Source organism: Agelaius tricolor, unplaced genomic scaffold, assembly GCF_023055355.1.
Source record: "Agelaius tricolor isolate 1412-34295 unplaced genomic scaffold, bAgeTri1.0.p SCAF_17, whole genome shotgun sequence".
NCBI classification, from domain to species: Eukaryota; Metazoa; Chordata; class Aves; order Passeriformes; family Icteridae; genus Agelaius; species Agelaius tricolor.
Genome location: NW_027269277.1, coordinates 1521664 through 1593752, shown reverse-complemented (window position 1 = coordinate 1593752; position 72089 = coordinate 1521664). Strand labels below are relative to the sequence as shown.

The window sequence follows — 72089 nt, the reverse complement described above, 5'->3', positions numbered from 1 at the left end:
AATGAAAGTTCTGTTTGCATCCAGAGAAAGACATCCTGCTATCCCTGGTGTCGTATTTTGCCCTCTCTTTTAGGGGGGAAATGGGAAATGAGGCTGTTCCAGTGCTGAATCCTTCCACACTGTCCCAAGCAGACACAGCCTGGCAGGTTCCCATCCCAAGTTTCTTTGGTCAGCAGTGAGAAATCCCAGGGAGTCTGGGAATATTTGAGCTTTCAATGTGAGTGCAGTGGCTGTGAGTGACATTTAGGGGAGTTTTGCTGTGTCCTGTCACTTTAGCTTCAGCCTTTGACAGCCTTGTTGTGTGGACCCCCAATTAGTGCTTTGATCTCCTCCACAAAGGACTTGCTGTATTTTATGTCTAGAACACATAAATTTTTTATATAATTAATGAAGGAAATGAGCAGAAGATGTAAACCTCACTGTTCAGCTTTTAAATTGTATCACCAAGGTGTGGTGGGTGTGTGTTTGCTTGTTCTCTTCTTGTGTTGGTTTTGCTTTCTTTGGTTTTTCTTTTGTGTTGTTTATTTTTTTTAACCAAAACAAAGATTATGGTATCTATCCAAGCCCTTTCATCCATTAAATTCTGAGGGAATTTCAGATCTGGATTTTGCATACTTTGAAAATCAAATTAGTCTTCAATTATTTAGGGACTTCAGTTTTCCTTCTGAATGCAAATTCCTAAAGACATTTCTTACCCAGCAGAGTCTCTTCCTCATAGATTAACATTACCAAAGTTACTTTAGAGTTTAATTACTGTTTTGTGTAGGGTTTAAAATCAATAGTCTTGCAGGAGTTTCTGTTCTGAGAACTGAAATTTACAGTATCTGCATGCCAGGTGTACAGCAATATTTTATAATATAAAGTTATCCTCACCTTGCAATGGCACATGAATGCCTTTAGCATTGCAGCAGACCAGAAAAGCCAATCTAACACAGAAATATGTCCTGGCCTATGCAAGTCTTTGCAACTCTGATTTCATTATGTTCATCACAATTACAGCAACCCAAGCTCCCAGACTCCTTGCAGATGTCTTGAATTTATGAGCCTTGGGCCCATTTCTCATACGGAGTTTTTAAGGTTGTTTGATTTAACTTTTTAAATTTTTTTTTTTTTTTGTTGCTAATAGATTGGTCATCCTCATATCTTAATAAAACAAAAATTGAATTATATGCACCACTAAGCAAGCATGACAGGACTTTTGCTAGCAGATGTAAAGTGTGAAAACCTGTGGGAAAATCCCATTCACTTTAGGTTCCACCTGAGAAGGCTGCAGTGCACTGCAAATGGATTCAGGCTGAAAAACACAGGAGCAGGGGAACAATGGAAATCAATGATTTGAACCTAATTAAAAAGACCTGATAAAAATTCTGGAGAGCCAGATGGCAAAGTCAATTTCTCAGTATAATATCTGTGCAGATAAAGAATATGATTAGCTGTTGACATTCTGCAAGGGTAGAATGATCTTATCAGCAGGATGTCAAAGTATTTCTTTAACAGTATTAGACTGTGCTTTTATAACTATTGTACACCTGACTTAATGGAAATCATTTTTCTTCCAGGAAGTATGAGACATAATGTTTTTCTCAGATGTCACAGTGCAGAACTCACGAGTTGGTTATCTTGATAAAAGCTTTAGACTTTGACTGCTGAAGGCAGACACCTGCATGACTTGAACATTAAAGCTGAAATCAAACCCCAATTACAGGTGGTGCTGAACACTTTTGTATCTCTCTCTCCATTTGTGGTTATGGAGTCCAGACAATTCTGTTGAATTAGCAGGGAATTTTGGACAAGGAAGTTTCCTGTACACGTGTGTAGTGAAGCAAATATTTAAGTGCCTTCAGCTGAGCTGTTCCCTTTTTTTGTGCAAAATGCTTAAAAAGACAAAAAGAACGAATGATGTGATGGTTCCATAGCTAAAATAGTCATGCTGGAGAAAAGATTTCTGGTGTCTTTCAGCTCCTCCTCCACTTCCTAGACTGGAAACACCCAAGTGTAGAAAGGGATGGTTTGGGAGTTTCCTGGGAGGGAGAAGAGCCAAACTGAAATGTTTTTACAGGAATAACTAAATCTGGGTCCTGGATATGCCAGGCAAGAGTGGTCTGATCTCCCATCTGCTGAGTAAAACAGGACCTACACTCATACACCATTGTTTCCTCATTGCCTCCCCTTGAGGGGTTGGCTGTAACCATTCCCAACAAAGCTTTCCACGTTCATTTACTGCTGTGTGCAGAGATCTGGAATGAACGTGGGTGCTAGCAGATTATGAACCTTCAACTCTGGTGTAAAAGCCTCACCTGGCGTTCCTGATGTCAGCTTTTGGCAAAGGATGACTTGGAAGCTTTGCTTGTCCTGAGCTGCCCAGGCTGGCTCACTGCTGCTGCTCCAGAGCTGTCAGCCCCTGGCCCTGCACAGGCTCTCCTGCAGCAGCTCCTGCCTGGGCTCTCCCAGGAGAGCTGGAGAACGTGGAGGACAGGAGAACATGGAGAGACAGGAGCTGGAACATGAGGAGAAGCAGCATCATTTGCTAATAGGATCTGTTTGTCTGCTAAGTGCTCTGGATTTCAGGGCTGGAGCTGTTCCAGCCTGGGTGCTGGACACTGGAGGGTCCTAAAGCTGCTTTAGGGACAGTTTTGTGGCCAGGCCACATTTCATTATTCCCCTTTCCTGGGCTTGGTGAGGGATCTTTTGCTGAGCAGCAAAGTCACACTGAACTTTCTGGAGTGTTACTGAATGTGTATCTGCATTGGACTTATTCTTTTCACCCCTAAAAAGAAACAATCTGCATTAACTGCTGGTATTTCATGCAATGCTACTTTTTATTATGTGCATCAAACTTCTGTGTCCATAAATATTAGTGTTTCTAACATAGCCATTTCTTCTTTTGGATTCAGACAATAGGAAACAGAAGTTACAGCTCTTTAAAAAAGCCTCAATAATTAGGGACAGCCTGTGAGGCAAGCAGCTCAGGTATCAATTTTAGAACAGATGAATCTTCCTTAGCATACACTAATTAAAGTGGCTTTAAAAATCTGGGCTGAGGATGAAGCAGATGATGCTGTACACTAGTAAAACACAAGTCTGTCTGATGAGGCTTGTCTGGCACACAGTGCAGGGGGAGCAGCTCTGAGTAACTGAGCATGGAAATCTTCTTCTTTCTTTATAGTTTTCAGATAAAATCAGAAGCAGAACTGCTGACTAGCCATTGGCAGAAAACAATATTCAGATCCTGGCTTCAAAGCAACCTAAATTACTCTGTTTCACTTGTATATTTTAATTTAAACACCTCTGAGCCCTCTAATACCTTGACTATTCTCTCCCTGGGAGTTTGAAAGGACTGGCTGCACACAGCACATGGCTCATGGCAGTTATTGACTCCTGCCCTTTATTGAGATATTAGACCTCATTATGCTAATGCCAGAACTTGTCTCTGTCCATGCTGAGCATTTAAAGAGGAGTAACACTTGTTATTAAGTGATAATTGAGCTGACCCAGATGAGGAGCCCCTCTAGAGGTGCAGCTTGGGATAATGAGGGTTCAGAAAGTGATCCCCAACTGTTGCTGGGCATGGGAGCTGTCTCTAAGGCATTGCTGCACAGACAAATGCAGTAAATGCAGTCCCAGTGGAAACAGGAGCTCTATTGGCAGCCCTTTCCCCATCCTTCAGACAATTTAGAGGCTGAAAATCCTCCTGCTGTGGGAACAAGAAGTGTGGCAGAATTCACCTGCTGCCTGATGGCTTTCTTAACTAAGACTGAAACTAATATGTTCTCTGGTAAATCCATACCTGTGTTTCCCCCATGATGTAATTCTGTGAAGTATTTCATAGCTGATTAGATCCCATCTAATCTTCCTGGATTTTGAAAGCTCCATTTTTCCTTCTAATCTGTGTTTTGCACTGCTTAGATATCAAGATAATATTTGTAATGCAAATGACTTATGCAGTTTGTATTTTTGGAGTTGAAATTGCAATAATCATTCAGTCCTTGGAGTGAAAGTCATTTTGCAGCCTTTATTTCCTCACCCTTCTGTTCCCCAGCTACTTTGTGTGTGTGGTTGTTCTAGATCTGCATTTCTTGATGCTGTAGTTAGTTCTGTTTTATTGTGCAGCACATCTGCAGCACTGCTGGGAGTATTTCTGATGATCTCATTACTGGATCAAAGCTTCAGTCTCTTGGGTCACAACCCTGCTTAATGTTCTTGTGCAGACCCCTCCAGACTTCCACTAAAAACAGCATTTTGTGCTCATAAAAGCAATTGCTCAGGACATAAGCAGCCAGAAAAGAAAAAAAAAAAAAATAATAAAGCAGCATAAAAAGTACTTTTGAGTAAAAAAAAGAAAAAAGGGGTTTGTCTGGGCATTTAGGTGCCTCTTCTACTCCTGCTAGTACAAATACCTACCTGTGTTTCCTTACCTTGCATAATCCTTCATTTGGAAAAAAAAATTACAAAGGTGGGGGAGGGCATGAGAAGGAAGGGGTTTGCAGATCCTCTAGCAAAGATTTTAATGCTTGAATAACTGCAATGTGAACTTATTGCCACATGTAATATTGCCTCTTGATTTATCACCTTGGAAACTGCCTGAGGGCTTTGTTTTGTGTACTTGCTCTACTGTGATTTAAAAGGAGAGGATGACTGAGGCAGATCTAATAAGATTGAACTCTTCCATGGCAAGAACGTTTAATCAGATATATATTAATTATATATATATATCTGTATAGTTAATTATATATATTATATAATATATATGTGTTATTAATAGTATGATAATATATAATAGCTACATATTAATTGCTTGATTCTGGCCATAGTTTTTGAAATAGAAAAGCCTCCCAGGTGAATTAACAGAGTCCCTGTCACTCTATCAACTTCCATCCTTGTCCCAGTAAATTTGTTCTCCCGTCCTTTCAGGAGCCTTTTAAACAGATAACAAAATAAACACGTTGGGTTCAATGTGTTCATATTTCAGAGATTTTGGGTGAAGAAAAGCAGCCTGTAGTGCTTTGCTGGGAATACCTGTGAGTGGCACTCCTGAAGCTGCCCTGCTGTGGTGCTGCTGGCTCAGAGCTGCAGAGGAGTCTCAGGATCAGTAATCAGTGACCTGTGCCAAGCCAGGGCTGCGTGCCCGTGTTTGTGTGCCTGTCTGCTGGAGCAGGGCTGGTCAATAACCCAAAATAACAAAATAACCCAAAATAACAAAATAACCCCTCCTGGGCAGCTGGATGGCCCGGGGATGGTGCAGGAGCCCTGAGTGACTCCCCAGGAGCAGGGGATCCCAGCACAGCCCTTCCATGCTCTCCTTCTTCCTCCTGACCATTTGCACAGGAGGAGGATTGATGTTTCTCACAGTGGTCTCCCTTTTGTGCTGGTTTTGTAATCTTTACTGATATGAATGAATATTCTAATTATTTATTAATATTTTTTCATAATATTTGCTGCTATGAAATAATATCTATAATATATAATATTAATGATATATAATATTAATATTATTATATATTATGATAATATTATAATAATATAATATATATAATGTATATTATATAGTATATATTATATACTATATATTATATAGTATATATTATACAGTATATATAATATATACCATATATTATATAATATACACCAGATATTATAATATATATTACATAATATATAATATACAGTATATAACATGTAATATATCATACATATATAATATTACATAATATATTAAATATAATATTTGTAACTTCTCACCAAATTTAGTTACAAGTTGTGGTACCAGCACTCCCCTGGAGCCCAATCCTGCTGAATGCAGAACTGGAATTCCTCTGCCTTGCCCTGGGAGCTCAGCCCAGGCACTGCTTGGAAAGTCTCCCTTTTCATTTTGCAAAGCCCCACATTTAATATTATTTTGACCTTTTTAATATTCTGGGTTTAGAGTGTTCACAAGGCTGCAGTATTTCACCAGGTGAATGAGTGACTACAGTTTAGGATTTGGACTGGGGATTTAGGTAGGAGAGGACCAAAATAAATTTCCTTCATCTGTAGATGAGATAGTTTAAATAATCATGGTTTCCAGACTGTAATTTTCTGTTCTTCCTCAACAACTCTCACGGCTACAGTTTCTTCCTGCAAATCAGAGTTTTTATTTAATCAATAGCATTGAAATTGTGCATGAAAGTTCTTTTAAGTTGCTTTTATGCCTCTCTGTCATAGTCTGAGTGGTGGGAGGTACTGACACCAACATTGGGGTAAATTCTTCACATCAGTGACACAAATTTTCTTTTTTCTTAGGTTTTTAGACTGGGGGGAGTTTTGATTTCTCTCAATTCACTGAGCATTATTTGTTCATCAGATTTCTTTAAATTTGCATGCATATTTCTTTGTATTTCTGGAATGCTGTATTGCAAGGTAAAGTGAATTGTAGATTAATATGCAAGTGGACAATGCAAAATACCTGGAGTATGTAAAACATAGGGAAAATTTTAAACAGCTCTTGGTGGTTGGAGGGGTCAGGAAAATATTTACCTGAGAAAAAGTGCCCATCACAAATCATTTACAAATTAACCATTGCAATTGGTGCTGACCTTCCTCTCCCTGTGATACCCTCAGGGAATTCTGGGCTCAGCAGCTGTGGGGAGCCCTTTGCTGACTGATCCCTGGGTAATTGGGGAACAAATGGGAGGAGGTCCTAGGAAAGGGCAATCCTCATGGCAGAGGCTGAGGGGGATTATCTCATCTGTCTCACTGCTGAATCAATCGCAGCCCCTTTCCAACCAACAAAATTCAATTAACTTGTATGAATTATTTAGCCACACTGAGGTCTTAGATAGTATTAATATTTGTGTTTCAGCCTGTTTTGTGCAAGGAATATAAAATATTTCCTCTTTATCATCAATCAAACTCCAATGTAAAATGTAATTTTCTATTCCACTGTTTTAAGAAATATCATCTTTATCTCGCTTGATGTTGACTAAAAACATAGTAGCTGCTGCTTATGTTTGGATTATTAATTGCCTCAGGAGAATATCAGGAATTCCATGTCATTTAAATTATAGGTTAATTTCTTTTCTTTTACTCAATAGCAACTTTTTAAACAAAAACTTTGAGAACTTTAATGCTACCAGGCAAATTGCAATCTGCTACCACAACCCAAGAAGGAAGGGTTTGAGCAGTGTTGCTACAGTATTTATGTCTTTGACAAAAGAGTTTAGCTCTTGTCTGAGGAAGTGTGCTCCAGAGAAGCTAAGAATAAAACAGGATTGACTTGTAGACAGGAAAGACTTATTTTGTGTCTCAAAAAATGAAAGACTGTCAGTCCTTCACTCGCTTCCTGCACTGTTCTTAGTATTATAGCAAAGATCTAGTCATCAAAACTGAGAAATTAGGAATGTGAAGGCTTGACAAGCCAATCACAACAATGAGAATGTCTCAGTGGAATAACAGCCAGGCTTGCAGGGGGGAGAGTGACAATTCTCAGTGCTTTGCAGCCACCTGTGTCCAATTTGTGCTCAGGGGGTAAAAAATCCTGAAGCTCCTTCCCCCAGCTGCTTATTCCAACTCCTGGCTGAGAGCTGCAGTCTGCAGGAACTTGGAGTTGGTGATGCCTTTTGGGGCTGCCTAAACACAGAGGCCAGACAGAATTAAGAGATTTAAAAGCAGTTCTGTTTATTGAAGGGCCTTCAGGTACATTTGGGGCAGACAAAGCCCCCTGGGGCTCCCCCCAAAAATGGACCATGGGTCATGGGTTTGCACACTTTGATAAGTTTGGGCCATTTGCATATTGGGGGTTAATGTTCCAATTCCAGCTTCAGCTAATGAAGTCATTGACCCCAAGTTTGCTCCCCCCCAAACTCACTTTGGTTTCCATCTCTGGGCCCTGAGGCACTGAGGTGTCCTTGGTTCCCAGCCTGGAGAGGAATTGTTGTGTCTGCCCAACATGGGAGAGCAGCAGCTCCCACTGTACACGGAGTTTAGAGTTACACACTGAAGAGCTGCAGGGTCACAAATCCATGAAAATATAAAAGCTCCAATCCTAAGGCATCCTTGCTAGCCCAGCACTGGCACTCCTGCCTGAGCTGCTGGTTTACACTGGTGGGAGGATGGGATGGATGAGTGCAAACCCAGAGTCAGAGCAGGGGAAGTGTCAGCAGCATCTCCAGCCCTTCAATAATTTATCTCAGGCTTTTTCTTCTGAGCATGGTGGCATTCCAGGCATGTAAATGAGTTACCCAGCAGCTGTGGGCTCTGCCTTCACTCCAGCTGGGACAGTACTGCATGACATCCCCTCTCCTTGAACTACCATATCCTTCCCCATCCATCAGGTATTTTATCAGTGCCCTCTGTTTTCTCTTGAATTTCCTTAGGCTGATCTAATATTCAACTTTATTCTGATTTTTTTACTGCATCTTTTCCATTTACTTTAATTAAGTGTCTGAGCCTTGTGGATCAAGATAACTTTTATTAAAGTTAATAAATGGATGGTCCTTTCAGATCTGCTTGTGGCTCCTTGTAGTTTGTCCTGTCTTCATCAAAGCCCAAGATTCTAGAGATAGAATGAGGCTATAAGAGAGATGGTAAACCTGAATACTGAGGGAGTTATGACATGAATTTCAAATGCAAGTAGCTAATTTTTCCTTGAGGAAGCACAAGTGCAGCGTTCCCAATCAAGCTGCAGAGATGCCTTTGTGAAACACCTCAGTCAATCACACATCAAACATGATCAGGTAAGAGAAAAATTTACTTACAAAAGCACCAAGGTTTCCACTGAAATTTGGCATGTTGATTGTAGATGTTGAATAATTTACAAGTCTCAGCAGTGCTGCCAATGCCAGGAAGAAATGCTAATTCTTGTACAGGAATGTGCTGTTCTGTGGCTTTGATTTTCCTCTGCTCTCACACCAAGCTCACCTTCCCAGTGAGGGGAGCTCAGAACTGATTTTTGTGAGTGTCAAAGCTGTGTGTGATGGGATGGCAGCGTTTATCACATTGATGGAGTGCTGCTGGAAATGGTTTGTGTGGCACAACCCTACGAGTTCAGCTCTAAATTCTGAGGTAGAAAGATGCATCTGCTTTATCTTCTTCCCTTTCAGTTGTTTCTCTTGCATAATATAAACAAGAGCTGGGGAGGAGAAATTGTTTGAAAATGCTTTTTTCATTTGCATGAGGCTTTCTCACTGTTGGTGTCAGTGAAATAACAGCATTGATATTAGCTTTTAAAAATAGAGCTGTACAGGAATTTTTTTATTAATTGCAGTAGACTGTGGTCTTGTAGCTAAAGCTGAATAAAATCAGGTTTGTTCCCTTTCCTCTGCATCCTCCCAACACTTTACAATTTCTGTTCAACAATATAAATGTTATACTGCTGTAGTTTGCACAGCACTGTTAATTCTTTGATTAGTTAAGTAGCACTATTAATGCTCATTATTAGTATAGAACTCAATTAAGATTCTTGCTGTTGCTTATAGCAGTTCACCAATTTTTCTGGGATGTACACAAACTGATATGTATGTGTGCACACATGTTTATGTGTAAAGATTGATGGTTCTATTAATTTGCTGAGATTTTTTTTATTTATTTATGCATACCTGTGGCAATTTCTTGTTAAAAAAAAAGAAATAAAGGCAACTGAGAAATGTAAGAATATACAGAAATCAGTGGCAACAATAAGGGATAAACTAGAGAAAACAGCATTTCCACTGCTTCTGGAAGTGTCCATGCAGAAATGTAGCTCAGGAGCACTAAGGCAGCCTTGCAATAAAATCCAGGGATTTTAAATTCAGGCTTCTTGTTGTTAGCATTCAGAAACACGATCACCAGAATGATTCTGTGCAGGTGCTTTTATTGAAGAGCTCTGGGTGTCAGGGGTACAAACCCAAATCTGACTCCAACACAGGTTTGGGATGAACATGTTTTTATATTCTATCATTCTATAACTTTCATGTTAATTATTAAAGTTATATTGTTCTATTGTATACATAGATTTCAGCCAAGCATGGGCTCCTCGTGGTCCCCCTCAAACTTCTAACATAGTTTCTCATGATTCTTCTTACAATTAAACAATAATTATATTTAATTACTAGACAATCATCACATCTAACAGTTATATCATTTATCATACCCTGCTTATGCAGGTGCAATTTCACATGATCTGGCAAACACAAAGCTTAACATTTTCAGAGTCTACTCTTAACATTTTTCCAGGGCCCCACCAAGTCTAACTTCTTTCTAATTCCCCAAATTTTATGATTTTAAAACCTTTTGCTATCATTGTTAGCACCTAAAGATCTGTCTGGACGTTGTGCCACAGCTGAATTTCCTTATGCAAATGTTCACATGTATGTTAATACGTGCACCTGGCCTAGCTGTGGGCTGTGTAGTTACACTGATAAAACTGAGGAGAGATTTAAAGCCAAGTATTTGCTAAATTTCAACAACTGCTGAACCAGATTTGTACCTTCTCCAAGGGACAGTGTTTTTTCATTTTAATGGAGTTTTCCACTTGAATAAAGGGAACTGGACCTCCTGTACACCTTGAAGAAACACTGAATGAATGTCCCTTGAGAGAATAGAATAGTTCTGTGATAAATATCGACACTTACAAACGTTAAGTTTGCATCTAAATCAAAGTTTTACCCTTTGAATGGGTGGCACTGAATATTTGTCAGGCCTCTACTGTGTGTGGCATCACAGTGCTGAGGACTGAGCAGGCTGCAGAGCCCTCTGCCATCCACTAATACCAGCAAAAGTCATATTTATCAGGCTATTTAGCTGTACTTGAGCCTAATGCCAGGCTGATTGAAGTTTTTAAATCCAGAGAGTGTGAAAATAATTTAAAATTAATTTCCAGATCTTTCAGGCAGAACCCAATATCACAGTGCAGGTCTCCACAGCAGAAAAGAAAACTGTTTAAGTCCAGTTTAGGATCTAAAAAATGACTTGTCTGTGGATGAAATATTTTCTGGTAACAGTGATTAGCCAGACCAGGCTCCTGACTGAATAAATGTGACTGATCCTCAGCACTTTAAAGTTTGAAAAAATTAAAGAAAAATAAGGTTAGAAAACCTGATTAAGAAAGTTTTAAACCTGATTAAGAAAGTTTTAAGCCTGCTTCAGTAAAATAAGTCTGCTTGAATAAAAAGTTTTAAAATGCTGTACAAATAGCAGAAGATATGGCAAATTTTCACAAGATCCTATCTACAGGCTGATAAGGTTTATAAGATTGCCTTGTGCAACAAATAACAGCCAAAATTTCCAAGTTTCTAAGCAGCTTGCTGCAAAACAGCTAAAAGCAATTCTATCATTTAGATATGTATAAATGCTGTAAATTTGGGTAGCAGGCACTGATCCAGACACAGAGCTCTGTTTCCATCTCAGCTAAGCAGGTTACAAAATCAGGATTTCCTTGAATTCCCTTGGACGTGTTCCACTGCCCCTTCACTCCTCTAAAGGGGGATTTTCTGTGCCTGTGCTTAGGACATGAGGATTAATAGGAACACTCTGAGAGTGGTGTCTTTTTCTGAGATAACCAATGCTAGGAAACCTGAAACCAAAAAATTCTCCTCTCAGGGAAGAGGAGCAGAGTTTGCAGTATTGTGTTTTTTGTATTTTTGTGAATATTGGAGTTTTGTATTTTTGGGAATGTGGTTTTTAAGTTTAATTTTTAGAACAGGATGTTTTGTCCCGTTGAGGAGGTTTTGAAGAGTCCACAATGGTTTTTTTTGACTGTTGCTGAACAACAGTGGACTGTTCAAAGCTCCTCAATAGAGCAAAACACTCTGCTCTGAAAACTCAAAAAACTTAAAAACTTAACGTGAAAAACTAAACTTAAAAACTTAACACTAAACTTAAAAACTTAGCTGAAATCAACTTCTCATGGGCACTGCAGCCAGGAGAGACTGGAGGGAGGGATGTGGAAACCTTGGTGAGTTCAACAAGGTCCAACTAAACTCAAAAACTTAACACTAAACTTAAAAACTTAACTGAAATCAACTTCTCATGGGCACTGCAGCCAGGAGAGGCTGGAGGGAGGGATGTGGAAACCTTGGTGAGTTCCACAAGGTCCTGCAGTGAGCCAGGCTGGGGAGCTGGGGGTGCTCACCTGGAGAGGAGCAGCCCCAGGGACACCTCAGAGCCCTGCCAGGGCCCAAAGGGGCTCCAGGAGAGCTGCAGAGGACAGGACACAGGGAATGGCTTCAGACTGAGAGGTTTAGATTAAATATCAGGCAGGAATTGTTCCCTGGCAGGGTGGGCAGCCCTGGCACAGGTGCCCAGAGCAGCTGGGGCTGCCCCTGGATCCCTGGCAGTGCCAAGGCCAGGCTGGACACTGGGGTTGGAGCACCTGGGACAGTGGGAGGTGTCCCTGCCATGGCAGGGTGGGGTGGAATGAGGGGATCCCGAAGGTCCCTTCCAACCCAAACCATTCTGTGCTCCTAAATGGTAAAAGACAAACTGCTCTTAGATTCCAACATGGGATTTCCCCCAAGTGCTTCTGGAATTTCTCTGGGTTTGTTTTGTGTTTTACCAGTACCTCTGCAGTGAGATTGTGCAAACCCTCCAAAATCAACAGAGTCACCTGTGGAGGAGGAGGGAAATGATTTCCATTCAGGTCCTGTCTGCACACAGATGTAAGCATTAGAGAGGTGACTGAAAGGTAACTCTGTTTACTGGAGCTTTATTTTAATCCTCTGGGAATTCATTAGCATCCCTCTCAAATGCCAGTGTTCAAATCCTGCTATAAGAAAACAAAGAAAGGGAACAGAAATTATTTAGAAGCATATATTTCCCCAGGTTATGCAAATGCAGCTAAGGAGATGCTGCTTTGTTCTGGGTTTCCCTAATTCACTGTAGTAAAGATGTATTATATGGGTTCCCCTATTGAAAAATCATTTATCAGGATGACAAGTGAATAATGAATGTAATTCACTAATATTGCACCATCTCCTCATCGGGGATCAGAGGAAACAGGGAGGAAGAAAACTCTTCTGGAGCTGTCTTAGGAAGGGCTTAGGTGAACTGCATCTCTTTGCCTCCTTGTAAATTCTGTTTCAATGAGACAGTGAGGATGGCTGCTGCTGTTAATAAAGGAAACAGTGGCCAAGGATTCAGTTCCTAAATTGGCCCTGATAAGGTGGTCATGCTTGCCTGAGTTTTCTGTTTGCAGTGAACCACCCAGCAGTGGTGGCTGCTCAGGGATGTCCATGTCCTGTCTGCTGGATAGAAAATCTATAAATAATGCTGGAAATGCTTTTCAACTGAAAAATACCATTTTCACTCATCCCTAACTGTTCTTTGAAAGTTTTACTTGTAAAGCTGAAATTCCTTATGCATAGTTAATTTTTTGTGTCTATTGCTCAGGTACACATGCACATTTCGTCTGCACTCAGGGGGAACAACCCAGGCAAATTGTGTCTCTGGCTGTTACTGACCAGCACTGAAAATTTGGTTTTCTCCAGAGCAATGTGAAGGTAATCAATGCTTCCTCCTGGAACTCCTGGAGGTTTGCTTTCTCTTACTCCTTGTGCTGGTGTGCCATATTCACCTGCAGGTGTAAATGGTGTGGGAGCTGTGTTGGGATGTGCTCACCTGAAGTGAGAGATCTCATCCAGCATCCAGATCTTGATCCTTGGGCTTTATAAACCCCTGAGCTGCAGGGCCTCCAGACCATCCCTGGGCCTGCTCTGAAATCCCAACCCTGCCTTATTCATTGCCACAGCACAAAACAAGACTCCTGTGAGTTACAGATGGTCACCAAATTGACAATGCACTTGCTGAAGCATGAATTTCCAGCCCAATGAAGCTCTGCTCCCCCAGTGCTCAGGAGTCTCTGGGATAACTCAAAGTGACGTGCAGGGGTGTGCAGGCAGGCACAGGATGCACACAGCATATGTTGGGTCTTGCTTTTGCGAGGAGCTGAAGGGAATTGAGAGAGAAAACATCATGATCTTAGCAAAAGATCTCCTTGGAACAAGCAAACCCCCTTCTCAGTGCCCATGGCTGGCTGCAGATGCCATTTGATCTCTGTTTCTTGTGAGGCACGCCACAATTCCATCATTCTGGCCACATCCACGCTGGAGGCTCTGCAGCTCTCCCACATCTACCTGGGACCACTGGCTCTGACCAGACCTTCCCTCCATGGCTGTAACTCCTGCAGTTCTGCTCTGAATAATGACATTCCAGGCTTCTGATATGTAGCTTTCAATTGCACAAGTGTGTGCTTGCTCAACGTACATTCACATTTCCATCGTGCATATGGAACTTGGAGGTTCTCAGTGGACTGGAAAGGAAAACATATGGCTCCTACAGCCAGAGCAGGTAAGGGAATGTTTGACTTCCCAACATCAGAATAGCCTGCAAGTCTGATCATATAACCACCATAAAAACCAGAATATCAGGAGTAACCCCACTCTCATGTATTTATATAAACACACATACACACACCAGTGGTGCTACTTTAATATTAATGGGAACATATGTTTCACAGTTTTACATTCAGCTGTTTATTTTTGTTATTCCTCTGGAACATGCTTGGGCTCTGCTGAAAATTTGGTGCTTAACCATCTGGTTTTAATTGCCTGGTTTGTTAATAGGTATCACTAAGTTGTTTTTCCAGCAGTTTTTTCCTTATACACATTCTTCGGTGTCAGGGCTGAGGTGTAAGGATAGAAAAGGGAATGAATCAGGTGCCTGAATGCAGCTGCAAATAGAATACAAGGAATTAGAATTAGTTGCCTAGTTCTGTATCTTATGATAACCTTATGATAATCTTATGTGATTCTTTAGAGTGACAAACTCAAAACATCTTTCTTTTTCTCTAAAACTAAGAAGAAACATTTCAAATTTGAGTCTAACCTTCCATTGCCTCAAAACTATCTGGGCCGAAATCACTGAACAATTTCTGAAATTGGTCAGAAAAGCAGATTTCTGAAGGCTCCTTTTAGTTTTAGACACAGCATTATTAGAATTTCCCTGGGAGATCAGCAGCTCTCACCAAGACGTGAGAGACCCAATCCCAGTTCTCAGGAGGATACAGAGTCACCGTCTATCAAAATCCTTGTCCAAATCCCCTCTCTGAACCAGCTGCAGAGTGGATTTTTAGGTGTATATTCCACTACCCAGATAAAGAAGTTGTGAGTTATTTCAAATGAATTTTTTTCGGAAGTTTTATAGCTGGAGCCAGCAATTACATTTGTATAAAATATTTAAATAATCTCCAAGCCAGAGAGGGAATAAGTCACTGGGTTGGTAATAACTCACCTGGGAAAATGGGGCATGGAGCTATCAGTCTCTTCTGCAGGCCCTAAAGATCCCTGCAGGTGGAATAACTCTGTGCAGGGTAACAAGAAAAGCATGAATCAATAGCCCACCTAGGGCAGCCTGTGCAGAAATATAAATGTGAGCAAATGTGAGCTCAGGTCAGTGCAGGCAGAGCCTGCCCCCTTCACTGCCTGCAGGATCAGCTGTGGGCAGAGGGAACGGGAAACTCTGCCATCAACAGCACTTTGATCAACCTTTGATAAGAAACGGGGATTTCTTTTCAAACAGGTGCTCCAAAGCTGCTTTTTCATTTAGGTTCTGATGGAAAGTTTGAATTGATTTAATTTTTTTTCATTTAAAATCCTCTTTTGACAGGATTTTTTTTTCCTTATTTGACTTTATCTGAACATTTGTTGCCCCTCGGGTTTTATCTGTGAAACAGGAGCATAAAATCAGTTTACCCTTTGGAAAGAATGGCCTCAAGCTCACCTATTTTTAGGGACAGCAAGTGAAGGCTGAAAATTTGGATGGGTATTGTCCTGATTACCAAAGACTCTGTGTTCTTTGTGTCTGGTGGGTTTAATAAGAAAATTTTTAGGGAGAAGGAATGGAATCTGTTCCTTCTGTTGAGCAATACTGTGATGGTGAAGCCAGTAGAACTCCCTGCCCCTTTTTCACTTTTAATCACCCTTTAGAATAGAGGAAAGAAGAGAAAACCCAACAAAATCTTGGAAATGTTCTGATTCCTAATTGCTTTTCAATTGTTTCCTAACATTAAATAATAAATAAGTGGCAATAACAAGGTACACCTTGTGCTGGAACAGGCTTGGCATCGTTTTAGCGCTGCACAGTCAAGGCAAGGGGAAGGCTCCAGTCTCCCTGGAATTGCCAGGCCTTTGGATCATCTGGCAGGATGTGCAGTAGGAGAAGCACAGCTGGGTCTCTTTCTCTCTGGAGAATCCAGTGAAATACCCTGGTGTCAGACTCAGCTGGCTGAAAAAGCTGCGTGCCCAGAGTTGGCTCCCAGTTGCCTGCAAAATGCCTTTTTTCATCTGTCTTGCACTAACTGGAATTAGTTCAGCATTTCGGATTGATTAATAAGTGTTTTAATAATATTCAGGGCAAACATCAGTCCCAAAGAAATGCAGAGATGTCAGGAAAATTACCATTGGAAATATCAGACTGTTGGAGACCAAAAAATGCTAAGTATTTTCTAAAGAACACCATGAAAAACTATGGTAGTTGCCATAATTTCTGTTTTATTATTGGAACAACAAATATTTTAAGCCTTCATTGAAATGATACAGAAAATATGGACTAAAAATTAACATTAGCATTTCAAATTTAAAATAAGAAGGGAAAAACTTGGCCTGTCTGATTGCTAGATGGCTTCTGTGGGCCCTGGTCTTGCAAATGCGTGCACAATTTTGTAACTTTTTCTTGGTGACTGGTACTGCTGAGAGTTAAGAGAAAGTCTAATTCAAAAAATCAGAGAAAAACTCATGGTGGACTAATCTAGTTTAATTTTTTTTTAATTGGATTAACCTGATCTACTGCTTTGACTGGTAGATGTGCAGCTTTCATGGGTGGTGAGAATTGCATCTAACGAACGTGGTTGGAATTGTTGGGGTGTTAATCCAGTCAGTTCAGTGACGTGGAGATGGCACTGGCCATACTTCACAATGGAATAATGTACATTACATACTTGTCTGCCTGTAAAACCTCCAGGCCCCAAACTGTCACTCCTCTGATGTCTTCATCTGCCTTTCAATAATTCATAAATATTCAGTGTCTATGGATAGGCCTGGAGAACAAACGCTGTCTTATTCACAGTTACCACATCTGATTAATGCATCCAAAAGCTGTAACTGGTTACATTTTAACCTACTCATTCCACCAAAAATTGGTTTGACTGGGTGGGTGGGTGGGTGGGTCGGTTGGTTGAATGGTTGGTTGGTTGGTTGGTTAGTTGATCAATTCGTTGGTTGGTTGAAATGGTTGGTTGGTTAGTTGGTTTTGAATGGTTCCTTGGTTGCTTGGTTGGTTGGTTGATTCGTTGGTTAGTTGGTTGATTCCTTGGTTGGTTAGTTGGTTGATTCCTTGGTTGGTTGGTTGATTCCTTGGTTTGTTGGTTGGTTGGTTGATTCCTTGGTTGGTTGGTTGGTTGGTTGATTTCTTGGTTGGTTGGTTGGTTGGTTGATTCCCTGGTTGGTTGGTTGGTTGGTTGGTTGATTCCTTGGTTGGTTGGTTGGTTGGTTGGTTGATTCCTTGGTTGGTTGGTTGGTTGGTTGATCGATTCCTTGGTTGGTTGGTTGAAATGGTTGGTTGGTTGGTTGGTTCCTTGGTTAGTTGGTTTTGAATGGTTCCTTGGTTAGTTGGTTTTGAATGGTTCCTTGGTTGGTTGATTCGTTGGTTGGTTAGTTAGTTGGTTGGTTTTGGGGTTTTTGTGGCACCCGTGTGTATTTCTGCAACCACCCCTCACATTTTAGTCCACAGATGAACGTCTCAAAAGTGTCGACAGCCCTAAATCTATCAGATTCCTACAGGTTTAGTGAGCAGCAGCTGGGTAGAGGACAGAGATGCTGTTTTCCCTGCAGGTAACAGAAATCTGTGGTTTCAAGCAGAGATCTCCACAGGGCAGAGCTGCTGAGAGCTGCCAGAGCCCTGCCCTGTGCAGAAAGGGTTAATTCAGAGCCCACCAGAGATCAAACAATCCCAGCAGACACAAGCCTGGCTCCCCGTGGGCCCCCAGCATGTAGAACAACCTGTCACTTAGCTCTGTTTGGCTTCTCTCATGTGATTTCCATCTCCAGCAATCAAAGCATGCATTAGAGTCATTATCAGTTCTGTTGCTTTCCTTGTACCTGACTTTCAAATCGTCAGAACAATGTCTTTTGTTCTATAATAAATTAATTGTCTTTGAATCTTCTATCATTGGCAGATGGATCTCTTTGTTTAAATATAAATATGAAGATGATGATTTATTTGGATTCCCAAGCACTGATTGTATGATAATTGCATCTTCTTGTGAATAATTGAATTATTTTCATATTATGTTAATCTCATTTCCCTTAAAGCCTGCCGGAAAATCAGACTGACTTATTTACATGTATAGGTGAATACTAATCCAGAAGGATCTATTTTTAGACTGCAAAAACTGTTTTCAAAGTTGTCCTTTCATGATTGGTGGTGCTGGTAAAAGCACTGCAAATGCAGCTGCAGGAAGTAGCATTTTCCCAAAACAACAGCTCACGCTGGTTATGCTGCTGTAATTCTATCCTGCTGGTATTTTATAAATAAATAAATAAATAAAAAACAGGAAAGGACTAAAAATGCAGATCAGGCTCACATTATACTACATATTGTGTAAAATATGTGCTTGAAGTTTCTGCTTATCTAAGAGGGTTTTTAATAATCAATAGCCTTTGCTGGCGCTATCAATTTGTTCTATCCACGCTATGGAATGTGTTGCAGGGATCCTCCATCAATTTCACAGGCAGAATCCTGTAATGGAATAAAAGAAAAGGAAGCACAATTCATGCTTGAAGCTGAAATTTTATTATTATCTCAACTGAAGTCTTACCTCTCTAAAAATATCACTAATTGTGTGATGATGATTGTGCAAATTGTATACAGTTAAAATAGTCCAGTACCTCCAGGACCCCTCTAGGTGCTGAGGTCAACAGCTTCACCTGTGGCACGAGCACAGGGTACAGAACATCAACAGTGCCCTGGGACAATTAGGATATTGATACTTTCCTCTTTGGTATGGTAAATTCTGCATTGGTCCATTTTCCATATATTAAAATGCTCTAAAACTTGGTATTCCTTGGTGTGGAATTCCACTTTACATCCAAAGCTGCTACACAAGGTTTGGGTTATGTGCATTGGACTCTTGCTGTTTTCCTCTTTCTTGTTCCTAAAACTGGCTACAAGGCTACTCTGGCAAATTTAATCCAGAATTTAAAACCTCCACATGTTTTTCATTTTTCATCTGGAAAAAGATATGTGAGTACAAACTCCTTTTGTGTCAGTTATGCAATATCGATATGTTTTGACCAGAAAAATGAAAGACCTTTGTCCAGCTGGAGTATCAGTACACAAGGATGTTTTATTTTGCTGAATACCAACAATGCTGATCATGACTGCTACTTCCTGCTCTTCTTCCTCAGGAAAAAGTTTTATGAGAAGTGGAAATCCATTGATGATTAATGCTTATACTCGATCCTGTGAAGTGAAATCCATAGCATTTAACATCGTTTTGAGGTCAGAATTTCTTCTATAGAAAGAAATCGATAATAGAAGATTTATAGAGTAGATTTATAGAATTTATAATAGAAATTTATAATAGAAGATTTATAGAATAGAAATCTATAATAGAATATTATGGATTTCTATTCCATAGGAGTCCATATTAGACTTCTTCTATTATAGATTTCCAGTCTATTAATAGAATTAATTAATAGAACAGAAATCTATAATAAAAGAAGTCCAAAACAGACTCCTGTAGGAGTCCCTGGTGGGAAGTGTGTTCCAAGCCCAGAGTGTCTGGAGCAGTAAAATATTTGAAAGGAGAAGGACGTGTGTTGGCATGGCAACACTGCTTAACTCATATTTGCCAAGGCCACTGTAATTACTTAGCTGAAGCCACAGGTCACAGGAAGAATGCTATCAGAGCTAAAATTGTTCCATCTTGTCCTCAGCTTCCAGGCCAGAGTTTTCTAGATAAATCAAGAAGTGCAGTTTGACTGGAGGAACTCACTCTCTCTTGCCTTGGCCTCAGCAAAATCTCATGTAAGTACCCTTTTGATCTTGTGTGTTCTCGATGCAAATTGCAGATTGTTTTGGTGAAAGTGTCTTCTCTTGTTTACAGGATGAAATGTCTGGGTATGAAAAGTGGATTGTTTACTTGTTTGAGGTGTCACTTTTGAGTGTGTTTCAGAAACTGCTACTCAATACCTGAGACCAACCCCGTATCACAGTGGGTATTAAAATATAAATCAGTATATCAAAATCAAAAAGGGTTCAGGAGGGATCAGTACAGAGCACTGTGCTTCCCTGCATTTCTACAGAAAGGTGGAAGTTTTTTTCATTTGGGGGTCGAAAGGATTTGCTGTAAAAGTGGAAGGTGAGCAGAAGCTGGATTGCTGCAAAGCTCCTGCTCAGTCGTTGTTTAACTCATCTGCAAACCAAGAGCTGTGGTCTGCCCTCGTCACTATTACAGCTAAAAATTGTTCTTGTCAGCACAGGGGTTTGATTTTTTTGATCAAAGTTGAAATTACCTGGTACTATTAAAGGCAGTTCATTGAAGATAAGGGTTGAGAATTTGCTCTCACAGTTGTCGTGTCTTTCAGTAGGAGAATTCAGGAGTTGTTAATATTTCTGCCTCTCCAAATCCATTCAACTTGCTTACAAATCTTCATAGATTAAACAGTGGTAATTAATTAAAATTCTAGTTAAAATAATTCAAATTCTAGTTGATGTTTAAACTTAATTTTTAATTTTTTTTCTTTGATTTCCTGAAGTTGTGCACACTGTGTTGTAAAATTTCCCATGTAGAATTTGACATGTGGGCTATAACACCTGTTATAGCTGTTCCTGATAAATGGCTTGTAAAAGAAAGGCATTATGGATTTTAATGGTATTTAAGCTTTATTTCTATTTTCTTCTTGGATTTATAATGTGCTTCTTCTATTGATCCATACCATTAATGCCTAGATATGCTACATTTATTTTCTGAGATTGATCGAGCTGAGTGTGGTTTGGTGGCATTAACTGGGATGGGCATAAGGAGAAGAATCTTGGAGCAGAAGGAACAGATCTTTTCAATGAAAAATTCCTAGGGAATATTTCTCTTACAGTATAGATTTTAGATACTCGTTTGAGTTACCAATAAAGATAGAGCCCAGAGGGAAAATTTTGCTTTGCTTCCCACAGATAGATTCTCAGTTGGTACAAATAGGCTCCACTCCTTCCATTTCAATGGACTTACACCACTTCACAGTGTCAATATGGGGAAAAAAACATCACTTCAATCAGCCTTCCAGATAAATAATCCAGTAATTAATTTGAGTAGCATTCTCAAAATAAAAATGTGGAAATGTTCTTGCTGGAGCAGAAAAACAGAATAGCAAGGTTGTCTGAGTTCACACCTTGCCGAGGCTACTAATTGAAACTGAAAAATCAAAACAATTTAAAAGAAAGCAAAAGCAATTAGCAAAAGAATATAACAACGGTGAAGTTTATCACTTGGAAATGATCTTATTTGTTCCTCAGAAATCTTTGTGGATGAAATTTCCTTGGAGGCGTTTCTTTTGTAATTGACTCATGGAGTTATCTATTAGTGTCTACCTCTTAGTGTTTGGTGGCAATATTTCATTTTGCTCAATTTGCTTACAATGAGGTGCCAGGGGTTTTGTCCCAGGGTTTGGGTCAGCCCTGGCAGCTGGTGCAGCTCCCCATGGTTTGAGGCACAGCCCCTCCCAAGGCCCCTCTATTTTCACTGCCAGCCCTTTGGTCCTCCTGAGCTCTGCACAAGGATTTCACCCTCCCGCAGCAAAATCAGAGCAGCCTTGGACGGAGGGAAATGGGGAGAAAGGAAACCACTGCAGTGTGCTTGAATAAATGAAATGTTATCTTCAGCCATGAGCTCATCACCCATCCTGTTCATTGTGCTGCTGTTGATTGCCTGGGGATTCTGGGTCAGTTCCTGGAAAAATCTGGGCTTTGAGGCTTGTTTGTTTTCTCTGGTGTTCCTAAAATGTTTTGCTGTTTTCAGTATTTATGGCTTGATGTCTGTCTGACTGTCATCATTATCAAGACTTGTGGCTTGTTGCTATTGATATAAAAGATTTTATTTTCACGCAGGGATAATCTAAACTGGGAGAGGTTTGGAAAAGGCTGAATGAATGTTCCATAATGAAAGGCTGCAGTTATCCCATCACAATATGGGTGTCCCTCAGCACAGAGGCTCTGGCTGACCTTTGACTGGGCTGTTTCCATGGATTGTTCCCTGCTAGGAGTGCCTTTCAATGAAAGATCTAATCACTAATAACTCACTGGAACTCTCCTGTTTTGCTCTTCTTCTTGAGGCTGCAAATGTTATTTAAGACGTCCAAGGCGTACCTTCCATTTTACATTATAATATTAAAAAAATATATATATTACTCCTACTATTAATATTTAGCATTTAAAGTTTCATTGACTAAAGAGAACCCCATTGACTCAAAGCAGCTGGAAATCCCTTCTTACTCAGTTGTGATGCTGTCAATTAATAGAATTAAGTCTCCCTGACCCAGGACTTCCACTGAGTTGTACCCTGTTTGTAGCTGAGATTCTCAGCACAGGAGGATGAGAATACAGGGTTTAAACTGCACCTTGGGAATTCAAAGATCCAAGTCTTGGTAGCAAAGAATTAAACACAGAGCTCATAGGGTGCAGAGCTTAAATTCCCCTGCTTTTTATTTCGTCTAAATGTGTCTTCTGTTTGCTTTGTGTCAGTGAGAGGGAGAGAGTGGCCTCTCCTGGGAGGTGGGATGGAAAGGTTTGGACCTTTTTCAGCAAGGCAGAGCTCAAAATTAGGCCTTTGAGTGTTTAAAACTGTCTCTAACCCCCATAACTGCACAGCTTCTGCCAGAATTTCCCTGGATCTGTGTCCTGTTAGCTCATTTCTCCAAAGCTCCTCTCTGGCACAATTGTGCATTTCTACCTCAAGCCCATCTGAGGTTCCACCTCCTGGGGCTGATCCAGCTGTGGCTGCAGCCAGTGCTGGGGGTTTTTAATCCTGCTCTGAAGGGATCTTTGTGCCCTCTGAAGGGCTGTGCACATCTCAGCCCTGCCCAGAACCACAATTCCAATGCTCTGGGGTTTTTAATCCTGCTCTGAGCGGATCTTTGTGCTCTCTAAAGGGCTGTGCACATCTCAGCCCTTCCCAGAGCCACAATTCCAATGCTCTGGGGTTTTTAATTCTGCTCTGAAGGGATCTTTGTGCCCTCTGAAGGGCTGTGCACATCTCAGTCCTGCAGAACCACAATTCCAATGCTCTGAGGTTTTTAATCCTGCTCTAAAGGGATCTTTGTGCCCTCTGAAGGGCTGTGCACATCTCAGCCCTGCCCAGAACCACAATTCCAATGCTCTGGGGTTTTTAATCCTGCTCTGAAGGGATCTTTGTGCTCTCTAAAGGGCTGCCCTGCCCAGGACTGCAATTCCAATGCTCTGAGGTTTTTAATCCTGCTCTGAGTGGATCTTTGTGCCCTCTGAAGGGCTGTGCACATCTCAGCCCTGCCCAGAACCACAATTCCAATGCTCTGCAGTTTTTAATCCTGCTCTAAAGGGATCTTTGTGCCCTCTGAAGGGCTGCCCTGCCCAGGACTGCAATTCCAATGCTCTGGGGTTTTTAATCCTGCTCTGAAGGGATCTTTGTGCCCTCTGAAGGGCTGTGCACATCCCAGCCCTGCCCAGGGCTCCAGTTCCCAGTCACTGCATTGAAAGTTGGTGATGCAACAGTGAATAATTACAGTTTTTGTGCCCTTTATCTGCCATTGGGTTGTCCTGTGCCTTCATCGTCAAAAAATTTGATATTTTCCAACTCGGCATTAAATACCACGATGTGTTTGGTATCAGGATAATACTGCCACTGTAAATTCATTATCTACATTGTGATGAACTCAGCTGAACTTTTATTCACCATCCTGATTGTGATCTTTTAAAAGAAACCACTTCAAGCTGCAATAGGTACAAAGCAGAGCTATTAATATGATTAGAAAATAACTGAGTGTGCAATTTTCTTCTAAGAAATTTTCTTGTTCCCGTCCCAGTTCCTTGCACATACCAGAAAAGCTTCAAGTGTTTTAAATGTGTATTTTCTTTCTGCCATGTAGATGAAATTACTGTAACAGATTTGCATTTTTTTTCTCCTACAATGCCTTTTATACCTGCTTTTCCTTCTCTCACAGTAGCACTGGTAAACAACAGAGCAGTGTGGGACGGGTGTGACACCTCCTACAATAACTGCACTCCCACAAAAGTCATTTTAGGGGGTGCAAAACTTGTTCCCCTCATTACTTCATCTAAATCAATACTGTAATCTGTTTGGTTTGAGAGACGAAGGGCACAATCCTGGTTATTGTACTGTGTGGGCAATTTATCCAGTGATTTAATAAATATCACACAAAATCAAATTTAATGCAAAGGTAGAATTCAAACTTGACATGGTTATTGAATATATAGCTCCATGTCAAGGGGAATGAGATTCCCCTGGCAGAGACAGAACCAGGAGCCAGCTCTGTGGGCAGTGAGAATTTGGAGTTTGGATTTCAGTGAGAGACAAAAGCATTTTTCAGCTCTTAACGTGGCCTGCCCTTTGAAAGAATCTGGAGAATCTTTGGATATGTCTCTTTGTGGAGAAACTAGAAGAGGTTTAGTCAGATCTTTTGGGGCAAAGTAAATGGATTGCCCCTCTTTCCTGCTTAGCTGTCCATATTTCATGCCCCTTACTCTATCATTATGACATAATTTGAATTTTCCTTAATTTGTCCTCAAAGTAAATATTTTTCTTCGTTTTTATTTCTACCTCAAAAGCTCTTGTAATATTTTTTTTTGCATAAATTTGTAAATTATCTTTTACTAACTAAAACAAGTTTTGTTTACTTGGCTGAGCAGGATCAGGTGGGACAAGGGAAGGGAGCAATGAAGGCTGTGCCCAGCTGAGGTGACAAAGGCAAATCCTTCTGTTACCTTGGATTAAAAAGGGCTCCCCTGAAGGGTAACTGAGCAGTGGCTGCATTACAGTGTCAGGTGCAAAACCTTTAATGGAGAGAAATTGCCTCAACCAATCTATTTGTCAGTAGGGAGGGGAAGTAGAAAACTATATATAACTTAGAAGCTGAAAGGTTTTGCCCTTCTCCAAAAGAATAAAATAATATAGCACTGAATAATGGGTTTGATTCCAGTTTTAAATTAGAAATCCAATTTGTTCTTATGAGCTCCCTACTCCATTTCTTACTACTCTCTCAGTTCTGCTGGGTGACATTGGGAGATAAAGCAGAATTTACAAGACTGAGATAGGTAAATTTTTCTTAAAGGTAGACTGAAACATGTCCTGAATGATGTATTATAAATTGTATTGCATTTATTAATAAATGCCAAGTATCCCCAGATAAGATAATTAAGTTTTATGCTTCGAGATGTGTTTAATGTAGATGCCAAATCAATTCTTTTCATAATTAGTGTTACCTGTTGTAGGAGCTGAAAAATGGGATTTTTGAACCCATCTGAATGCAGCATTTTGTTATGGCCACATGAACACATGCAGAGGAACCAGAATTGGCAGGAGGGGAAAGTGCTGTTAGAATAAGTGATTTATATCATTTGGAAGCACTCTCAGAAAATGGCCTCCTGTAGAAATGCTATTTAATAATTTATCTCTGTTTAAGTTGGGATTTGTCTGCTGTGTTGCGTGCTCATCATGCCCCAGGGTGGGAGGGATGAAATGGCTCAGGGCACAATTGAGGTTATGAAAAACTCTGCCAAATGGCACTTCCACAGCTTAACTTTAATGGAGCAGAGATCTTCTCAATAGTGAGATAAGTCAAATTTATTACCTTCTCCTGAAATGATTTTTTAAAGGAAAACAGTGCAGAAAGAGTCCAGGTTCCACCTTTCTATTCTGAGAATCCCAATTGCACCCAGAGAAGTGAAAACTTGGCTGGTGGCTGGAAAGTCAAGTGCAAACATTAAAGACTGGCAGAAAAACGTGTTTGGTACAGGAGCATAATGCTTCTATGAAAATGGGAGTGTTTATAGGGAGTATCCCAGGGGAATTGTATTTTTTAAGTTTTGAGTTATCAGTATTCTCTTGCTCACAGGACTTCAGAGTCCTTCATTACCTGCTGTCCATAAATCACTTTCTTGCATTTGGTAACACAAATTAATGGATTCCTTTCTCTCCTCTGCCTCATACAACCTTCACCCTCTTCTCATTGACTAAAATTCCCACTTGGGAAAGATACCATTTCAAAATATGAATCCTGTGGAGATCCAATTGAGGCTGAACTATTTCTTATCAAAGACTTCACCATTTATTGTGGCTGCAGTGTTGTATATTATTGTGTAGAGGACCCTGCTGCGGGGACAGCAGTGAAAACGTGGGGACAATGACAGGACCACAGCCAGTGGGAGGGTCCCTGTGAGCATTTTCCAAATCTCCAGCCTTCAGTTCTTGAGGCCTTTCCTGAGCCAGAGCTGAGCTTTGGTAAATTGCTGGGTGAAAAAAATGTTATATGTTATAAAATATAAATGTGTCATAAAATATAAAAATATGTTATAAAAATTGTTATGAAACAGATAATCGTAATCAAATTTCTGGGTGAAGAAAATATGTTTAAATTTAAATATTTACTTCCCTGCATGGACACTCTTTTGATATTAATGCACAGGAATTGTCACTGAAGGATTTTGACCAGCATTCAATGGCAGAGCACACATTTCATCTTCCAGAGGACACAGTCTGTACATGAAATTGCAGAATGTTGCAGTTAACAGGATATTAGTTTAAGGACAGAGGTGAACAGAGGGGCTGTGATGAGAACTCCCCCACGTTTTTATTTAAATCGCGTTTTGTCTGATAGCAGTGCCTGGAAGGGAAGGATGCCATTCCCAGGGTAAACAGTGACAGTGTGTGGGAAAGAGGAGGGAATTCCTGATTCAGGATGTGTCAGCAAGGCCAGGGACAGACAAGTGCAGATGTGTCTGGAAAGAAATAATTCAGGGCCTCAGCAAAAGGCTATTGACTTTCTTTCTCTTGATGTAAGGACACCTACACTGAATTTTCCTCATCTCCTCCCAAGTGAGAAGTAAGCAAACCCTTGCAGCACTCAGGAGCTGGACAAGGTGATGGATTCACCCTTCAGCCAGTGTGGGAGTGAAGGGTTTCTGCAGAGAACAGCCCTGGCTTTGCCCTGGGCACTGAGTCAGCCCCAGGCTGAGCCCCACTGCCCTTCCAGGGGATCACAGCTCCTGCCAGCTTTGTGTGTTAAAACATCCTGGAACCAGGGAGCACAGCAGAAAGTCCCCTCTCATCCCCCAGTGCTACAGATGAGAACAGAATTCCAAACCCTCCCTCAGAATTCCATTCCCCTCCTTTCCAAGGGTTTGCTGTGCTCCCCTGACTGCTGGGACCAGCCTGGAGTGGCACTGAGGGCACACACTGCCATGAGGAAGGACTTTTTCCAAGAGGGAAGTTGCCCCTTTTTCCAAGAGGGAAGTTGCCCCTTTTTCCCAAACTGGAAGTTGCCCCTTTTTCCCAGCTGGAAGTTGCCCTTTTTCCAAGGCAGAATTGGATGAAGTCCCACATGCCCAGCCAGGATGCTGCACCCTGTGTCACCTTCCCCTCCAGAGGCATTTGGCACTCTCCAGAAGGATCTGCATTCGTGGAATCCCAGAATCCCAGAGCGGTTTGGGCTGGGAGGGCCCTCAAACCTCGCCCAGTTCCAGCCCCTGCCGTGGGCAGTGCTCCCTGTGGGTTTCACTGTGTGGAGAATTCCCCATCAGTGCCTTTGCTCCTGCAGATGAATTGTCCTCCCTACCCACCTCCATCTCACTGGGTGAATTCTCCTCCTGACATCCCCAATACACATCCTTGCTAATATCTGCTGTGCTCAGATGTGTCCCTCATGGAAATTATTAGCCTTTAAGTGCTGGCAACGTTAGCATATTGTTGCTGTAGGCTAAGTGTAATTCTTTTAATCTTGATGGTAATTTCCTGGTTAAATATTTTAAATAAATGCATTTAAATAAATAACTTTGTACAAGGAATATTAATCATATCTTTTTAGCAGCATATTTGGATATTTGGTTATTTCTGACTCTCTAGTTTTGAACTTTAATACTTGGAGTCTAATTTGGCAAAGAAGATTGTGCCTTCTCAGCAATCCTGTATGCTGATCAGCATGTTGGGTTTCTGTTGGTATCAGTGCACAGTGTGAAAAATGAGGAAGGGTTTGGAATTCTGTTCTTCCCAGTGATCATCTATGGCACTGGGGGATGAGAGGGGACTTTCTGCTGTGCTCCCTGGCTTCAGGATGTTTTAACAAAACACAAAACTGGAGCAGAAAGGTTGGTTTTATGCCAGTGCCTTTCACCTGTTAAAGGTGAACAGTTAATTGTGGCTGAGATATTATTTATGTCCTCATGAGCTGCAATTGTAGCACAAATGCTGTTATTATATCCAGGACATTCCTGAAACAAAGGGGCTTCGTCTCAATTTATGCCCGTGTTCACAGAAACTTGTTGTGATGATTCTTGGCACTCTTTCATTCTCTTTGCAGGGCAAAGAAAACTCAGGTTTTCAGCAAAGAGCCAGCTCAAGATTTTGATTGTTTTCTCACAGCCCATGACAATGGTGAGCTTTTAAATAGTCAGGAGACAGCCAAGGGATGGAATCTGAGTTTAATTGTATTTCTGGCCTTGGCATGCAGGATTTCATAAAGGGTGGAGTGAGGAGTTATGAGTGATGGGATTACCTTGGGTTTTTGGTGCTAGTGCAGATCTGCTGTGATTGCTTTGCCTCTTCCCTCCATGAGCTCCTCTCAGTTTTAAGGCTGACCTGCAAATTGTGAAGCTTTTCCTGCTTGGAGAGGTTTCCTATGCAGAAATGCTTTCTTTATGACCATTTTAGACTTCTAAGGAAAAAAATACTAAAAGCCCCAGAATTTCCATGGAGAATTTCTGGACATTTGCTCCTTTGTGCCCCATCTTTGGGAGCCCTGGCTCTGTTTGAGTCTCAGCACAGCCCCAGGGTCATGTGGAGCACGGTAAAACCAAAACATTTGTGCTGTTTTTCCTCGTTTTAGTGCTCTCCTCATGAAACCTGGTGAAGCTCAGGTTGCTACAAATGAGTTAAACTGGGACACCACGGAGATAATTTCTTTTTATGGTACCATTGCCCAGATATGGAACAACTCAATAGTTTAAGCTTTATTTTTTCACATAACAAAATGCTAAATTTCCCCGAATGTCACCAAAAAACCAAAAAACCCTCCTACTGGAGGAATTGAACACATCCATTGCGTATTTTTAAGATACCATAGCATTTTGCTATTTCCTCTGGCTTAATTTTATGTCTTTTTTCATCTTTCTGTCCTGTTTTTCTGGCTTCTCTTTTTGCCCTGTCTCTGTAATAATGCAATTTGAATTTCTAGTACCATTCCAATGACTGTTTCAGAAAAACCCTACACTTTGTAAGGTCATAATGGAAGTCCTTTAAAAGTTAATTTTAGAAAACCAATTTGTTCCAATCACTTCTGTATAGATGACAATTTCCTTGGCTCTGTGTCTGCTTTACAAATACTCATATACAATTATCAGCACTTACAGTTTTCAAATAATATTTGTTCTCTTCGCCCCTGCTACGTGGGAAGCCTGAGTTTTCCTGTGTGTGGTGGAGGTTTTTGTTTGTGAGTGATTCCACAAGGCAGCTGAAAGCTCCCACATGCCAGAAGAGCAGCCTGAAAGGCGCTTTGGGAGCGCAGCAGAGCAGGGAACCTTCCAGGAGCGGTGAAGAACGACTGGGGAAGGTTTGCACGGAGGCGTTTCCACCCCGAGCCGTGGGCGCCTTCCAGCAGCCAAGGGCTGGCCCCAAGCTCAGCTTGGCAGTTCCCAGTCCAGGCAAGGGCAGCAAGCCAATAATGCTGCTCCTCCTCAAGGCTTGAGAGCGCCGAGCGGCGCGGAGGAACGAACTGGACAAAACATCTCAGGATAAAAACAGAGAGGGAGAACTTAAAAAACAGCGGGGAACTTAAAAAGATCTGCTGAGCCTGAGCCTGGGATGGCTCCAGGGGGGAATAATGAGCGGCCAAGGGAATTCTGTGCCATTCCTGTGCCACTGGCATCGACTCCTGCTGAGATGTGTGGGGAAATCCCAGAGCTCTCAGACCTTGCCCAGCACATTCTGAGCACAGAGAAGCCAACCTGGGCCGCAAAAACCCCACCTAGAGAAGGGCTGGAGCTATTTCAATTCCACAGCAGCACCCTGGGTATTATTTATCTCATTGTGGGATATTTTTTTTTGGCATTTCAAAGGGTCTGTGCCATGCTCTCAGCACTCTTGTCCTCAGCACTCTTGTCCTGCTCTGCCAGAGCTCAGAGAGAAACTGCTGCTGGATATGGAATAGGGAATTGTTATGAAAAGAGAATTGTTATTAAATAGGGAATTGTTATGAAAAGAGAATCGTTATTAAATAGGGAATTGCTATGAAAAGAGAATTGTTATTAAATAGGGAATTGTTATTAAACATAATTTTTATTAAACAGGAATTGTTATGAAATAGATAATTGTTATTCAATAGGTAATTGTTAGAAAGAAAAATAATTGTTAATAAATAGGTAATTGTCGTGAAACAGATAATTGCTATTAAATAGGTAATTGCCATGAAAGAGGTAATTGCTATTAAGTCCATAATACCAGAAATGCAGGCTTGTGCTGGTGTTTGACAGGATTCTGGGCACTGCAGCATTAATTAGCTGCTGTCATTAGGCTGCTGCCTCCTGCCACAGAATGCAGCAGTTCAGGATATGGTGACATCAGAAAAGCACTTGGGTACAGCGTTATTCAGTTTTAAAAATGGATTTTTGGTAAAGCACATTTCAACCCACCCAAACCATATCTGCAGAAGTGATTTAAAGTCTGCATGAGTCTTTTTCCATTAATTTTTCATGAGACAGGCAAAGTGGATAAATTATCTTCAAATTGGGATTTAGTTGTCTAAGTAACTTGTTACTTACTCAAACTTTTAATTAACTAAACTGTTCTCTTTATAATTCATATTGAGCAATTTCCTGCAGCAGTATTTTAAAGGTGAAAATCCATGGGTTGCTGATTTACTGAATGAGAAATAAAATATGAAGAGAATGACTTGTAAAAAGATTTTAATTTATGGTTTTTTCATTTCACAGGAGGATGGCCTTATTTTTTGTCTGTGCAATTCAATTTTTCCTAAAAGCATTATTTTATAAAAAAATGGACATATATGCCATCAGTTTCTTAAGCTGTAAAGTTATTTGAAGGAATTTCAGGATATTCCTCATGGAACAAAAAACTACTCAAGCACCAGTTTTAAGGGTTTTATTAAGATACCAAAAAGAAATATTTTAGTAAAAGTAATACTAATAATAAAAAAAAAATCCAGAAGGAAACCCTTAAAAGAGCAAAAGTTTGAAGTCTTGTAATGTTCCACAAAGAAATGCTGATTCTTTGAAGGGAAATATATCAAAGCATCTGTCCTTGTTATAACCTGTCTTTTCCTCTTATTTGTTTAATCATTAGAGGTTTTCTAATGTATTTTCTAATGTATTTCTCCTGCATTGCATTGCATTCTGAACATGGTTTATGTTTCCAGAAGAACCTGAACATTTGCTCTGAAGTGGCTTTTGAGATCCACCTGAATTTCCCTCGTTCTGATGACAATCTCAAAAGGAACGAACACAACTCTCCATGAACAGGGAGATTTCCCCCATATTGCTATAAATTTTATATCCATTTTATTTCATAGAGTGTTATTAAAAATGGTCAGCCTTGTATCATTCCAGTAAGAGAGAATTATTCCTTTTTGCCACCCAACCCTGCCAATTTAACCCATCCTCAGCTCCTTAAGGGTACATTTGTAAAGAGGCAGAGCTGCTTGGATTCTTTGGGGGTTTCCTTTTCCAAGGTCTGACATTTCTTTCTGTAATTTAGTTTAGCCTGCCTCCAGTTCCTTATCACTTTGTAAATGTCAGATTTGCAAAATGCACACAGAGCTTTATAGAAATGTGAACAGCTTAAGTTTGTGTCATCTCATAATTCTGCCATTCTTACACACTCCACTCTTTGGGTTTTCCACCTGCCTGAATTTCAGCCCTCCTGGAGTTCCCATTTCTCCTTGCATCCTTCTGTTTGCTGACTCTGAATTTAATATATTTGTGGCATTTTCCCAGACACCTCTCGTTGTCACATTTAACACGAAGCCAGAGGAGAATTTGGGTGGGAGGGAATCTCCAGAGGTCTCAGGAACAGCCTAAACCTGCAGAGTCCACAAGGAGAAACACAAAATCTTTGTTTCTTGTGGGAAGGAGGATTTTTAACAACAGGGAAATTTTAAATTAATCACATTAATCTCGTAATAGTGCTACCTGGAGACTTCAAATTAGGGATTAATTGAAATCATTTTTGATGTATTACTTAATTTAGAGTTGGAAAATCAGGCAAATTGGGCATTATTATGATAAAGAAATAGTAAATAAAACATTGTTCTGTGTCAATTAAAAGGCTATGTAACATTTTTACCTGCTAATAATGAACCATAATGCAAATGGAGTAGACTTTTAAAAATTGTTCTCCAAATTCCCTCTGTACCAACCGAAGAACAGATAATGGCAACATCAAATACATTTTCCTTATATTTTTCTTAATGCATTTACTACTGCAATGTCTGAACATTTACACATTTAGACATAATAAATAACTTTAATTTCATAGAAAGATGGAGCTTCCACTTCAAGGTGGCATTTTTTAAAGCAAATAAATGTAATAGATTTTTGTGCTTGCTTTCTTATCTAAGTGCCACTTTATCTATTAAATCCTTGACGTGCCATTTGCTGCTAAGTTATTGATAATTGTATAGACATTTTTATAATGACACAGAACAAAACACGATTGTGCAGAGTCTGCAAGGGGCTGCTGCAACATAAAACATATAATGAGCTAATGGTTTCAAATTAATCACTGAATTAGTGAGGGAAAGATAAAGAGACTGGCAAGGAGATGCCATAAACCTGTTCCCTTCAGTGCTGGAAGGGCTGTGGAGGAAGGAGCATCAATTCTCAGGTGTTCCTGTCCTTTGTGGTTGTTTCTTTTTGGGGGCTTTTTTATTTCTGCAGGAGTTCTGTGCCACTATAGGGCACGAAATAACACGACACACACACACACACTGCTGTTTTCAGGGTAAAAAAGGGAAGTTTGTTTTCTGACTCCAACATTTATAGATTTCCAAAAGTGACAGTGGTCACCTCTCCAATGACACTGGACAAACCAATAATCCATCAAATTTCTCCTCCTCCACAAAAGAATGCAAAACAATGAGTTATTTACAGAAAGTGTGTGAAAAAAACTTTGTTATAAGAATGTAAACATCAGAAAGCTTAGAAAATCTTAAAAAATCAGGGCGACACTTTTGCTCTGGCCCCACTCTGTGTTCAGAGAGAACACATTTCAGACAGCACAAATTTTGAGCAACAGAGTCAGTCCTGTTCCAAAAAGGGAAAAGATGTAAAGGTATAAATAGATATAAAGATGTAAATAGATATAAAGATGTGAATAGATGTAAAGGTGTAAAGGAAATAGATGTAAAGGGAATAGATGTGGGGTGTGCAGGTTTTCTTTCACAATTAACTGAGTACAACCACTCTAAGTTTATTTGTTTAGCTTTAGATTTCAAAGGACATTGGTTTATTCTGAAATGCCAGTACATGGAGAGTTACTTTGGGTATATCAGGGGAGTGGGTTGGACTGAAAAACTGAATTAAAGCTGATGCTCTGTGACATGGAGGAAACAGGATGGATTTTGATGCTGTGCCCCACCAGCAGACACGTTTTATTTCTTTTGTTACCCAACTCTATCTTTACCCAATAATTACGACAAGGGAGGCAGAAAAATTTGATTTTCCTTTCGCTTTCTGAGCTTTCAAATTCTTTTTGCCTCAGGCAAAAAATTTTTTTGCTTAGTTTCTGGTTAAGATACTGTGCTGAGAAAACTCCAAAGAATAAAGCGAGTTGGGGGGCTCAAGGAATTAAAGCACCCCCCCCTGTTTGGGGTTTTCCCAGTGACCCCTGATGAGCAGCTTGGGCAGGGACTGAAATCCTGAAATCATTCCCAAATCCAAACTCCAGCACCTTTCACTGGAGCTGCAAGGAAAGAGCTACAGCTTGATTAAACCTCTGTAGGATTATATTTCAAGTCTACAGCTCTGAAAGTTGAGTAATAATATAATGAGTAATTAAACATGTGAATTAAAAGGTGAACCTCACACCGTAGGCTGAATCTGTTCAGGTTTTGCAGATTGTTTGAAAGAGAAAGGTCATTTATTAGCAAGCTCTTTTTTTTTTTTTCTTCTGTTAGGTTTCAAAAATCAAATACCAGCCTAAGAAAAGGATAATTTTATAGCTCATTTCTGGAATGAAAACTACCATTTCCAATTGTATGTGAAGTGATTTCAGGAGTGAGTGTAATCACACTTAGTCATCTCCATAGGCTTTGTCTACAGGTTGGAGTGTCTAGAAAAATGTTGATGTTGATAAAGGGAAATAAATGCCATGTCCTACAATTGCAATATTGCATCCAGATAAGATATAAAAATGGGAACAATATGGGATGAAAATTGCATCTTCATTACGAAAATCTTGAGGGTACCAAAAAGAAGAGAGCAATTTTAAAATATTATATCCTCTGGATTGCTGCAGTGTGTTTCACTCTACAGTGGCACAGTTTAAGGGTTTGAAAATCTGATGTGATTCCTTAAAATGGATTATTTTGGGATATTTCCCCCTCTTTTCTCCCCTCCAGTACCTGTATGGGGTTTTTTTGCAGGAAGGACAACTCAGGGCGCTGTTTGCAGGTCCTGGTTGGCTGGGGTGACCTGCACAGGGGGTTTTTGGAGGGGCATCACAGTAAATCCCCACACGGGGCTGTGTTAACCTCGACCTTGTCCCTTGAGGGGGTGAATTCCTTCAGTGGCACATGGGAGAGCTGAGGGCATAAACTGGGGATACCAATGGAGGGATGGAATCTTTCCTCTGCCAATAGCAACTCCATCAAAGGTCTCCTTGTGACAGCTCCTTGTATTTGGTGCATTTCACTGGTAAGTGAGATCTCTATTACCCTGACATTCTCTCCTCATATTCACATCCATGCTTACTACAAATACCACAGGGACACAAGGCAGAAGAGGCTCTAATTTTCACTGTTGTATTTGTATGAATGGAGGAGACTTTTTAATGCCAAATTTTGCTGAGAACAAATCCAGCAACAAGGGCTTTCTGTGTCTGAAAAGAGTTCCTGTAGCTTGAAAATGCTCAGTCTGTTACAAAAGAAATAGAAAAGTTCCATATGAACAAATTCCAGATTTAGGAAGTGTTGTGACAGCTGAAGTCCAAGGGAATATGGTGACTTTTTATTCTGCTTGAATTTTTGTTGTGGTTTAAGCCCACCTGGCAACAGCCTTGCAGGATCTGCTTTCCTGGGCCTTGGGGAAGCTTTGCTGTGCACATCAGGGATTCTGTGTGAGGGGAGTGCACTGTGTGTCCACATTGCTCACATTCCCTGAGTAATCCAGGTAAATCATTGTATTCTCTGCTGAAACTGTAGCTTGGAATTAAGTTAACAACCCTTTATTCAGAGCTCCCTCTGCCAAATGCACAGAGTCAATTTGGCACCGAGGACAGCAAACATTGTGACTGGGTGTCATGGAAATTTGGCTCCACAGCACAGAGGTTCCTGCAGCTCAGTTCCACAGCTCAGGCCAGGAAAGAATTGAAAAATCTGCTCCTGGTTGGGGGAGATGATCTGAAATCCCCCCCTCAGTCAGTCTGATGCCCAAGCCAGGAGAACCCAGTCTTCCATCAGTTTATCAAATAAGAATTAAATTAATCTTTAATAAGTTCTGATGGTGGTGATGGCTCAGAACATCTGGCAGTTAATTGGATCTGTGACTTCTGTGTATTTTAAAATAACTTCTAATGTGATTTCCTATGCAACATCTGGATTTGGAGAGCAATTTCAGAAGTGTGTGCTGGATCTCATTCATAAAACATCCACGATGGGTATCAGTGAGCATAGGAAATTAAAACTCTGATAACTTCCTTTATGTTGATTTAAGCTTCCACTTTTTATTGATGGGACAGTTTGTTTTTTAATAATTTTAGGTCAGCATCAGATTTCTACATGATCAATCACTTGTGAAAATGAAGGGTAGACTGCTGTGTGGTATTCTTGGAAAACTCAGTCCTCAAGCATTCCTTTTTCCTACAATCTCTTCTATTTCAAGATTAACACACCTCAACAGGAGTATGAGAGTTTTACTCTCTGCAGACACTTCTCTTCTATTTTTCTGTAGCTCTAAATTTAGTCAGTAAGGTAAATAAAGTAATATTTTTTAAATTGTGATGATGATGATGATGATGATAAAAAATCACCCAGCACAATTTTAGCTCCATCACAACCTAATAATTCCTACACTAACTCTTTCACCTCTGTTAGTACTTGTGCTGTTGTTAGTGAATAAATTATTATTGATGCAATCTAACACAAACTTTATCCATCCTTACAAAATTACAGCTCATTTCCTCTGCTGGCCCCTCTGTGCAGGACAGGTTCAGATTTCAGGGACAACTGTAAAGAGAAAAGCCTTCTCCAACCTGGGGAATGGATGGGAGCACTGTTGGAAACAAAAGGAATTTATCAAATGGCCCAGCTGTTCACTGAGAGTTAATAATGATCCCTTTTATTTGGGTGCTGTTTGGCATTTATAGCTCATTAACTCCCTTCTACACCACCCAGCAATCTGCCTTTGGAGAACAGAGAAAACTGATACAGATCGAATTGGAAGCTGTTAAATACATAGAAAACAGTCAGTTCGTTTACTGTAGAACAGTTCTTAGCAAAGCACTGAGAGATATTTTCAGGTGTTTTCTTCTGTTACTGTGTCTTTATTTTTTTAAAATTTTACTTAAAGGGCTGAGTACAAAAACTTTCACAAGTTACAGAAACTCCCAAAATATCATTTGCTTCTGATTAACTTTGAAGAAATGGAGTATTCTCAAGGTCAGATTAAGAAAGTGTTTCCACTATTAATGCTGAAGTGTTGATGTACAGGTTGTGTTTTTTAGCACTTGCATTAAAAATTTCTGCTAAAGGAAATCCTTTGCTGTTTTCCCTATTTTATTCCTTTGAAGGGAGTAGTTTTTGCTGCAGAAAAGGAGAATTCTGGCATTGCCACTTGAATGTAGTGAAATGAGGAATGTTGGTTCAGGAAACAGCCTTCCATTGGAGCAGGAAATAATTTAGAAAAGATTTGTTGGATATTTGTTCACAGAGCACGGGTCCCAGCAGAACTCCATGGTAATATTCTGCCTGTGCCTTCCCTCCACAGACTCTGGAATTCAGGTTATACAATTTTAGCATCTCAGTTACTGCTTATTGTGGAGGACACTACCAATTAAAGGAAATGAACAGAATTTTTAAGGTTTCCTAACAGGAAAAGAACCCAGATAATTTGGATGCTTGGGCAGTTCTAAACCACTTTTTTGTTGTTGTTGCTTTTCCTTCCAGTAACATTTTTGAACCAATGTCAATTATTTCAGTTTGATGGTTCCAATTTTTCCAGAAATTGAAACTTGGTGGGGACTAATATAAATTTTTTCTTTGGTGTGGTTATTTTCACCTGATGGATTTTCTGCTTCTTTTCATTCTTAGTTCTTGCTTGCTGCACATCCTTAGCAGAGGCACTTTAGGGTAAATGTTCTACCTACATTTATACACTCTTGTGAAATGATGTCTTACAGTTTTCCCATTTGTAAAATATGTGATAAAACTGCTCATATAAGTATTTTGGAACCTTATTGTTTGAAAGCATTTGTAAATCTTTAGAGGAGCCTTTCTTCCCATCACAGATAACAGATGTAAGGGACAGGAGGCCTTGGTGCTGATCTGGTTTATCTGTAGTGAGCCTCTTTCAAAATTCACTTTTGAGGAGCACATATGTGATTGCTTCTGTTGTGATATCCCTGGGCAGAGGAGGTGGGCGTGGGAAACCAAAGCAGGAGGGAGAAATCTGGGAATCTGCTGCTGGGGGATTGCTGCCCTGCCGGGACAGCCCTGGGGGACAGCCCCGCTGCCCTGGGGGACTTGGCCACCTGAATTTGGCTGCTCTGCCCTTGGGTGGAATGGAGAAGTGTGTCTTGTATTCAGGAAAAGTTAAATTTCAGGGAATCCTGGAATGGGAGAGACCTTAAAGCCTCAAAAATGGTTTTTGAAAGAGGCTCACTACAGATAAACCAGATCAGCACCAAGGCCTCCTGTCCCTTACATCTGTTATCTGTGATGGGAAGAAAGGCTCCTCTAAAGATTAACAAATGCTTTCAAACAATAAGGTTCCAAAATACTTAATATGAGCAGTTTTATCACATATTTTACAAATGGGAAAACTGTAAGACATCATTTCACAAGAGTGTATAAATGTAGGTAGAACATTTACCCTAAAGTGCCTCTGCTAAGGATGTGCAGCAAGCAAGAACTAAGAATGAAAAGAAGCAGAAAATCCATCAGTCCAAATTAACCACATCAATGCCACCCCTGCCATGGCAGGGACACCTCCCACTGTCCCAGGCTGCTCCAAGCCCTGTCCAGCCTGGCCTGGGACACTTCCAGGGATCCAGGGGCAGCCCCAGCAAATCTGGGATAATTTCCACCTCTCTGTCCTGCCCCCAGTCAGTGAGAGAGGACCAGCACGAAAATGAGTCCTTGTCACCCCCTGCATGCACCAAAATGCTTTTAACCCAAGCACAATCCTTCTAGCTCTGCTCACCAGCAGGAAAATATTCAAATGTTATTCCAGTATTCAAATGACAGGTTGTTTGTTTGTGTATTATTTAATTCTCACTGACTTTAAGGCAAGATAATGTTTCTATCTCTGAAGTTTAATAGCACAAGTGGGTGTTAATTCTGATAGAGTTCAAGAGCAATAAAATGCTGCTAGAATTCCACTGAATAGCAACCTGCTGTAAATTTTAGTCATGCAGTGCTAGTATCAAACAGAATGAGCAGCCAGGCTGCAGATGAGAGATTGAAACCACTTTGAACACGTCTCAATTGGCAATCATTAAAGAGGCATTTCTACTGATTTTGCATCTGGTATTCAGACAGAATTCCTAGTTCTGAAAATGTGGAAAATAAGTGGCTTTTATAAGGTAGGTAGTCTATTGGATTTGATTGTAACTTCAGTTGAAAACCCCTATCAAGAATATAAGCATGAAGAAAAATGGATTATCTCTATAATTCTCTCTGAAAACACAACTCAATGTGAATTTGTAAACACTGAGCTACCTACAAGTCAATGGAAAATGTTCTGCAGATTTCAAATACCTCATTACTTTTATTTCAGGGCTGATATTTTATTTTATTTGGCTTCAGGGTTTCTACTCTCTGACCAAAGTATCAACCCAGGGAACCACTGGAAATGTCATCCTGACTTGGAGAATGCCATATTTTAGCTGGAAATGTACCTTTCAGTGAGTGCTCCAGTCCTGCTTGTGTGACTCAAGTGAGTACCACAGGAAGGGAATTGAGGGTAAATTCAAATACTTGGCTGAAAGCAGCCTTGAGATGGAAGCAGGAGGGGGAGCTTCCTTTCCATTCAGTGACTGGGAAGAGTGGAGAATCATGGAGAAAATGAATACAGGAAAACAAATAGCAAGGAGTGCTTTTCTTTTCATCCTCTTTTAGCACATGCCTGAGTGGGTTTATGTCACTGTGAGTCAGTCACTAGAGGTGCTCTGTCTAAAAGAGAATCAGCATTTTATCTTGATTTTTTTCTAAATATATTACAACCTTTTCCAGAGCTTCCTAATCACTGGTATTTGTTCCTCATCCCTTTTAATCCACAAACTTTGATGTTTGTTGGCCAATTTCAGCCAGATTTGAGGAGATCCAGGTCTGGGGTGTGGGTCCTGTCTGGGTGCCTGGCTCAGCCATGAGGTGACCCCAAGGCTGTTGGTGCTGCTGGCCACCAGTCTGGAGCTGCTGCCTCTCCTGTGCTGCGCTGTTGTCAGGTCCCCAGGACGAGGTGAGAGATGAGAATCTGACTCCAAGTTCTTAGAAGGCTGATTATATTATATTATATTATATTATATTATATTATATTATATTATATTATATTATATTATATTATATTATATTATATTATATTATATTATATTACAATTATTATATTGTATTTATTTTATTATATTTATTATGTATTATTTATTGTATTTATTATATTATATATTTTATTTTGTTTTATTTATTATATTCTAAAACTACACTAAAGAAAGAGCAAGGAGACATCAGAAGGCTGGACAAGAATGATCATAAAAACCCATGACTGACCAGAGAGTCCGACACAGCTGGACTGGGATTGGTCATTAATTAAAAACAATTCACATGGAACCAGTCAAAGATGCACCTGTTGGTGAGCACCCTCCAGACCACATTCCAAGCAATCAGATCATTATTGTTTACATTTCTCAGGAGGCTTCTGAGGAGAAAAATCCTGGCAAAGGGATTGCTCAGAAATATCCTGGTGCCCCTCCTGAGCCATGGAGCAGCAGCCAGCTGAACCCTCCCTGTGTGTGAGGCTGCAAACTAAAGCAGAGCAGATGCCACTCAGCAGGAGAAAACCAAATTGTTTGCACACGTGGAACAGGATGGGAGTGCAGGAAAAAGTAGACAGGGGGAACGAGGCAGCTGGAGCTTGAGGAATTAAAAAGGGATGGGTTGTAGATGGGAGGGAGCAGAATAAATCAGGAGTGATGCATAAACTCACAAAAGGCCAGCTTTTGTCATTTCTGCTCCTCACAGTATTAATTGCTCCTCTTTGCTTTGCTGCTCTTCACAAGAAAGCAGAAGTCAGAAAGAATCACTACATTTCAACTCAGCTGGGAGACAAAAAATAATTCTTAAGCAGCTTATTCATTATATTTAATAAATCTCCAAATAGTATTTACTAGAGCTTATTTATGGTCCTGTGTTCTTATATAATTTGTAAAAAAAAACCCAAAGTGTCTTAAAATTGCTGCTTCCAAAGCAGTCCTGAGGCAGCTCCTTCTGGGGGAGAAGTTTAGAGAGCAGGTTGCTTACATGAGCTGTGTGAGCCCCTCCTTTGTGAATTAATTGGGTTGATACAGAAACATCAAAACAGATTAAGAAAACCTGCCCCGGTTTTTCCTTCCAGACTCTGGGACCCTTGTTTGGTAGAAGTTCTGTGTAGGTTTTAAGATGTGTCTGTGCCTTTCAGCATATCCATATTTTTAAGGCTTTGCATCAGATGGAGGAAAAGCAGGCAGTGACAAGATTTGCAGGGTGTAGAGTGTACATAATCTGACATTTCCAGGACACGGATTTTAACTAATTTACACCATCAAGCCACACTACTTAAATTCGTGACAGCAAACCATCTTCAAATTGTATATAGGAATGTCTTCACTTTGCAGATCTGAGATCCACCACATTCTGCAGAAGTTAATCTTCTTTTCCCCTCCAGGTTGTGACTGAGGATCACTGCTGTACTTGCTGCCAGTGCCACCTTGGCTCTTCCCCATGGCCAGGAGCTCACCTGGGCCTCTCAGGGCTCCTCCCTTTAAGAGAGCCCACAGATTATCCCTGCATGGATTAAACTGGCTTTTGGTCAGCAGCAGATCAGTTGGTGAGTTGGAATAAGAATTACTGTGGGTAACAGTTTGCACATATTTCAATGGATAAATTTCAAATACTAAAAAAACAGCAGGTGTCAAAGATGGGAAATGTCAATAATTATTTGAAGTTCCTGAAACATGCCATTATAAGTTTTATAATTAAAAACCAAACTCCTTTACTGGTACATCTGTTTCCAGTAAGTTAAATTTCACCCCTCCCAAGGATACTATCTGGATTTTTTCCTTAATGCTAAATTCCCTTCCAGCTTTGGAATGTGTTTTATTTATACCCCTGTCGTTTTATTGGTGAATATTTAAATTGTCGTGCTGACTAAGCAGGATCAATATCTGACTTTGCTGCTGAGGTGAAATGTTCCTTATTTACAGCTCCTGGATGACAATTTCCCTGTGGATGCAGCAGTCCCTTCCACACCTCTGCTGTGCAATTCCTGCCTCTGTCCTGGGCTGACTCTGAGCTTAGCAGTGCCAGGAGCTTTGCTTTAGCTGGGTTTGTGTGGAAAACTCTGAATCAGCCATCCACCTCCACACACCACCCCTTCTGTTTATTGATTTCATTGTTTATTTATTCCTGTTCATTTATTTCATTGTGAAATTATTTCATTTAATTGCATTTCACTTAATGTAGGCCGTTTGTAACCTGTATGGACAAGAGGAAAAAGTGTTGTCAGACCCTGCCTGGGTTAGCTGGGCTGACACCAGGCAGGGTTTTGTTCCTCACAAGCTCCATGCTAAAATGACAAGCTCTCCCTGTGATGTGCTACAGAAGAATGAACTGCACTTTAGGGCATTCATTAAAAAAGATTCCTCCTATGCTTTCATAATATTATCTAATGTTATGATTAAAATCTTTATGCTTGTCAGAGAAATTAAAATAATAACTATATTTTATTTTATCTCAGAATAAACACTTGAGCTGAAACGTTGAGGAGGACAGGCACACCAACCACCCCGAGCTGCCCAACACCAAAATCCCCCCGTGCTCCTCTGGCTCAGCTTTCCTGCCTCCCTGGAATTCCCTTCCCTAGCAAGGGCTGCAGGCAGGCTGAGGGCAAGGGGGATGTGATTGGAGTGCTTGGGTTTGGCCAGAGCCTCCCACAGCAAAACAGCCCCGAGGAAACCCCACCAGGTCCTGCTGGCTGGGAGGGGTTTGAAGGAATTTGAGATGGGGCCTCTGCATTGGTTTTGATGATGGGATTTATTTTTCTTAAGGCAGGAAGGGTGAGTTAGGCTCACATCTTCACTGCATGGCTCAGAAGGTCACAAGACCCTCAGTTACAAGACCTTTTAGGGAGTTATTGACCAATAAAACACTGCCAACAAGGATATTTATGCTTTTGACCCAATCCTTCAATATTTTGTCTTATGGACCCATGTTACAGTGTAAGCTTCTTAGCCAATCATGTTATGGCACACAAACCTACAACACTGCATGCTAAACTTCTTGTTACCTTTGTAACTACTTCTATTTTTTCTATATCTTAAACGCTAAACTTTCCTTTCCTTAGCTTATGTGTCTCTGCTATAAACCATAAACCCACATTCTCTTTTCTGGCTCCTAAGTTTGGGAGCCTTTTCCAAGGTTTCCGATCAAATCCTGGGTTTAATTCTGGGCCCAAAGTTCTGAGAGCTCTCTGCATTCCAGATTCCAGCACTGGCAGAGCTGGCAGTGCCCACACAGCTCTGAAGGACTGCAAATGTCACTGCAAAGTTTCTATCCCTGCTTTGATTTCGTGGAAGATTAATTCCACTCTGCAAGAGTGAGGTGAGAGATGAGCTGAGCTTCCAGCATAAACCCTGGGCATCTGAGGTGAGGTGAGGATTTAAGTGGTGTCAAACACTGTGGGCTCAGTTTGTCTGTGCAGAACCATGTGCTGCTGTGCTGTGTGAGAGGCTCTCCAGAACATCCCAGGGTGCATCTTCCAAGGAGATTCCCAGCTTTATTACAGTTCTAATAATTATTTACATTATTACTATTACACCATTACTTTATCCCAGTTCTATTTATCCCAGTTCATTCCCAGCTTTATTCCAGTTCTGGGGCAGCAGAAATTGCCTTTGTTGGAGAGAGCAGCATCTCCCACAAATGGCAGGGTCTCTGCTCATTTGTTGTGGTGTTGGGTCCCCAGGATGAGGTGAGAGATGAGAATTTGACTCCAAGTTCTCAGAAGGCAGATTTATTATACATTATATAATACATTATATATTATATATTATATATTATATATTATATATTATATATTATATATTATATATTATATATTAATTATTATATATTAATTATATAATATCTATTATGTACATATTATATATGATAGATAATATATAATAATATTATCTATTATCTATTATATAAGATATGAGATATACCTATAATATATATATAATATATATTATATTCTATTCTAAAACTATACTGAAGAAAGAGAAAGGAGACCCCAGAAGGCCACATGAATGATAATAGAATTATAATAAAAACCTGTGACTGACCAGAGTCTGACACAGCTGGACTGTGATTGGTCATTAATTAAAAACAATTCACATGCTGGGTAAACAATTCTCCAGATCACATTCCAGAGCAGCAAAACAGGGAGAAGCTGAGGCTTCTCATCTTCCCAGGGGAAGAAATCCTGGCAAAGGGATTTTTCAGAAAATATCAGGGTGACACCCATTGTCTCCGGTTGGAGCCAGCCCCACTCCCATCAATTGTTTCTGCTGCTCCCTGCTCAGGGCTGGTGGCAGCACAGGAAAAATGGGAGTGCAGAGGAGTCTATTTGCAGTGCAAACACATTTTGGGTAATTAAGCTGGAATTGTTTACTGCTGGTGTTGTTCTGAGGGAGAATAAGAATGAAACAAATGCGAGATGATCTCGGGTGTCGGGCAGCACCCGGTACTGCTTAAACTCCAGACAAAAAAATTTATTGTGTGTGATCACCAAAGGTAATTGTAACTTTGGATTAAATATGCCCAGGAAAAAAAAAAAGAAAAAAAAAGAGCAATATATAATTAAAGGTGGCAAAGGCATACACTTAAAAGTTATTACCCAGCAAAATGAATGTTTCCAGTAGAGCCTTGTTTGGGCTCCCTTGTGTGAGTGGATTCTTCCCCCATGCATTGCACACACGCCTGCAATTTTTAACTCAGAACCTGGGCTTTGTCTTGGACACCAAGATAATGTAATTCACCCAATGAGCAGAGGTTCAATATTTCATTTAATTCTTACTGTTAATTGCTGTTTGTCTGCCTGGCTTGCTGGGTCCCCCAGGGCTCTGGTGTGGGGAAGGAGCTGTTCATCACTGCATTGTCTGTGAGAGGCTCTCCTCAACACAATGCAGGGGTGGCTCTCAAACATTCATTTGATTTATACCCTCTCATCCTGCTCCTTGGAGATGGAGGGCTACTATTTCCATTCCACAGATAAGAAAGTAAGAAACCAAAGACACCGAGGACAAAAGCTTTCGCTATTTTCAGAAAACTGGAATTTTTTGCCTTCAAATCAATGCTCTGAATTTCCAGAACAGAAAAAAGTCCGGGTACTGGGGGAAAACCCACCATCACAGAACTGCTGATTTCCTGTGAGGAAGGTTGCTTTAAAAAGTCTCAAAAAAAATCCAATCATTTTTTAAACTTATCAAATCATAAAGTTTTGGCTAAGCTTGCCTTCAGCTTTGCCTCCACAAGGAGCCAGGAGGAACTTGCCTGATCTCAGGCTGGCAGTGTGGCAGTAACACAATGCAGGTTCTGTTCCAGATGATCTCTCTGTTCTCTGCAGCCACAGCTCCTGCCAGCCTTGGATCACGAGTGAGAGAAGCAGATTTGCTCTTTTCAGGGCTCCACAACCTGGATGTCACTTTAAACACCAGGCTCAGCCATAATTTCTCTGTTTCATTTATTTTTCCTGGTTAGATTCACTCAATCTGTACCAAGAACAAACACCTTCAGGGTCTTTGCTCAGAACAGTGTGAAGAAACTCTGCTTGCATATTTATTCCTCCAGCAAATTAGCTCAAAAACCAAGAGAATTGCTGCTGAGACATTGCCACAATTATATGCAAGGTCTGCTAGACAGGAAAGCTGAGAAATCACCACAATGCCTGGGTTTTGTCCTCACTGTGAATCCTCCCCTGTCACCTGTTGGGATCCCAAAAGACATTTGTGGTTCTACAGAATATTTTCTAAGTCTACAACCTGAACTTTTGGAGTGTTTATTTGAGGGAAAACAATTCTTTGTTCATGTTTTTTCCCCTCTAAATACTTTCCCAAATCTCAAATTTATAAATTTTGTATGCATTAATAACTTGTTCTTTGTCAACATGCTTAGAAAAGATTCCTTGACAAACAAATTTCTTAGGCATGACAGTGCAGCTCTTAATTAAAAATATAATTCAGGCAGCAAGAAGCCAGAGACAGCCAGTGGAACAATTTTTCATTGAAGAATGAGAGAAAAAAAATACAGTCAGTGATATAATTTGAGCTTTTCTAACTCTTTTCTGCTACACAGTTTGATTGTTAATTTTAGATGAATAGAGAATTAAATGCTTTTGAGGATGTGAAAAGCCTGCAATCTCTTTCTTCTTTGTCCACCTTTGCTGAAGTTATTAATTATATATTATCTTTTTTAAATGTAACATTTCCTCCTAATTAAACTCTTCCAAAGGTAAGGAGGTATTCTTGTTTTTATAGATCGTAACAATTGATATGGGGATTGGGCTAAAAGTGGTTTTGTAAAACATTAGATTGTCTTCAGACCAGAGGGGAGCCTGTTCTGCTTTACATATGAAGGAAAAAAACCCCAAATTTACAAATCAGAGTTCAAAATTTCACCATTATATGAATATAGAGGGGGAAATGGGACAAGCAGGCCCATTGCCAGGCATTCCTTTTGCTGGCATTTCTCCAGCTATGTAATTTGGAATAATTCCAGCATTTATATTTTAAAAAAGCAAACGAAACAAACCAAAGCCATCTCTGTGCTACCATCCCAGCCTGTTTCCATTCCAGCAGAGGAGAGCCATCATTAATGAGTGATTACCCACAGCACTGGCACAGAACACCTTGCCATGGTTGCAAAGGAAATTGCTTTGTTGAATTCGCCATGGAGGTGGCTCAGATCAATGGGCTTTGATTTGGAATTGTTATCCAGGATCTCTATAATTTATTAATGCAGTTGTTTGATAGGTGATGGCTTCTGGAGAGGGGATAATGCAGTCATTCCCCAGGATGTGACTGCTCAGCCAAACGAGCAAAACTGAGCCTTAAAATTGGGTAAATAGTGCTGGAGAGCAATGATTGCACAACTCCCTTTGTCATATTTGCTCAGATCTCAGATAATCCTGAGAGCAACACTGTACTTACACAACTAACAGAGAAGTCAGGTTTTCCCTAAAACACTCCATTAAATCCTTTCTTTTGTCATTGTCTTGCATTTAGTCCATGGCTTGGGAGGAAATGTCTTGCCTGTTTGCACAAATGTAAATTATTATCAGTGCATGTGTAAAATTGCTCAGCTGATTTGAAATAACAGGATCTGCACAAGCCAAGTGAGCAGTTGATGTTCCAGTGATCATTATTTTCTACCCAGTTGCCTACTGTGAATGTAAGTCTTCATTGGTGACACATATATCTATAGGAATGCAGAGAAATAGAGAGTAATTTTTTTTTCCTTTATTCTTTCCTAATTTCTCTAGAAATTAGGGTCAAGAGCCCTTTGTGATGGTCGTAATGGAGGCTAATATATGGCTTCCTTTGATAGGAATGTGTTTATTCCCCTATATTTTCTTTCTAAGCTGAAATGAAAAAACCTGTAACAAACAACAACAGCAAATCAAACCAAACAGACAAAAAAAGGACCCCAAAGCCAAACAAAACAAACAAAAAAAAATAAAACTCCAAAACCACACCAAACACACAACAGCAAAAAACCAAACCAAAACAAGAAAACCAAACCAAATTCCCAAACAAACTAAAAAAACCCCACATCTGCATTTGATAAAAGTAAAAAAAATATCCTGCTCTGTACAGTCAATCTTTAAATTCATTAAAAAACCTCTCGTTCTAATTAAAGTTACACCACATAGAAATGAATAGAAATAACTCATCTGGTAACAAAGATCTCTTCCTTGTTTGCTCACAAGACACAAAGTTCACTGCACAGAATTGCAGAATTCCTCCCTCTGCATTTTTTGCTGTCACAGATGCCATAGAAGCCTTTTATACCAAGGGACTGTAACATATCTTTGCCCCAAAAATCGCATTAAATTGCATTATACCAATGCTTTGCTGAATGGACCCAGACTCTTGGAGATTCTGAGGTAAAAAGTGACTGATTCTTACCTGATGCATTCAGCAGTTCTGTTGACATGTTGTCCATTGCTTCAGGGTTTGTTTTTCCTTTTTTCCTTCTTCTTCTTTCCTTTCCTCCCCTCTTTTTTTCTGCTGTTTTTACCTTTGATCTAACTGGGAAAAGTCTCTGCCTGACCCAGATCTTCTCCACGGAACTGTGAGACCACTGGACGTGCAGAAGGGCTCTCCCCAGCATTCCTTCCAGCAGTAAATGCAGACATTTCCCACTCTCTTGGTTTAACAAGTCAGAGTTTTGGCTTGGATGAGTTGGTAGAAGCCTCCTCAGCCCAGTGAGTTTCTCTTTTTACCTGGAACTAAAAAAACCCGGGTTTTTCACTGCAGGCCCTGTTGGGGCAGTGCCTTGGGAGGATGAAAGCTTTGTCTCCTCTAACCCCAACAATGCCCTCACCTGGCGTCGCTGCTGCTTGGCACCATGGAAGTTTAGAAAACTTTACTCCCAGAAGGACCAGAAAAAGCTTTTTGCTAATATGGCTTTTCCCATCTTTCTCTCTGCATCCTCTTTTTCTGTTTTTCCCAAGTCCTTTTTCTGTCTGATAATTTCAGCAGGTCAAGCTGAGGTTTGCTGGTCTCTGACTTGGATCAATACATTTCCCTACCAAAAATAAGCTGGTTTTTCTTCTATTTTCAAATCAATACCCTAAAGTCTGAAAAATAGTTAAGCAAGATCAAACCCATGGCATTTAAACAATCCCACCACAATAGACTTGTGTTCATGTTTAGAGATAAAACTGCTGCTTACCTTGACTTGGAGTTCAGGGGCCTTTATTTCAAATACAATTCTTTCAATAAGTTTACACAACATTTACAAAAAATAAAATGCTCCTGCTTTGTGGGTTTGGGTTTTATTTTGGTTTTTTTGGGGTGTTGTTTTTTATTTTGGAGTGGGGGTTTTTTTGGTTTTTTTGGGGTTTTTTTGTGGCTTTTTTTTTGTTATTGTTGTTGGGTTTTTGTTTTGTTTGTTTGTTTAGTTGGTTGGTTTTTTTTAATTCTGTCTTTATATAAGCTACTTTTTTTCCCCACTTTTAACTTTTTTTTTCCAAGTGCAGAAAACACTTTCAAAGCCACCCCAGGGAAAGCTCTAAGCCAGAGGACATACAGCATTTTCACTTTTTTATGCTTCAGGCTAAGGTAGTTTGACTGATCCATCATCTGAGCAGTAGGCAGAGCATAAATCATGTATGAAATGTCAGCTGAAATGTTAGTGCACCTTCATGTCATTAATTGCATTTTTTTAATCTTCTGTCTGTACCATCCACAGGAATTCCCCAGCACAAGCACAGATGCAAGTATAAAACTTCAGAGGGTTTGGTTTGGTTGTGGTTGCTTTTGTTTTGTTGTTTCCTTTCTCTTTTGGAGGGGGAATGTTTGGGGATTTTTGTTTGTTTGGGTTTCTCAGTGGTACAAAAGTTGAAGAGAGACTTGTAAGGGTTTTTTATGGCTGCTGTGCAAGGTTTGGTCAAAATCTCTTCTTCTAGACAGAAAATCTGGGTAAGATCCTGAAGTACAATGGAATTCCACCAGCCAGCAGAATTTGGCCACTATTTTTAATCAGGAAATGCAGCATATCTTCCCTCAGAACTATTTAAATTCCTGTAAATGGATCTCAAAAGATACTCCAGTCCTGATTAAAATAAATGCAATATTTGATCTTCCTCCTTTGTGCGTGAGAGGACAGAAAAATCAGGTAAGAAACTGAAGTTATTTTCAGAATTTTGTGTGATATTCACAGTCTGTGAATATTCACAATTTGCTGTGGAATCCAGAATTTTCTCAGAGGATGTGGAGCCCGGTTGGGTTTGGCTGCATGGCAGAATTTGGGTATTTTACAAACATAACAGACTTCTGTTGCTTTGAACATTTTCTGCTGCATCTTGGGAACCAAACAAATGAAATTATCTCTCTGCTGGGAGTAATGCAGGTTTTTTGTCTGGAAAATCACCTGAATTCCCATATTTCTCCAGATGTGATGTCACTGGATGGACTCTTCCTTTTCTCTGTGACCTAATGTCTGCCACCTTCAGCTGTGGAGCTAAAATGTTTTCAGTATTTTCTTTTGGAGTTATATTTGTCCTCTTTCTTGCCTATTGCTTTTATTAATATTAAATGCAGCATAAATTCATTGCTGCTTCAGAATGCCTGAAATTGAATTTACTGTTCCAATATTAATACAATTATTAACTTCCTTCTGGAAACTCTCCATCCCAAATCCAAGTTACTGTTGCATATTCTGCTGGCCACGATGCCCCCCTGTTCCTTTGCTATTAATACAAAAGTTTTTATGCTTTTTCTTTACCTAGGTGCTTTCCAGATAAATGTAACCTTTTTCCTTAATTAAATTCTCAGACTGAAGAATTTATTATTATTTTTATTCTTGGCACTAGCCCTGGGAAAGCAGAGACTTTGTGAGGAAACTCTTTCATTTTTCACTGCATGAGCACATTCACTGACCTGCACTCTGCTGAACTATGTTAATTTTCCTTATCAGCCTGCCATAGAAAGATAAACTGAGGTGTTTATCAAAATAAAATTTTGTGAAGGTTACATTTTCATCCTCAGCTCCTTAACTTTATCCCCTCAGACAAAATGAAGCAATCTCCAAGTGCACAGGTTAAAGCAGAAAAGTGGCCCTTTCCCACTGCCAGAGATTTTCAGAATAAATGAGAATTATTCCCGCTCTTTGCATCCCTCTGGATCTCTGGAATGCTGTTATTCCCTCATTCCATCTTGCTATTTGTATAAATGTCTCATTTTAATTGAGCCCATAAGCACAGAATTTGCCTTTTCTGATTTTGTGGCTGTTTCAAAAACACTAATTTTATTGAACCTCAGGCCTTTAGTTACCTGGATTTTTTTTTCACTCCAGTTCATTTCCTTGATAAGAATCAAAATACTTTCTGTTTCTACTGATGTTAAATTTTATTTTTAAAAAAATACTAAGAGCCTGAATTCCTACTTGAACCGGAAGGTACTCTATCACTCAAATATATTAAAGCTGATTAAAACAAGCTTGAGGGGAAAAAGAAAATAAGAATCAAACCTATCATTTTTGAAAATTTAGCCTCCTAATTTGAATTATATCAGAGAATGAATAAAGATAGTGACTTTCCAGAGACTTTGATAAAAAGGCTGTTCAATACTTTAAAAGGCATTCCAGTCCATCGTTCAGATAAGCAAAAGGCAAAGGAGACTGGAATTGCAAACCAATGATTTTTTCAGTCTCAGGAATTGAGTAGTAATCAATTCCCCTTAAACACAACTGAAATCACATTTGCAATCTGATTTTTATTTTAGCTGCTATCTAAGAGCATTTGCCATAGTTCTGTTGGAAAAGAATTGTGATGAGTCCAAATGCAGATTTTTTTTCCCAGAAAAATATTTCAATTCACGATTTTAAGATGGGAAAAATAAATTCTGTGCTTTCATTTGCTGTTTTTCTCCTTAAATAATATTTATAAAGGTTAGGGGATATATTGTCCTTTCTTTAATTATCAAATGATTAATTTCTCCAAGTAGTCTGCAATATTTCTTAGCCCAAAGTAATAAACTCACAGATTGTTGAGCAGCCAAGGCAGTTGCAGATGCATTTTTTTTCCCAGAGTAGCTCTCAGCCATTAAAAACTCAATAGTTGAGCTGAACTTCTATTGTAATTCCATCACAGTTATTTAGCTAAAAGAAGCAATTCCAGAATTTTCAGACAGGCCCATGATAGCAATGTATAATCCTTAAAATTGTGACACTGATATTACTTTAGACCTTTTTATGGCAAGATTAAAAGGGTTTTAATACCTTTCTCTCACAAAGTGGTGTGGAAATACTGTCTTCTCTGGTTCCTGAAATAGCTGCTCAGGCTTGCAATCATTTAAAAATATTATCTGGGGAGTTTGCAGGGCACAAAAGTTAAAAGATAAATTGTGCTGCTCCTCCAAATGTTAGGATATGCATGCTAATCTGACATTTCTGAGCAAGGGATGGAATAAAAACCTCCTGGAGTAGGACAGAGGCTGCTGGACAATGGGTGCTCATTAAGAAACCACCAGCATGTGATGAACAACTACAGATACCTGCAAAATCTTTAGAATTCAAATGATGTTTAAGAATCAGGAGAAACATTTGAGGATCCATTCATGTGCACGTGTAACGATCCTCACATCGAAAGCCACAACGGTGCACACCTTCCAAATAGTTCCATTGTTGTCATTGTTTTTAATTTCCTCTGTTTATTCTTCTCAAGAACTGCAGGGAGATCGCTGAATATTGAAGGAAAGGAAGGAATTCCAGGACTTTCTGTTTCTGCTTCTTGAGTGGTGTCAGGATGTGGAAGAGCTCTTTAAAACAGCCAGGACAGTGTTTGGCTCTTGATGGAAATACAGCAGCTCTATCCCTTCTCTGGAGATCCCTTTGAAACTCTCATCTGCATTTCAAGTCTGATAAAATCATCTTTGTGTCCTGGAAGTCAGTTAAGGCACAGAAAATCCTGCTGCAAAATCGCTGATCTGGTGTGATCCCTGCTTGTTCACTGGGAGCTGCTCTGGCAGGCTGAGCAATCAGAAACCCCCGTGTTCGTGAGCCCCAGATCCACCCCAGGCAGAGCTGCAGGGTTTCTGTGCATCCTGCCTGTGCTCATCACCATGCTGTTATTGCCTAATTGCTGTTAGTTCCTTTTCCACTACATGCATTGCTTTGCTCTTGGTGTTTTCTCCTGTTCATAAAACCAAAGAATGTAAGAAATAGCAGCTTATGTTGATATCTTATATTTCTCTATGCAATTTTGCAAAACAGAACTGATCAATGTTTTATTTTCACATCAGGACCTGTTCTTCACCTCCAGGATTTTGAGAAAATCCTCCAGTCCCTGCGGGGACCTGGATTTGTTTGTGTTTTAACAGGTACAAAGTCCAGGTGGGCTCTAGTGCAGAATGTGAAACTCCATCAAGTGCAAGAAAATGCTGATTGCTCCACAAGCAGAGAAGACACACAGATGTGGACTGCACAGAGATTCCAACCCTTGTGCTTCACCCACAGAACATTGTGGACTTTGGGTTTCTTCATGGCAGGTTTGTGGACTTTGGGTTTCTTCATGGGTGTGGGAACCAGGGATGTTGTAGAACTTTTGTTGGATGATAGCTTGAGTGAAATATGGGGTGTGGTCCAATGTGTGTCTGACAAAGTTGTCAATCCAATTAAAAACCCCCAAAAATGCCAAAGCTGTGTAAGGAGAGGGAGCCCTGCAGAGCCCCAGGAGCTCAGGTGAGATGGAGTCACCTCTGGCTGAGGAAGCACCCGAGACCACAGCCCTGGGTGCTGCTGGCCCTGGGTGCTGCTGGCCCTGGCCCCTGCTGGCCCTGGCTCCTGCTGGCCCTGGGTGCTGCTGGCCCTGGCTCCTGCTGGCCCTGGCTCCTGCTGGCCCTGGGTGCTGCTGGCCCTGGGTGCTGCTGGCCCTGGCTCCTGCTGGCCCTGGGTGCTGCTGGCCCTGGGTGCTGCTGGCCCTGGGTGCTGCTGGCCCTGGGTGCTGCTGGCCCTGGGTGCTGCTGGCCCTGGCTCCTGCTGGCCCTGGGTGCTGCTGGCCCTGGCTCCTGCTGGCCCCGGGTCCTGCTCCTGGTGTTCCTCAGGTCTCTGCCAGCTCTGGGTCTTTCCTGAAATCAATTTGTCCTCCTTGGGCACTCCAGAGTGAGGGATGGAACCCCTGCACCCCTGAGGCTGCCTGGAATCTCTGCATGGGCTGTCAAAGGCTCATTTGACCCATGAGCTATTTCAATGTCGATCTAAACGATATCCTCAAAGTGTGATTTCAGAAAAAGGTTTTTTCTCATTCCTTTTTTTTTTTCCCCTTTCTTTAACTTTTTCCTCAGCCTGTAGGTGGAATTGCAGGAGCAGAAGCAGGGGCTCTTCCTGGCCAGGAATTAGGAGCTGTTGGGTCACTTTCTGTGGAGTCTCCCCCCATTCACTCCCAGCTGAGAGCTCAGCTGGATGCTGGAGTTTAACCTGATTTCAGCGACCAAATCAACGTTTGCATAGAAGCCTGACTTAAACAGACAGAAGATAATTGCGTTTAATAAGCACGAGTGAAACGAGGTGTTGGAGGCTCTGTGGTGAGAGCACAAACAAACCCTGGAGAGAACAATGGCAGGATTGAGCATGAACTGCACCCTCCCAGCCGCAGCTCTGCCGCTCAGCCCCTGAGCAAAATTAAGCCCAAATTTAACCAGAGCTTTCTAAAAAGCAGGTATCAGTTTGATTAATCTTTGCTCTTCTCTGGTTTTTAACCATGACAAGAAAATGCATCAGATATGCTGTCAGAAAACGCTGTCAATGAAATTTCCAGTGTTGTTGCTCTTGTTTACCAAAGAATTTTTTTTTCCTTTTTGCATTTTAGGTATTTAACAGCTTAAAACACTTCCCCAGTGAAGCATACACAGATTAATATTTCATTACAAGAACTTTATTCCATCACATTCTATCTTTTTTTAAAAAACCCCAAAACAAAGGATGCCAATTTCCTCTCCTTCTGTAAAAATAGAAACAAGAGGAATTGGGGCTCTCTAACCCACCTGAAAACAAAGGTGTGCTTAGCTTCGAGGCCAGTAGCAAGTATGAGGATAAATAAATTTATTAGCAATGCAGTGATGCTCTACCATCCTCTAAGCAAAGGAAGGGCTCTGTTTCACTGTGCTGGTGGATTTATTTTGACTGGTTCCTCTAATCTGTGCTGAAACTCCCCCTATATTAACATTCCTGAGTCTGGAAGCAACAAGTTTCATTGTTCAAGTTTGTGTTTTGTTGAGGGCCAGGTGCCAAATGAAGAATTATCAATTTTTGTCGCTCCCTGTCATGGAGCCCATGCCACTCATGGCTTACAGGCTTCAATAAAAACCTGCTGGATTTTGTGCCCACCAGAAACAAAAACTTCTCAAGTTTAGCTGTAAGGAAATAACTCCACACGTTTTTACTTTTCTATGCTACTGTTGCTTGTTCTGTATCACTATTTTACTTTTCCTATATGAATAACCTGTAATGCACAAAGGATTGAAAAGCACAGAATGGATTTCTGTCCTAAAGCAAGGATGTTTTCGATTTTCTTCTCTTTCCATTTTCTAAAAATTCAATTGCTTTCTGTTTGCCTTTGAGCTGATGTTTTTGTAGAATTGTCTATCATAATTCCAGCAACATATTTCTATGCAGCTTGGTCAGAGCCCAGCATTGTAAATGCAAATTAAGATTTTTTTTTTTCCCCTCATTGTGCATTGTTTTTATGTCTATCAACATCACATTGTAGCTGACATTTTATTGCCACTTTCTCAAACTTGCAATAAAATCTCATTTTATTAACATCATTAGATGAGAAACAGAAAATTTGGCAACTCAGTAAAGTTTTATTTCCATTTTTTTCTGAATACAGGACCCAGTACAAACCTCCTCCACAGTAAAAGTTAACCTAGACCCCTGAACAACTTTATTTAGAAACCTTCAGCAAGGTTTTCCAAGCCCTTTGGCATGGTGTTATTAATCACAAAATCTTCTCTTCTTCTCTGATCATCTTATCTGGACTTGCTTCATTTCTTGTCTCCTTCTCTGAGCCAGAATCTGCTGATTGGACGCCAGCTCTACGTCAGTAAGTTTGCAAAAATATTCGAGTGGCAATGTGCTAATCCTGAATGCGTAAATGCAGTGCAGGATATAGCACCAAATAATACAGGAGGGTTGGAACAGGAACTGCCCCTGCCAAATGCACCACGGCAAAAAACCTAAAATAAATAACTAAAAATCTAATATAAATAGCTTTCTTTGCTTAGGAAGAGTATGTTTTGCAAACGAGAAGAGTCCAAAGATAATTATAGAAAAATAATAACAATATTTAGGTTTGCATTTATCATAAAAGAACAGGAGCAGATCACCATTGAAAAGCCTTGGAAAATACCTCCTGAAAATGTGCTGTAGTGGTTTTGTACAGAAAGTTCTGTAGAATGTCCTTTATTCCTCAGCCAAGTGGAAGAATTACTGAGAAAGATTTCTCTAAGAGTTTGTGTGCCTTTCCATATGCCACAGTTTAACAGACACTAGCAGGTCTGTTTATATCATCATTTTTTTCTCTTTAGAAAAAGAAAAAAAAATTGCTCTTTGCTAGTTTTCATATGTTCCCTAAAGATTTTCATCTTGCAAATAAAAGAGCTTAATTATTTCCACAATGGAAGGATTAGTGTTCCCATGAGCAGATTCTTTCTGTTTAAAAGTCATTGTAGGTGTAATAAAATGCAAGCAGTTCATGACCAATGCAGCTGCTTCACAAATTACTGGAGTTCAAAAAATAAGGGAATAATTAAAAAAAAAAAACCACCCAGCCAAACAACAAGAGAAAAGAGATTTTTAAAAGAGAGGATTAAGAATAAAACTAAACAAGCCTAGTGCCATCAGGTCAAATTAGTGGAGAAAAGTGTAATACAATAGCTGGCACCCAAATAAGCCTTAATGTCCCTGTGGTTTTTCACAAGAGGGTTTGGGGGTGTTACATAACAGCTGCCAGGAGAGTTCCCATCTACTGAATGCCTTTATATTGCATTATATTTTATTCCATATGGACCCATGGATTTGGGATTCTCTGGAACCTCTGAGTGCAGCCAGTTCAGGCTTTACCCTCTGCATGGACCAGGGCAGTGCTCAGCTCATGTGTGGGTACCCAGGACATTGCTCTGGCTGCCCTGGGTGATTTGAGACCCTGGCATGGAGTCAAAGACACCTGTGCCTGTGCCATTTTAGCCCATGGAAACAATTCCCAACTTTGTGTGAGGATTTACAAGCCACAAGAGTTTGAGTAGAATGATGGTGAATTTTTTACAGGGTGGAAAAGTAGAATTTTGGGGATTTAGAATGGGGGTTCAAGAGGCAAGATGGAGGAATCTGGGCATGTCCTGTCCTTCTTCTTCCTGTCCTCCATCTTCTGCTGTGATGGTGACACTTCTGGATTGGTTTAGAGTAGAGACAGAGTGTCTGACATAGGGGATGGGTATCGGAAAATTATTGTAAATAAAACACAGGTAGCAGGGACTGTGCCACAGCCCAACCTGCTGGACAGACCTCAGCAGGCCAGAGAGAGAAAGGAACAGGTAAGAGAAGATAAACAACCTTGAGAAGCAGAGCCAAGCAATCTCCACTTCTTCTTCAGTCGCGGGGCTGGGAAAAAGGAGACTTTTAATACCTGGGGGTCATCTCAGCCCAGAAAACTGAGAGTCATGGACAGAAGTTACCCAGTGAATGTGGCACCAAAGCAGGGCAGCAGCTCTGGCTGTCCCCAAAGCTCTGTTTGTGCTGTTCTAAAGGAGAAGCCTGATGGATCCAAGGAGTTTCCCAGAGCTCCCCTGGGCAGCAGAGCTGGGGGCACGGTGAGCTTGGCTCCCACCATCCCTGCCTGCCTGCAGGGCTCTGCTGCACCGACAGGCTGAGGGACAGAGCACTCAGTGTGGGGACTGCAGAGCTTCCCTCTCCTTCCCGTCATTGCTCCACAGTCCCTCCCTGCTGATGCAGGAGCTCTCTTCATGGCTGGGAGACTCTCACAGCTTTAAACTGCTCCTGTGTTTTCTGGGGACTTCACAAGTTCCCAGAGCAATTTAAACTCAGTGTGGTAAAGGAGGCCTTAAAAGTCCCCTTCCTTTTTCTTACCTTTTAGGAAGTGGCATCAAACTGTCCTTTCAAAATGAGTCTGCATTTATGATTCAGTGCTGTGCAGCAGCCCGAGGGCCAGCCCAGATAAGCTGCTATAAATCATTCAAAGCAGGGAGATAATAACACTCCTATTTAAGATCCAGGTTTATATTATGTATGTTTATAAAACAGAAATAGGTGTCTCTGATGGAGCACCAATATCCCAGCCTATTTTGGGAAGTCTTTTCTGTGACTTATGTAGTCTTTGATCAGTTTTTACCAGTGTTCAGTGAACATCTTCATGTTTGCTTATCTGAGTTTTTTTTTAAAGTATTTATAATTGAAGTAAATCTAGTATGTTGGAGCAATAGACTAGTGCCCTGCCATTGTGGAAACACTACTTTAAAATGCTGAATTTTGTCTTCTGAAACTATAAATCTGTGCATAAAGGGGTGGTTTATGTTATAACTGGTCCAATTTAACTGACACAAAAAGATGCAGTTGTGCCACCAGTTCCTCCTGTCCCTCTCCTTCCTCTATTACATTCTATTTAGCAGCCATGCAAAATATGAAATAGAAACAACTGGAAGCTGATGTTACAACTCCCCCCAAGCTCTGGTTTTCCCTCAGCTGAGTGACCTGAACTGGTTTAATCTCTCCCACTGAATGTGATGCACTGCAGGTGTCAGGGGGAAGGGAACTCGTGTCTGCCCATGGAAGTTTCCAGTTCCCTGAGTTTGTGTACGCTGGGCAATCATGCTCTGAATGCCTGGCCTGCCAGTTCCCTGAGTTTGGGTACACTGGGCAATCATGCTCTGAATGCCTGGCCTGCCAGTTACCTGAGTTTGGATACAATGGCAATCATGCTCTGAATTCCTGGCCTGCCAGTTACCTGAGTTTGGATACAATGGCAATCATGCTCTGAATTCCTGGCCTGCCAGTTACCTGAGTTTGTGTATGCTGGGCAATCATGCTCTGAATGCCTGGCCTGCCAGTTACCTGAGTTTGGGTACACTGGGCAATCATGCTCTGAATGCCTGGCCTGCCAGTTACCTGAGTTTGGATACAATGGCAATCATGCTCTGAATTCCTGGCCTGCCAGTTACCTGAGTTTGGATACACTGGGCAATCATGCTCTGAATTCCTGGCCTGCCAGTTACCTCAGTTTGTGTACACTGGGCAATCATGCTCTGAATGCCTGGCCTGCCAGTTACCTGAGTTTGGATACAATGGCAATCATGCTCTGAATTCCTGGCCTGCCAGTTACCTGAGTTTGGGTACACTGGGCAATCATGCTCTGAATTCCTGGCCTGCCAGTTACCTGAGTTTGGGTATGCTGGGCAATCATGCTCTGAATTCCTGGCCTGCCAGTTACCTGAGTTTGGGTATGCTGGGCAATCATGCTCTGAATTCTTGGCCTGCCAGTTACCTGAGTTTGGGTATGCTGGGCAATCATGCTCTGAATGCCTGGCCTGCCAGTTACCTGAGTTTGGATACAATGGCAATCATGCTCTGAATTCCTGGCCTGCCAGTTACCTGAGTTTGGATACACTGGGCAATCATGCTCTGAATGCCTGGCCTGCCAGTTACCTGAGTTTGGGTACACTGGGCAATCATGCTCTGAATGCCTGGCCTGCCAGTTACCTGAGTTTGGATACAATGGCAATCATGCTCTGAATGCCTGGCCTGCCAGTTACCTGAGTTTGGATACAATGGCAATCATGCTCTGAATTCCTGGCCTGCCAGTTACCTGAGTTTGTGTACACTGGGCAATCATGCTCTGAATGCCTGGCCTGCCAGTTACCTGAGTTTGGGTACACTGGGCAATCATGCTCTGAATGCCTGGCCTGCCAGTTACCTGAGTTTGGATACACTGGGCAATCGTGCTCTGAATTCCTGGCCTGCCAGTTACCTGAGTTTGGGTATGCTGGGCAATCATGCTCTGAATTCCTGGCCTGCCAGTTCCTGAGTTTGGATACACTGGGCAATCGTGCTCTGAATGCCTGGCCTGCCAGTTACCTGAGTTTGGATACACTGGGCAATCATGCTCTGAATTCCTGGCCTGCCAGCAGGCTCTGGCTCCCACTTGGAGCGTGTTTTGGACCACTCTCTTTAAAAGGTGGAGTGCAATTAGAGCATCTTAGCTGAGCCTCTGCACGGCCACATTTCACCTCCCCAGAAACCCTGGCAGTGCTCTGTGCTTTTGTGAAGTATTAGTGCTGGCATTAGGAGCAATTCCTGATTTATTATTATGTGTCACTTTAATTAACATGCTGTTTCACTCCCCCTTCCAGACTGTTAATGAAGATGTTAAATAAACAGGACCAAACAGTGATCCCTGCAGAGCTCCACCAGACACCTCCCACCAGCTTGATACATTGCCATTTTTCATTACCCTTTATTTGCACTCAGCCAGCCATTTTTAAATCCAAGTGACAGTCCTCCATGTCCAAGCCAATTTGAATTAATTTTGCGAGCAGAGATTTTGTAAGACACTACATCAAGTGTTTTACTCAGACCAGATATATTACACATGCTTTCATCCACTAATTTTCTAAAGCTATCAGAAAAAGCAATCAAGCTTTGAAGATTACTAGCACCCAGCCAGCTTTTTGCTGGTTTATTCACTTACAAAACCAATCTTGGCATTATTAAAGATTTGCCACTCCTTCAGCTGATGACTGATTTAAAACAATGCATCTTTCTAATCCATTACCTTCCCAAAATAACTTAGAGCCCTGATTATTCCTCCTAAGTGCTATTTTAGGGCTCTGTGGTGTGTGAGTTTAAATTGTGATTGGCACACAGATATTTTTCTTGAAAAGGATCCGTGATTTCAGCAGCTTAGCTTATGTTTATTTTACATGCTTCCAGCTGTTAGCTTGTATCAGCAGTTATTCCTTATTCCCAGTATGAAAGCAAGCAGGTCCTGTGACACCTCTTTAATTATATCAGGGAAGGAACATCAGGCTGGCAGTAGAGGTAAAAAATACAGGATAGCAGGATTAGTCCTCACGAAACCAGATTTATTTCTTACAGCAGAGGAACATGCCAGTCAAAATAAACTTTCTCTCCTTATTTAATATATCCCTTCCCTCTATGTTTTATTGCCTACTCATGCTATAAATTGTTATACTTAAGACTTCTAGTCAGAGTTTGGGGGTTTTTTTCCCCCTCTTTTGGCTCGTTCATTCCTTATTCTTCTGTCCCCCTAAAGCTGGAACCATTTATTCACCACCTGCTCCCTTCCTGTGGTTGTGAAGGGCTGTGTTTGTTTTCCAGATGTGGTTTGGGGCACACAGAAATGTGGTGCCTGCAAGTTTCTGCAGACTCTTCAGTAAAATTGGGAAGGTTTCAGGTATTTTTCCCTCCTATAAACTCTGTTTTTTTTACTGCTGCCCCCACTGAAACACTTTCTTTTTTTGTTTTGTTTTTTTTTTTTTTTTTTGCCAGTATCATTCAAATATAGTTCTTGGTTATTCCCTTACCTGGGGCTCAGTTCTGCCTCTACTTTGTTGATGGTGTTTTTACTGAAATGAGTCCAAAAAGTTTCCTGCTACATTTCTCTAAATTTTTCATGCTGTTAAGTCAGCTTGTTCAGGGTAAAATTTTCAAACTGGAATGTCACCCTCACAAAAATGCTGAGTGTTTTGCTGACTTCTGTGAGTTTATATCCTACAATGGGCGTTGAATTGTTTATTGAATGTGGGTTTTCTTTATTTCTTCACTCAATTTTATTTATCAAAATTATTGGTCTCTTGATTCAAGTCTTTCAGCTCCTGGTGGAATGACTAAATCAGAACACCCAGTGCTGAACTTCTTTGCATGTATGCATGTGTGCATGCAGGCAGAAAGCACATTGATTTTCCTCCCAAGGATAAGAGAAACAAAGGTCATAGCTGCTCATACTCTAATTTATGCAGGATTAATGCAGAGAATACAGCAGAGTTCACTTAATGAGGGTGAAACATGCAGATGAGTGAAGAAGTATCATTTTCAGTTTTGATTTCCCAGTTGAAAGAATATAAAATAATACAATAATGTAGAATACCTTTAAAAAGAATTCCTTTTCTTGATGAAGAGGTAAGCAGTAGTGTACAGTCCTGTTTTGTGCTGGAAACAAGGAGCTCAGGCCTCGTTTCCCTGCATTTTCTGCTTGCACACTTGTGGGAAGCTGGGCCCACCTCCTGGGCTCTGGCCTTGGTGAGGCTGCACTTGTGGGACGATGCTGCTGTCCCACAGAAATATTTCTGTGCTAAGGCTCTCGTGGCTCTGCAGGCAGGCTGCTGGAGAAAATCCAGAGGCTTGTGCTAATCAGTGTCTGCAGTCCTTAAAAACAAAACAATTGCTGATGAACTCAGAATGATAAGAAATGTCTGGTGTCTACAGCAAAGCGCCTGAAGAGCCCTCTCTCCACGGATTGACCTTCTGGGACTTCAATTGTGCATTTGCACTCACACTCAGCAGCGCTTCTGCAGCTCAAGATTGTGGTGTCAGCTGCCTTCCAGGACTCCCTTTTAGTCTCTCTTTTGCTTTTCCTCAGCACAGTGACAGAGACACAGAGCGGACGAGTCAAAGCACAGGGAGAAAAAAGAACATTGGTGTTACTGGAGCAGAAAAAAAAGTCACTCCCGGTGTCTGTTTGGAGCACTCCCATTTGTATAGGCTGTTGTTGAAAATGAAGCTCTGCTCTTTAGGAGGGATTTATTGTGTCTAAATGGACAGGTATGGATTTACTGTGGGCTCGAGAGGCTAAAGTGAGTTTTGCTGCTGTGCATTCACGTGTCTGGCTCTGTGTCTCCTCTTGCTTGGTGACCTGCCCCATACCCAGGGCCCTGTTCTGTCACCTCCTTCTGAGCCACTCTCGTTATTGATGGGCATCAAGCACACAAAAGTTCAGCCATAATTTCTCTCCTTGAAACTGGAATGGAGGCTTTGGAAACGGCTTCATTTTCAGCAATGTGCTGCATCTTGCACTCCAAGCAGAAATAAAAACGCCCATTTCACTCTCTAAGTGACTTTAATCTCCAAATTTGGCACACTAACTCCTGAGAGGTTAACTGAATTTTCAGTTCACCAAACAGAAGTCCTTAAAATGTTTACTGGAGTTTTGCTCAGATTTTCTCATGTTTCATGGATTTTCTGAACTAGTTCAGCCTGATGTCAAGTTTTAAACAGCTGCCAGGCATCTGAGAGATAGAAAACTCCTGAATGTTCAGCAGGAACTCTGCATTCATCAGGATCTGGGGAGTTTCAAAGACTGTTCACAGACACCCGCTGAATGTTGTTTTGGGAAGTTTCTTGACAATATTTTGTTGGAAAAAACCCAATCCACTCTGAAAAAAATGATGAACTCTGCCTCTCTTTTTAAATGCAGACATCACAGCTATTCTTCTGTGCTCTCTCCTCATCTACAGTCAGTGCAAAAAAAAGAAAATGGGGTCAAGGTGGGACCTTGTGTGCTAAGTCTGAAGTGAGAAAATAAAGTTCCATTTGAACCAGGTTCATGTTCTCCCTCCAAAGTTCTGCAAGGTGCTCCTGAGTCCTTCGTCTGAACTTCTTGGAGTAACACTGTTGGACTGGGAGGAAGGAATGTTATTCTCAGCTTTATTAAACATCTGTAATGCCTATTACTTAATTAAAGCCCAGCCTGATAGAAGCCCAGATTGCGTCTGCCTGATAAGAGATATTCTACAGTTCTCTTATGATGTGTTTGAGTTTTCCCTCTATTTCAGAAATCAGATGTTGAATTAATGAGCTTCTTCCTCCCCTCTGATTTCCAAAAGCAAAGAAAAGAACAATATTCATGTTGGCAAAAAATTCCTACAGTACTAAAATATATTTCTGCTGTGCTGGCTTTTCTGTATTTTTTCGTGCTTCTCTTTTGTTTCTAACAGAACTGGTTGCTTCCCCAAAATCTTATGAGAACTTTTAGACTGCAATCAATTTCCAGTGTCTTTATGAAAGCAAAGCTCTGTCATTATGTTCCCAGAGGGATGTACCAGTAAACCTGAATCTGGGGAATAAAATTGGAAGATTACTGTTTCTTGTCATGTATTTCTGTTTTATGGTGTTGAGTACACTGGAATGGCTTAGTAGGGACAAAAAGCATCAGCAGGGAAGGGAAGAAGCTATTAATGTCCTATCAGAGCTTGATAGGGCTTGATATAATTTAAAAAACCCCAAACTTGTGATATCTTCAGCAATTGTAATTTCAATTATTTGCTAGCTAAAGGCAACTTTCACTGCTCCAAGTTAGGAAATCATGTAAATAGACTAATTAATATAATTTGCCATGTGCTCCACTAAGAGAACAAAACCAAATACTTCATTCTCTAAGAGGAAAAAAAAAAAACCCCACGTAAACTAAATATTATAAATATTCCGTCCATCTGTAAAGCAAACATTGCATTTTCCCAGTCATCCTCAGCATTTCTGAGGAATTCAGCAGGATTCCATGGGATGGGGATGGTTTGCTTTGGCTTTCCAGCTGCTCCCCAGTGGAAGGGAAATGTTCTCTCCCAGAGCACTGAGGAGCAATGGGGGGCCAGCAGAGAGAAAGGAGGCTTCATCATCTTCTGTCTGCAGCCCCTTAATATCAAGAGACTTCCACAAAACTTAAAATGAGTCTTTGAAACGTTCCGTGCTGTGGAGGTAGAAAGGTACAATAAATAATATTTCTCTTTTTCCTCGTGTGGAATGGAGAGATAAAGCTATTTATAAAACTGTGAAGACTCACAAATCGTTCTAACAGGTTGTCATATGTTAATGTCAGCGAGAATTTAATCACCCAAAGTAAAAAAAATCTATTTTTTTTTTCTCCAATCCTATCTTATTTTCATAACTCTCTCTATTGACAGATTCTCTTGTGATGATAGATTGAAGGAATGCCCAAGACCACAAAAATGTAAAATCAGAAAAAATGCAGGGACTGACCCAGTAGGTTGTTTTTAAACAGCGTGGCAGTTTTATTTTTTTGTTCTTGTAGCATTTACAGGATCTAATGAGGAGTCATTGTGCTCAGCACTGTGCACCTGCTGAACAAGGAAATAAAGAGCTAATAAATAGATGGACTGTGAAGATCCAGATTTATGTAACAAGTAGCAACTCTTTGTGGAGTTGTTGATTCAGGAATAAACAACCTTGCTTAGGAGCAGAACAGTTTTATTCATCAATTTATTAATAAAGATTTTTATGACAGCTGCTTACCCAAAAAGCTGTTCAGTGACGGGTTTAATTTGCCATCTGGGACTGGAGTGCCCTGAATTCTTTGGCTTTTAGCCACTTTCACTCCTGTTAAAAGGAGACACATCCTTGGGCTTTCCAGGTGATCCCATGGTGAGTTTGACTTTATCCTCTGAACCAAAGAGTTTTATTTTAGAGAAAAATAAAGACATGCACGATGTTAGATCTGTGATCTTATAACTTTGTATCTAGCTCTCAGTAAATCCAGTGCTGGTGAGGTTCCTGTCCAGAGCAGGTTGGACATCCAGCATTCCTTGGTGGCCTTTATCCTTTATCATGAGCTCAAATTGAAGTGGGGAAGGCTCAGGCCAAGCTTGCTGTGCTTTCTGTTATGGTGAAAACATTGATCTTAAAAACCACCCTGTTCTCTCCTTCAAAATAATGAAATGCTGCTGATGGAACTGATGGCTTTGGCTCTTCCCTTCACATGAGCTGTACACAGAGCTGACATGTGCAGCTTGAGCCCTGTACTTCCCTTGATGCCCTGCAGCCTTCCCAGGGACAGGGAGAGGGTGCAGGAGCCCTGTGCCGGGTGCTGGAGCACAGGTGAGGTGTCCCAGGTGCGTCTGCCAGCACAGCCCTGGCTGCTTCTCTGCTGGGAGAGGGGCTGAAGGTTCCTCCCACTGCCACAGGGGCCCTGCTGCAGCTGGAAACGGAGAGAACAAAAACTCCAGCCCATTAAGAGCACAGAGGGTCTGAGCCCTTTTGTTTGTGCTGAGGACATTCATCTCTCCCTGGGGTTTTAGGACATGGCTCTCATTTCCCTCTCCCTGCACTTCACAAGGTAGGGTTTATTTCCAAGCCTTTTTAAACGAGGAGTTCTGCCTATTAGAAATACAGATTTATATTGCTGGGCTCCCTGATGAAAGGCTGGCTGGCTGATGGTGTGGGTTTGGGGCTGTGGTACAGTGCAGGCTGTAATGGGAAATCAAATAGTTCATTTCACAGCCATCAAGTACATGCTGAGCTGCCTGACTGCTTTATGCTGCTTTATCTTTGAGGACATAAAACCTATTCTTACTTTATGAAAACATACTTTGTGTTGGATAATCATTTCATTTACATATAAAGGTTACACTTAATAAAAATATATGAACCAAAATTGCAACAAAGATACAACATCATAAACCACCTTTTTTAAAGTCTGCTGGTTTTTCCCCTTGAAAGGCTTCATTGCCTTTAAGACAGGAGATATTGCTTCAGAACTAAAGATTTAAAGCTTTTTTCTTCTGCCTGTAGTAAAAGTAATAAAGCTTTTTATTGTACAAAGACTGTAAATATATTTAGCAATACTTTCAACAGCTGGAAGTGTCTAGATGTCTGTAGTGGAAATACAAGGATCATATTTACCTAGACTTGGCCTTGAAATTTCTATAACCCTTTTCTTTCCACCTAAGCAGCACTGAACAGTTATTGGCTGTTATCTTGTAAACACTGCAAGACAATCTCGTGGAGAAAATGACTCTGTGCAGTCTGAAATAAGATCCTGCTGGAGCAGGAGTGCTGTGAGTATTTTCTGTTCTCATTGTTTGTGACAAGTGTTTCCTGCTGAGAGGAGCCAGCCCTGCAGTCTGGAGCCTGGCACCCACTCCACGAGCAGAGTCAGGGATGTTCTTTAGGGAATCCATGGCAAAAAAAATAATAGAGAGCATGAGAAGAATGGTCTTTGTCATTGCTTGTGTTATCCTAAATGTGGAGGTGTTTGGGTTTGGTGGAGTGGCAGATTTAGGGGGCAGGTGAAGCTCATTGCCTTTGGAATTACAGCAAACTTGCATCAATTTTCATTGCTGCCAACATCTCGTTGCCTTCCTCAGTGAATATCTCAGCACTGCCAGTGTTTCATCCTGAATCACTGTTAATGCATGTCCACTCCTTCAGGTTCCCATTGTGCTCCTGTTGACCCAGGAATACAAACACACTTTCAGCTCCTAAACCTCATTATCCTCTGAGGAACGTGTGCAGAGGGACAAAGGTGCTCTGTAAGCAGTGAGCAGCCTCTTCCAACTCCATTTATAAAACAAAATAATTATAATTGTTCTAACTCTGTGTGGAGGGAAGTACAACCAATTATGGCACAGCTCTAATCATGAAACAGAGACAAAATGCAGGCACAGGCACTCCCTCCTTGTGGGGGAACAGTGATCAGTCAGTTTGACGAGTGTGGTCAGAATATCTGTTGGAATTTCCTTGTGAGAGGTATCTGAAGGGTAAATACTTGCAGAGTTTCCAGGAAAAGAAGGAAAAATATTCCAAAATATTTCTTAGCTCCACTGAAATTTTTCCTTTTTGGGGGTTTTTCAGAGGTGCATTTAGGCCTTTCAGCCATTCAGATGTTCCTGGACATGGTCTCCTACCCTGGCATGTCAAATGTGGATGTGACCTACTGTAAAATGTTAATTTATTCTCCTATTGAATGGCTTTGATGACCTTTTGGTAGAGGTTTCTCTTCTCAGCTGCCCTCTGCTCTGCCTTTTGCACTCTGAAATAAGGAGACCACACTGAACCAGAGAAACTTCGATTAACAGAACAAACATTTCACTCAGGAAATTTTAAATTTTGACTTGTAATACTCGACAGTTCAAAACAGCATGAAAAAAATCATATCTTTATGTCTCAAAAGGTTTTGAGAAAGTACTGAAACATCCAGTTTTTGACAGCATCTTGCCAGCTACTTGAATTTGAAACATGAGAGAAGTCTCTAGAGCACACAGGAAGAGTGATGATAGTCAGGAGGAAATGGATTGTGTATTGTTAAAAAACAAGACCTATCCAAACATGCAAGAGAAATGGAAGGTATCAAATCAAGACAAATGTTATTGTGCTGATAATAAGTTAGGTTAAGACAGTAAAGTTTTATAATAAGGCTGGAGGAGGAGACTTTTTTCTGATGGATGGGAAGACCACCAAAGTGAAGCAAAAATCTGTAAAATAAAGCATCTCTCACTTTCTAACAGCTGTTTTAAAAATTATTATTGAAGCGGATTTGAGCAACTTTTGAGCATCATATCTTGGTATTAGTGCTAAATTTTGCTGCAATAGGCAGCAAACCCTGCATACCATGAATTTCTAAATGAAAATATTTAATGGTACACTTCAGCATTTTTAAAAGTAGACATCAGTAGTGATTGGAAATGTCAATTAACATGGTGTAAACAAGCAGGAGCTTGTGTTTTTCTGTGAAATTGAATCAAACTGTCTCAGCAGTGGGCACAGTTACTTCCTGTGCCACTGAAAGGGAACAGTTCCATGGCTACAGACCTGCAGGTGATCTATTGCACAAGCTATCAGATAGAGATTATTACATTATCAAATTAAATCTTAAATCTGGGATAGGATTTACTGAATTTGATTGTAGGAAACATACACTTGACAAGAGCATTTTTCTGGGATCCTTTGGGGATGGCAACTGAATTTTGGGTTTGTAAAACACAAATCAAATGTTCAGCTGATAGAAACTGACAGTGATATTAATACAATTCCACCTGGTTTATTGAGATGTTATGCTTCCAGGTCTAAAATGCATCAGTAAGCCTAATGTCCACCTGGTCTGTCTTAAAAATAATAATAATAATAATAATAATAATAATAATAATAATAATAATAATAATAATAATAATAATAATAATAATAATAATAATAATAATAATAATTTGTCTTTAAAATAATAATAGTAATAATAATAAAACAATAATAATAATGTGTATTATATTTATTATAATACATTCTATAATTCTATTATATTAATAACATACTAATGTATTAATTTTATAATGCTATATAATTATTAATAATATTGCATTATAGTATTTTACAATAACAGATCTCCATTTTGGGCAATAAGATGTGTAAAAATACCATCCCCTACAAAAATAGGCCTCTATTGATGAGCTATTGATGAAAGATGACAAAATGTCAAGAGGAGCTGAAGTTATCTGCACAGGAAGATTTGTTTCATAAGCAGAGACAGGAGGTTGCACCAGTGCAGAAGCCACAAGGGCTTGGGTTCCACCTCTTGCAGGGAATAAAAGTGTGACACTGACCAACCACAGCCACCTCACAGGACCAGTGGACTGGGAAGGGAATGAATCTAAATATAAATTTCAATATAAATTTCAATGTAAATTTTTAAAAAATTACAAAAAGGTGCTGCAATCTCCTGTGGAGGAGTTCAGTGGGATGGGGCTTTATTTATAAATGTGGTGACTTGGATGCAGACTGTTAAAACTGCATAACTTTGTACTTCCTTTAATGCTTTTAATTCTTCCCTCATAAAACCCAATTAAAGTCACAAAGTGTAGCAGTTCAGGAGAAACTGACACTGAATAATGGTGATTTTGCTTCTGAAATGACCTAAATCCCCTTTGTTTCCATCTCCAGGATGACGTGGATGAACATTCCTGTTGTGTTTCCTGCAGACCTTGCTCTCCCCTGCACATTCGTGGCACAGACAAATCCTGCAGCTCACACAATGAGGACAATTAGAATGGAAGAAATGTTTATGGTTTGACTTGGAGACTTTCATTGAGGTTTATTTGATAGTTAGAAGCATCAGCATCTCAGAAGTTAATGACCTGCCTGAAATAATGGGGATTTTAGAAGATGGAATGTTACTAAATTAATAAATATAATAAATATTAACTATTTCACTGCAAGTTTATGGTCTATCTGAAAATAAAGCTGAGAATAATGCTGGGTTTTCACTTCAGAAGTGATGGCTTCATATACCACTATGACATTTTTTATTTATGATGTTGATATTCAGAACAGAGCTGCGGATTATATTCATCATGCCCATCTGGGCTGTGCTTGCATGTTAATTAAAAGACAATTCCCCTTAATGTGGAGATGCTCTCTGTCTGCAGGCTTGGGTTCCTTCAGCAGCTTTGGGACAGCCTGATAAGTGTGGGGAAATGTTTCAGTGTTTGCTCTTATGTTTGGGGTGAAGCAGTGAAAGTTTACCAGCTCCCCAGGTAATGAGCTTCCAATACAGGAAATATCTGGGGATGATATAGGATCTGCTGAGGAAAATGGAAAGCATGATGAGAGATGAAATGAATTATAGACAAGTGAAGGAAATGGGGAAAGTTTTAAGAGAAATTGTTTTATATAGAATAGTTATTATAACACTTAGTCATTAAAGCAGCAGTAATAAAATTATATTTATAGCTGAATAAGGAGTCTCGGTGTGATTAAGATATGGAAGCAGCTAATTGGACTGCTGAAATATTAGGATATTGAAGTGATGAAAAGTATACAAATGAAAATAAAAGTGCATAAAAATTAATGAGGAGACCGAAATAGGAAATGGAATAAAGGAAAATTACAAATGAAGCAATGTGGAATGAATAAACACCCAGCTGGTAGACAAGGAGATATTGAGGACATTGCAGAAGTGAAGGGACACCCATTGCCCCAGAGGTGCTGTTTGGGCAGCAGCCGTGCCCAGGGCCAGGACTTGGGGTTTCTGAGGGTGCAAAGGACGATTTCTGTCTGCCAGGATCTCCCTGGTGCAGGGTGGGCTGTCCTCACCCTCTGTGTGTGTGTGTCAGGTTTCTGAGGGTTCAAAAAGATCATTTCTGCAGGACCTCCCTGGCTGTCCTCACCCTGTGTGTGTATTTCAGGTTTCTGAGGGTGCACAAAGATCATTTCTGCAGGATCTCCCTGGCTGTTCTCACCCTGTGTGTGTGTGTGTCAGGTTTCTGAGGGTGCACAAGGATGATTTCTGCAGGATCTCTCTCCCTGGTTGTTCTCACCCTGTGTGTGTGTATTTCAGGTTTCTGAGGGTGCACAAGGATGATTTCTGCAGGATCTCCCTGGTTGTTCTCACCCTGTGTGTGTGTGTTTCAGGTTTCTGGGGGTGCACAAGGATGATTTCAGGGTTGTTCTCACCCTGTGTGTGTGTGTTTCAGGTTTCTGAGGGTGCACAAGGATGATTTCTGCAGGATCTCCCTGGTTGTTCTCACCCTGTGTGTGTGTGTTTCAGGTTTCTGAGGGTGCACAAGGATGATTTCTGCAGGATCTCTCTCCCTGGTGCAGGCTGGGCTGTTCTCTCTCCCTGTGCCCTGCTGGGGGCCAGGCTGGATGGCTCTGAGGAGCATCAGTCTCTGCTTTTCTGGGACAGGAGGGAGGCATGGGGGTTTTTTGGGACACCTTTGAGCTGGATTTGTTCCCTGGTGCAGGACTGGGCAGAAGGGGAATGTCCCATCGATTCTTGTTGGCAGGGACAGGGCTGGGACAGGGCTGGGACAGGCAGCTCACTCTGACAAGGTGGGATTGCTTCTGGCACAGGCACCATGAAGCAGCTTTAGGAACTGGCCTCAATGTCCTCTTCAAGCTCTCCTTCATCTCTTCTCTGAGCTTACCCAGTGCCCTCCATCTCAGACACCCCAGCTCCTCTCACAGGGCCACCAGTGCTCCCACAGCCTCCAGAGCCAAGGTTTTCCTCCCAGACCCTGTCTAACCCTGCCCCTTTCCAGCCTGAAGCCATTCCCTGTGTGCTGTCACCCCTGCCCTGTCCCCAGTCCCTCCCCAGCTGTCCTGGAGCTCCTATGGGCACTGCAAGGGGCTCTGAGCCCTCCCTGGGCTTTTCTCTTCCCCAGCAGCACAACCTCCCCTCTCAGCCTCTCGTCACAGCAGAGGTGCTCCAGCCCTCTGAGCATCTCTTTCCTCTCTCTCAGGTAAGAAAAACTGTTCTCAAGCTGTCCTGTCTATATTTAAAGGTTTGTTAATCAGATTATTCTGAGTTCTTCGACTTGTATTACAATCCTTTCAAGATTCTTATAATCATTTTTTAAAATGTATTTTCAAGCTTGGAAGATTTTGCAAAATACTAACAATTTGGAAAAACATATAAAACATTTATGATGAAAACGATGAGATTTGCTGCACACTTCTACCTGCAGCTTTGCAGAGATAAATTCAATAGAATTGTTACTGCAATTATATATCAGGACACACAAAGTTTATGCTTGCACATAAATATGAGATGAACTGTCCTGCCAAGCACTTTAAGTAGCAGCTGATGTTTCATTATATCCCTGATTTATACCAACAAGGTAAGATATTTACAGTTAACTAACTCTGTAAATAATTTTGTCCTCTGAGATACCT

At 40.7% G+C, this 72089-nt stretch overlaps 1 long non-coding RNA gene across 6 annotated transcripts; it reads left to right on the top strand.

Moving 5' to 3' along the window:
- Positions 1–19802: 19802 nt before the first annotated feature.
- On the top strand, positions 19803–64118 carry LOC139597146 (uncharacterized). 6 transcript variants are annotated; one of them, XR_011681523.1, is made up of 8 exons: positions 19803–20034; positions 39459–39588; positions 39959–40110; positions 40357–40497; positions 41569–41730; positions 52988–53155; positions 53951–55710; positions 62124–64118. It is a non-coding gene; the product is annotated as an uncharacterized lncRNA (long non-coding RNA). The 6 variants fall into 6 exon arrangements; XR_011681522.1 differs by lacking the exon at positions 62124–64118 and having other exon boundaries at positions 53951–58579; XR_011681524.1 differs by lacking the exon at positions 62124–64118 and having other exon boundaries at positions 39430–39588; positions 53951–58579.
- Positions 64119–72089: the final 7971 nt, after the last annotated feature.